The following is a 57569-nucleotide window of genomic DNA, read 5'->3' as shown; positions in this document are numbered from 1 at the left end:
AAAAAAAGAAATAGAAAAAAATATTATGGGATTCCTATGGGGGGGGGGGGGGGAGAAAGAGATATTTAAGAAAAAATAGTAACGCAGTGATTGCACAGGTGAGGTGGCAATGTCAGGATGGGGCAGAGGCCTGGACCCAGCTGGCAGGTTCCCTGGCGTTGCAGGCACTGTGGAGAGGGCCTGGACCCAGAGCTCCACACCCATGCTTGCTCAAAGGGAAGGACAACAGCGGGTCCCCGGGGAGCTAACCCAAGCTGCAGGCCCCGGCAAGCTGAGGTTTGGGAGGGTAGGGGTTGTCACTGGTGATTTTCTCCAGGGGGCTGGTGAGTGGGCAGTTTGGTTTCTTGCTCGCTTCCGTTGCTTTGGCAGTCGTTGGGCCATCTGGTCCCTACCACCGCCACCTATGGGTCACTCTAAAGCCCACGGCCTCTCTGAGCCTCCCTAGCCTGAAAGGGGATGCAGGCTTCAGAAGGCAAGAAGCTGGGCTCTGGGGGTGGCTGGGGAGAGGGAATGCATTTCCCTTGCCACAGGTAGTCTGCTTCTGCTGGCCTGAGCTCCAAGCAGAGCAGCCCAGGCCGGCCTTGGTGCGTGAAGAGGCACCAGGCACACCGCCTTGAGGTGGGCAGTGCCCCTGGGGACCCAAGTGGTTGGAACCGAGGGTGAGCGGAGGTCTCCGTCCTGCCCTCTCTAGTACCCCTGCCCCCCACACACTTGCTCGGATCGGCCTCCCTTGGGAGATCGGCCTCGATGGGCCCCTCCTCCACCCTTGCTGCTTTCCGTTTGCCTAATTACCAAGCAGAAGTTGCAATCTGGTTTGCTTTATTTTTGTATGTGAAATAACCCCCAAAGCCCAATCTCCCATGTTCAATATTGGTTGGGGCATTGGTCATCTCCCCTTAAGTGCACCCCCTCCCCACTCAAGTATCATAGGAAACAGGTGAGGTCTGGTGTCTCTGGTTTGAGATGGTAAGTTGGGACCCATCCCTGTCTCGGTCCCCACTCTGACCTTTAGTTTGTCCTTCTGCAAAATGGGTATATTGGGCAGCAAGGCCTCTTCAGAAAGCGCTGCTGGTGTCAGAGCAGCTGCCCAGTACCAGGTGGGGGTCAAGGTTGCTGGTACTGGGGCCCCCAGCTGCCCACAACCCCTCTTTGTTCTTACCCTGCAAAGGGGTCAAGGTCAAAATGAGCCTCATCCTTCCTATGATCTGGGAAGAGGTGATGATCAAGTCCCCAACTTCAGTGTGAGGGACAGAGTTGGGGGGATGGCCCCTTTTCAAAGAGGTGGAAATGGTTTTGGAGAAGCGCAGCTGCTTCACTGGGGGAACGTGGCAGGGACTAGGGCCCAGGATGCTTTGGCCTGTGGGGAAAGCCCTTTAAAAGGCAGGGCCCAGGCCCTGGAGCCAGCACAAGACTGGCAGCGAGCCCCTGAGCCAGGAGGTCCTGGAGGAGAGCCAGGCCGGTGGGCCTGCCCAAGGCTGGAGGGTCAGCCCCAACAGGGAGCTGGGTTGGCCAGGAGGCAGGGCTGTTGCCAGCCTCTCTGGACTCTGGGGACCCAAGAGGACACATCCCCACTTTGCCCACTTTTCTGTGTCATTTTGTTGTTTTGGTTTGTGGTGGTTTTTCTTTTTTCTTTCTTTTTTTTTTTTTGCACTTCGCCCACATGGGACAGTGGAGCCCTACCTGGTCATTTCCACTTCCGGGCTCCCATGCACTTGTCCAAGGCGGCCTCTTTGGGGCAGGGTTGGTTTGAGGAATCACTTTTAAAGAAAAAAGGAAGACATTGAAAGGTTTTAGTTTCTTCCCTATCTGCATGTCCTGTCATGTAGAAAGCCCAGAATTAGGGGCTAGAACTCCAGGAGAGGGTCTCCCCGACTCATCTCTTGCTGACAGTCACCAGGATGCAGAAATAGGGAGACGGTTAGTGGGGGCCAAAGATGCCCCCTCCGAGGCCTTCGTGGTTCCCTCCTCCGCCCCCTGCAATCTTTGGAGGAGTCAGTGCCTCACTCCAGCAGTGAGTGTCTACTGTATGCAGGTAGTCAGCCAGGCAAAGGGGGACTGACAGTCTCATGGGGGAACCCTCTTGCAGGAGGTCAGGTAGCGGGAGCGAAGCGTTCCGGCCGCCCTTGCTGCTGCGGGGAGTGGAGAGAGACACTTCTTTTCGTTGGTTTTAATTTAAAAACACAAAGGCCTAAAGAAATACGTATCTTATAATTTTTTTAATTTTTGAGAAGTTCATTTAATGAATTGTGCACGAATGAATTCTATATATATAAAATATACATATATAGCTCTATATTTGGGGAGGGGCACTGTCTCTTTTTTCTCTCTCATTTTTAAAATGAAGTGTTGTTGCCTTTGTATGTGGTTCAACCATCCAGCTCCCAGCTGGCTAAACTTTGCCTCCAGTGGTCAAAGATGGAAAAATAGTGGGGTTGGCAGGAGATGGGAAACGGAGGTGCCGCCCCGGCGTGGGGGGCAGGTCCCCCAGTCCACCCTGCCCCTCCCCCGGTGGAGAAGACGCCTAGTTGGGGGTGTGGGTTTGGACTCCATTCTGGATTCGGCGGTTCCGGGGGAGGGGTGGGCCTGTGCCGATTACTCTGTCTTGTACGTTTGTTCTGCTGCTCTTCAATATTGTATCAACGCCAGGAAAGGGGGGTGAAAAGCCTCTTTTACCCCCCAAATAAATTGTCACATTCCGAAGCTGAGGCCTTGCCCCTAGGTTGGAGTGTGTCTGTGTCTTCTTCCAGCTGTGACTGGCTTTTCAAAAACAGCAGGCCCATGCCCCTCCAGTGACAGGGGAAGAGGGGGAAGCCCTGCCCCACCGCTGGCACTCACTCGCTTCCTGGTTCCTATCTCCCACACTCCCCCAGCTCACATGTGCCTCAGTGGGAGAAACAGATGCCTGCTGCTTCTTGGACCCTTGAGAATAACTGGGAGGTGAGTGGGAGGGTGGAGGTCTCACCACTGCCTGTCCCTCAGTGGGAATCCCAGCACCCGCAGAGGGGAAGGGGCCTGTGGGGTTGTGGTCCCCGAGCCCAGGAGTGAGCAGGCCAGAATGGGGCACCAGCCGCTCCTGCCATTGGGTCCCACAGTTTGGCACCACATGTTCCAATCATGCGAATGGTGGTGTTCGCGTTTGTTTTCTGAGCGCCATGTGCCTTCTCTCATGAGATGACACACCCTCTCCCCACAGAGGTGGGCTTAGAAGCAGCAGCCCCAGGCAAACTTCCATGCCTTCCCCGACTGCCTGGCATTCCACCTGCAAGCTCCCGATGCCTCCCGCGGCCACCTGCTTGCCAGGCCTCGGACGGGTGGCTCTCTGGTCTCCCCTTCCTCACCACCCCACCCCCTGTCTGGCTTCTCTAGTGTCTCCCTGCCCTGCATCCTGGGGTCCTGAGTGCTTCTGCTTTGGCAGTGGCTCCTGCCTGGTCCACCGGTCTCCATCCTGGCCTGCATCTGCCCCCTGTGTCTTCCACACCAGTGCCATATGGGTCAGGCAGCCCACCGCCTTCAGGATCATGCCCCGGCACCATGGCCTCTAGGCAAGCAGGAATGCGATCTATTTCCTTGTCACGCCTGGTTCCAGCGCTGGGGATATTCAGTGCAGACAGACGCTGCTGTTAATTTCCAGGCTGCAATGCCCAGAGCTCCCACAGCTCAACACAGCCTGTGTGCCATCTGCAAATGGCTGAGGTGCAAAGTCTCCCCCAGCCTCCACCTCCCCACCCCTCTCCTCCTTGCCTCCCTCTGCCTGAAGCCCCTCCCCTGCCACCTGCCCTCCTGGGCCCTGCCCTGGCTCCTCCCTCGGTATTGACCTAAGGTTTTGTCCATCCCTCTTCCTAAGGACAGGGCTGGGTCTTCGTCCCCTCTCTGCCCACACCTCAGTGCCTGGAACATGGTAGGCCCAGATCATCTCCGTCACCAAGCTCAGTCCTCTTCCTGTACTGGTGGGGACAGTGAGGCTTGGGAGTGGCTGAGAGGTAGACCTGGAGCTCAGTGCAATCAACCAACTGCCTCTGAGCATTACCAGTGCGCCCGGCCCGGGCCAGGCAGGAGCCAGCAGTACAAATGGGAGTGTGTACCTGTCCCAGATACAGGGATGCCACTGGGCAGGTGGGTGGGAAGGGACCCACAGTGAAGCACTGACAGGGCAGCCAGTAAGCCAGGGTTGGTCCTGCTCAGTGCCACTGCTGCACCTCACAGCCACCTCCTTGTCATCTTGAACACCTGTCTTGGTGTTCTGCTCCCAGAAAGCCCTCATTTGTACTTTTTTTTTAAACCCCAAATTATCAGTGCACCTACTATCGGCCAAGCCCTGGTGAGCACATCACTGGCCCTAGCCCATGTCCCTCACCCATGCCCAGCGAGCCCATGAGTTATGAGCAGATGTCACGGGGAGGAGGAGGCCAGAGAGGCGAAGTCATCAACTTGTTCATTTCCCCAAGGGGACACACTTGAAGAAGGGGAGTCGGCATTCACCCCAGCCCCATCTGTTTGCCCCTGAACCCTAGGCTCTTGGGAATGAGGACATGGGGCAGCCCGTGTGAGGCACGTGCATGCCAAAATTAGTCACCATGTTCCTGATCACAAGTCCTGCCATTGCTATGCAGGTAAGTCTCCTTATTAGTTGAAGGTTAATGAGTGAGGAGGCCGTGGCAACTTCTCGAGGAACTGAACAGTTTGTGATGAGGACTGGGCAAGACCAAGCAATTGCCCAAGAGTGAGCCGACTGGGCTTAGAGAGGCGGGGGTGCCTGCCTGGCCCCCACCCCTTCCTTGTCCTATTCTTGGACCTCCTCCCAGGGCTAAGGGTCAGCAGTGGGGTGAAGCTCAGGGCTGGGGCAAGCTAAGGAGTGGGGGATAAAATGGGATCGGATGAGGAGGACTGTTTTTGCAAAATTACTTGGTTACGTTTGTTTGTTGTTTGTTTTGAGACAGAGTCTTGCTCTGTGGCCCAGGCTGGAGTGCAGTGGCACAATCTCAGCTCACTGCAACCTCTGCCTCCCGGGTCCGGATTCAAGCAGTTCTCCTGCCTCAGTCTCCCGAGTAGCTGGAATTACAAGCACATGCCGCCATGCCCAGCTAATTTTTCTATTTTTAGTAGAGATGAGATTTCACCATGTTGGCCAGGCTGGTCTTGAACTCCTGACCTCATGATCCGCCCGCCTCAGCCTCCCAAAGTGCTGGGATTACAGGCATGAACCACCGTGCCTGACTCTTGGTAGCTTTTTAAAAGCTAAAAGTTGAAATTTTTTGGTCCATGTCAAGCCATGCCTGGAGTGAATAGGGAGGTGACAGAGGCCACATCAAATTGCCCAGCCCCCTCCCAAGCCAGCTAACAAGCCTGTGAGCTGATTCTACACGCTCTTTGTTCAGGCTGCTGGCTTCTGAGAGGACAGACTTCAAAAAGGCCCGGTGGCCTGCAGAGGCTGAGCACAAGGACACCTGATCCACAGCGGTGGGGTCGCAAAGGAAGCAGCGGGGGAGAGGCCCCGTCCTGGCCTCCAGACATCCACATGCTCTGAGCATCAGCCAGGGAAGCTGTGAGCTCAGGAGGGAGTCCCAGGAGGAACAGAGGCCACTCTAGGGCGAGACTTGAAATGACCCTGGTGAAGATAATGAGGCCTGAGGCAGTGGGGACAACAGGAAGTGGCCAGAGTGAAGGGCTGTTTGGAATATTTAGGATTTGGTGAGGGACTGCCTTTGAAAGCTTGTAAGAAAGCCTCTTTGAAGAAGCACCTGGGTGTGTGGTATAGGCAGAGGAGTGAGTGGGTGCACCCTTCTCAGGTGGAGAAGCTGCTGGAGGACACAGCTTGCAGGGAAGATGAGTTCGGTTTGGGACACGTTGGGAGTAAATCAGCCATAGGGTCCTGGAAGGGTTTTCATCTATGGAATCGAGGCTCAGAGCGAGCTCCTGCCCATACAGGCACTGCTGGAGAAGTCTGTTGAAGGGTCTTTGTCCCTTAGTGCACCTCAGCTCTGAGATGACTGGTCACCAGCCATCCTGGAAGCACCACCAGGGACATAGGTGCCTAGCTCTGGATGCCACTGGAAATTCCAGGGGACAATGTCCAGCCCCTTGCTGCCCGCCTCTACCCCCTCAATCTCATGCCTTTTATCTCCATGAGCATCCCCATGAGGTGAGGCTGGGGAATGATTAGCCCCACTGGATAGGTGCAAGGCGAGGCCTGAGAGTTGTGGGGTGGCGATGCTCCGCAAAATCACTCAGAGGCAGAGAGAATGGAACCCAGGTCTGAGGCATGAAACCTGCTAACCTTCTATCTATACTTAAAGACTGGATAAAACATAAACATTCTTTCAAACATCCAACTGAGTTTCCGAGATTAAAAAAAAAAAAAAAAAAATCCCCAGGTACCAAAAACAGACAAAAGCCAGAAATCAGAGTGACAGGCAGATGTTTATTCTTTGGCTGTCCTGCAGGGTGGGCCTATGGGTGGCAAAGGGAGGCAGGAGATGGGCGTGGGAGGTGGTGGCTTTTGCTAATGTTGGTAACCAAAGGAGCTTGGATTTTATACCTGTGGAGGGAGGGATAGGAGACAAGGCCTGGGACTCGTGCCAACAGAAATTTGGAACCAGAATAAAACTGGACCCGTATCCTCAATGAAAAAGCAAAGGGTGGGGAAAGATCACCCTGTCACAAACGGACAAGATGAAAAAGTTGTAGTCTCATTTCTGGCTCTGCTGGAAAAAATTTAAAAAGAATGATCTCTTGAGAAATTTTAACTCTAGACCTTCACTAACATGAATTTAAGGTTTGAATTTGTATTACCCACATGGTCCCAGGACTCCCAAGTATAGAAATTAATATAAGAAAAAACCCTGGGGCGAGTTATATCACAGACATGTGACTACTAGTAGCAAATGCAAGCCTCTGTGGATGGCCCTACCCACAGTAAAGCCACACAGGATTCTCACAGATAAAACCGTTGTAAATGTGAGCTCACTATCCAAAATTACAAAACACACAAGCCACAAAGACAAATACCAAAACAGCCAACAGTACATACAGAATCCTGCACCCAACACATTATTTTCAAACATGCATTGAAGATTTCCTAAAACTGCCAGGCACAGTGGCTCATGCCTGTACTCCCAGCACTTCGGGAGGCCGAGGTGGGCAGATCACCTGAAGTCAGGAGTTCGGGACCAGCCTGGCCAACATGGCAAAACCCCATCTCCACTAAAAATACAAAAATTAGCTGGGCATGGAGGCACATGCCTCTAATGCCAGCTACTCGGGAGACTGAGGCAGGAGAATCACTTGAACTCAGGAGGCAGAGGTTGCAGTGAGCCGAGATTGCGCCACTGCACTCCAGCCTGGGAAGACAGAGTGAGACTTTGTCTCAGGGAAAAACAAAACAAACAAAAAATTTCTAAAATTATCGTGTATATCATGTGGCAGGAGATAAAGCAAGTCTCAATAATTTTCAAGAAATTGGCATCTCAGATCGTGTATAATTAGTTAAAAATCAATAGCAAACAGGACTCTAAACAGTGTTGTACTGGCATAAAGATGGGCTTATAGACCGCAGGAGTAGAAAAGAGACCCCACCATAAACCTTCACAGGTGTGGTCAGATGATTTTTGACAAGGGTGCCAAAACCATTCAGTGGGGAAAGGACAGTCTTTTCAGTGCTAGGAAAACTGGATATCCACATACAAAAGGAGGAAGTCGTATCCTTACCTAATGCCATATACAAAACTTAAAATGAATCAAAGACTGAAATGTAAGACCTTAAAAAACTGGGAAGAAAATATAGGGCAAAAGCTTCATGACACTGGGTTTGGCAAAGATTTCTTGGATGTGACTCCAAAGGCGTAGGAAACTAAAGAAAAAAGTAGATAAGTTGGACTTTATGAAAATTTTAAAATTTTTATGCATTAAGAGACTATTAACGGGGTAAAAAGTCAACCCACAGTATGGGAGAAAATATTTGCCAATCATGTATAAGGGATTGATACCGGCATATGTAGAGAACTAAAACGCTGCAACAACAACAACAAAAACCAAAGCCTGATTCAAAATAGGCAAAGAACTTGAATAGACAGTTATCCAAATAGGATATACAAATAGTCAAAGGTCACATGACAAGATGCTCAACATCACTAACCATTAGGGAAATGTACATCAAAACTACAATGAGATGTCAACTCATACCTTTTTTTTTTTTTTTTTTTTTTTTTTTGAGACAGAGCCTTACTCTGTTGCCCAGGCTGGAGTGCGGTGGTGTGATCTTGGCTTACTGCAACCTCCGCCTCCCAGGTTCAAGTGATTCTCCTGCCTCAGCCTCCCAGGTAGCTGGGATTAAGGGCGCACACCACCACGACCAACTAATTTTTGTATTTTTAGTAGAGATGCGGTTTCACCAGGTTGGCCAGGCTGGTCTCAAACTCCTGACCTTAAGTGATCTGCCCGCCTCAGCCTCCCAAAGTGCTGGGATTACAGGCATGAGCCACCGTGCCCGGCTAACTCATACCTATTAACATGGCTACTATTTAAAAAAAAAAAATGTTGGCAAGAATGTGGATAACTTGGAACCCTTGTGCACTGTTGGTAGGAATATAAAATAGAATAGCTGCTGTGGTATGGCAGTTCCTCAAAACGTTAAAAATGCCATGTGATCCAGCAATTCCACTCCTGGATATATACCCAAAAGCATTGAATGCAGAGTCTGGAGAAGATATTTTTATACCCATGTTCATAGAAGCATTACTCACAATAGCTAAATGTGGAAGCAACTCAAGTGTCCGTCAGTGGAAGAATGGAGAAGCAAAAGGTGACATACACATACAAGAAAGGCAATACACATACACAAAAAGAAAGGCAATTCTGACATGCTACAACGTGAATAAACCTTGAGGCTATGATGCTAAGTCAAGTAAGCCAGTCATAAGAAAGACATATACTGTATGATTCCACTTACATGAGATATTTAGAGTAGCCAAAATCATACAGAGACAGTAGAATGGTGGTTGTCAGGAGCTTAGGAGGAGGGAGGATGTGGAGTTAGTGTTTAATGGGTATGAAGTTTCAGTTTTATTTATTTATTTATTTTTACATTTACTATTTGGTTTTATTTATTTATTATTTATTTATTGTTTTGAGACAGAGTCTCGCTCTGTCACCCAGGCTGCAGTGCAATGGCGTGATCTCGGCTCACTGCAAGCTCCGCCTCCCGGGTTCATGCCGTTCTCCTGCGTCAGCCTCCTGAGTAGCTGGGACTATAGGCGCGTGCCACCACGACCGGCTAATTTTTGTATTTTTAGTAGAGCTAGGGCTTCACCATGTTGGCCAGGATGGTCTCGAACTCCTGACTTTGTGATCCACCTGCCTCGGCCTCCCAAAGTGCTAGGATTACAGGCGTGAGCCACTGTGCCTGGCCTGAAATTTCAGTTTTACAAGACAAAAAGATTTCTGGGATGGATGGTGGTGATGGTTGCGCAACAATGTGAATGTGTGTAATGCCACTCCACTGTACCCTTAAGAATGGTTAACGCAGTGATAAAAAGAAATGAGATCACGGCCTTTGCAGGGACATGGATGAAGCTGGAAACCGTCATCCTCAGCAAACTAACACGGGAGCATAAAACCAAATACTGTATGTTCTTACTTATAAGTGGGAGTTGAATGATGAGAACACATGGACACAGGGAGGGGAACCACATACACCGGGCCCGTCAAGGGGTGGAGGTGGAGAGGGGAGGGAGAGCATCAGGACAAATAGCTAATGCATGTGGGGCTTAAAATCTAGATGAGGGGTCGATAGATGCAGCAAACCACCATGGCACATGTATACCTATGTAACAAGCCTGCACATTCTGTACATATGTCCCAGAACTTAAAATAAAATTTAAAAACAAAAATGGTTAAGATGGAGCTGAGTGCAGTGGCTCATGCCTGTAATCCCAGCACTTCGGGAGGTTGAGATGTGAATCCCTTAAGGCCTGGAGTCTGAGACCACCCTGGGCGACATGGCAAAACCCCATCTCTGCAAAAAATAGAAAAATTAGCTGGGCATAGTGGTGCGTGCCTGTAGTCCCAGCTACTCAGGAGGCTGAAGTGGGAGGATCACTTGAGCCTAGGACGTCAAGGCTGCAATGAGTCATGATCGTAACACTGCACCCCAGCCTGGGTGACAGAGCAAGACCCTGCCTCTAAAAAATAAAAAGAGTGGTTAAGATGGTAAATTTTGTTATTGTAACATATTTTACTGTGATTAAAAAATTGAAAAACAAAATCAATAGCAAAAAGGTAACTAAAACCCAAAACTTCATCTATCTGGACAGTAACCAAGAGCTGTCTCCCCTGCATCTTGCTCCCTCCCCCACCTTCTGAAATCTTTAGGACAGTGAGATTCAAGGAGGAACGTGAACATTCCTAATAGCGGGCAGACACGCAGGGGCGCACAGCCAATCTGACTTAAAGCTGGATGGGAACAGGTCCCCCTCTGATCCCTCTAGAAAGGATGTGGCCTTCATTAGAACAAATTGGCACCAAAGTCTTTTCTGTCTTTTCCAAAGGATGAGTGAGCTCAGAGCTTGACAAAGACATGAGCCTCCATTTAAATGACAGCCGCCAGCAATCAGCCTTTATGAACACAAGGGCCTGAGAAACATCGGTGCAGAGCCAGGGTGGGCTGATGGAAACAGAACAAAGCCCGGTGGCAGGGGTCCTCAGTCCTGGGAAATAAGGACAAGCCCCCCACCAGCTTCTCCTGCCTATCACACCTCAGGGTTTGAAACTGCAGCGCCAGCAACAGGCTCTTTCAGAGGAGATCTGGATATCCCTAGGAGTTCTCAGTAAAGACTCAGATACTCCCAGCCGTGAGCAAGGAAACAGGACACACTTTGGAAAAGGCAAATGTGGACCCTGTCCCCCAAGGGGACTCATTAAAATGATTGTCACTCGCTAGCTCCCTTGGCAGTCCCTGCCAGCACACACGGTTTGGTCTCTGTGCACTGGTGCCCTTGTGGAAGGCTTCTGCTCCTATCATCTCTGGTTCCCTCCGGGGAGCTCATCTGCCTGCCTGCCTTTCAAACTCAGGCACCATTAAGAGACCCTTGTCCATGAGACAGGCGGCCTGGTTTGAAGCCTCTCGGTCACTTCTCCTCTCCAGGCCTCAGTGCCCCTCAGCTGGGAAGGAGACTAGGACCCCCTACTTGGCAGGCTTATTTGGATTAAAGGAGGTGGTGAGTAAGAAGACACACCTTCTAGATCTCTGTGTCCAGACGTGAGCACAACTCTGACTTCCAGTCTGGCATCCCAGCTATCTGCTCACCAATTCTCAATGTCCTCCTCCCATGTAACAGCTTGAGGCGAGTAGGAAAACAGTGACTTGAGTCCTAGCTCTTCCAGCTGTGTGACCTCAGTCTGGTCAGTCACCCTCTCTGGTCTCTGTATCATCTCCTGTAAAACGGGGGAGGGGTTTCCCTCTAATTATCCTTTCGAACTCAGAATTACTCTAAGAATAGCTAATACGTATTGAGTGGACTTTACACTAACCGATTCATTAAATCCCCACAACCCAGATGTCTTTGTTTTGTTTTCTGTTGCTTATAACAGAATATCTGATACTGGGTAATTTGTAAAGGAAAGGAACTTATTTCTTACAGTTATGGAGGCTAAGAAGCTCAAGGTCAACGGGGCTGTGTCTGGTGAGGGCCTTCTTGCTGGTGGGGACTCTACAGAGTCCTGAGATGGCACAGGGCATCACAGGGTGAGGGGGCTGAGAGGACTACCTCATGTCTCCCTCCTACCAGCTTCTCCACAGCCTCATTCCCGTGATAACCTCTTAATCCACTAATCTATGAATGGATTAACCCATTCATGAAAGCAGAGCCCTCAAGACCCAATCGTCTCTTAAGAGCCCTGTTTCTCAATACCCCCACATTAGGGATTAAACTTCAACATGAGTGTTGGATAGAACAAATATTCTAACCATAGCACCAGAGAGCACAGTACACACAATATACGGATAAGGGAACTGAGGCTCTGAAATGTGATTACTTGCTTAGAAATTCTGGACTGGCAGAGGCAGGATTTGACCCCATGCCATCATCCTTAACCACCACACCAACACCGTTCAGTGCATAGCACTGTGGTTAAGGGCACAGTCATTGGAGCTGGACAGCCTGGCTGGGCCCTGGGAATATGTGCATATCTGTTCCGTGCCTTAGTTTCCCCATATACGAAACGAGAAAGGATCGTAATATCCCCTTCCTTTTGGAATTGCAGGGAGCTCTGCCGAGCGCTCCACGAGCCAGGCTCTGAGCTGCACACTCGCATTTCACTCTTACATAAATCCCCCCATGGTGCAGCCAAGGAAACCGGAGAGAGTGGCTGAGTCACTTGCTCCAGGTGACTCTATTAGTAAGTTGTGCAGCTGGGATTAAAATCCAACTCCTTGACTTCAAAGTCCATGTTTCAATTACTCCACTCCACGTTGATGCAATGCCCTCAAACTCCACATTTAAAACCCGACTGCAAAGTGCACCCCCCAACAGGCTGCCTTACTCATCTGCTTCCCCGATGGGGCCTGAACCCCAGGCCTTGTGTTTGACTCATTCCTTTCCAGCCAGCCACGGCATTTGTGAGTAACTGACCCCTTAATGGAAATGTCATTCGGATCCATTCCTTCCTCTCCAACCCTGCTGTCCCCCTCCAGCCTAGATCCCCAAAGCTGAGGACAGTGGAGACCAAGTACCCATTCCAAAGTGTAGCATTGCAAAGGGGACCAGAAAAAAAAATGCTCCTGGTCCCTCACCCCTTCAAGGCTGAGTGGCTAGGGAGCCACGTGTGTGGTGGGAGGCTGGAGAGGGAGGTGTCTTTGTAAGTGGCTGTGGCTAGTGCTGGTGGCAGGCAAATTTCAGAGAAGAGAAAGAGCCAAGCCTAGACCCAGCCCAAGGTGGGCCTGTGGGCTGGCAAGCTCAAGGGGCATGAGCAGGGAGGAGCCCAGCTGGCAGCACTACCCACCCCACCCTGGATTCATGTGTAGTCCCTTCTTCCAGCCTGCAGAATCTCTCAACCTGCCCCCAACTTCTAGGGCTCGCCTTGGATACTTGAGCTAGATCGGGAGACAGATGGTATTTGAGGAGGAGCTGCCAGGTACCCTTGGTTCCTCGCTGGACACACACAAATGGCCACCCAGGTGAGATCTCAGGTGCCTCCACCTCACCATAGGCAGGTTAGGTTTATGCGTACCCATTTTACATATGAGGAAAGGAAGTTTCCCCCAGCCCAAGGACTCAGCTTCCCTGCCTCCAAGTGCAGTGGCTGCAAAACCCTGGGGACCACCTGAAAATGCCTTTCCTAGTGGAGCTGCAGAGGTGGCCACCACTCCTTAGGGTCCATTGGGCAGGAATCAAATGTACCCTAGACATGCCCTGGGTGCCAGTGACCCGCATATGAAGAATATAAGGTTTGAGGCCTTGAGGAGTCCACAGCCTCGTCGGGGAAACACAGGTTACAGATAGTGCAACAGAAGCTGGTACTGGGACCACTGGTGAGCCAAGGAGGGGGCCATGGTGGCTGTTTTGAGACGCGCTCCAGAGGGGAAGGGGGAGAGCAAAGGGAGGAGGGGGCTTCCCAGGATGGACTTGGCTGCCTCCTCACCCAGCAGGGACCAGTCCACAGACACTTTGAAGGGCAGTGTCAGAACGTGAGCTGGGGAACCTGAGTCTGACAACTTCTGGGTTCAAATACCAGCGGTACCCCCACAGACCAGGGGCCTCAGGGCAAATGACCAAATGTCTCTGAGCTTTGATTTTCTCATCTGTGACATGGAAAGATTATACTGTAGAGTTCCAGGGCTGCCACAGGTGAGAGCCCAGTACAGTACAAAGTGGCAGGAGGAACAGACCAGCAAACAGGGGCTGCAGGAGGCCCTTGAGACAGTGAGGGGCACCCCCACCCCACCCCTACAGCATCCTTGGCCGGCCACTCCTGGTCTTTCTTTCCTGGGCCTGGACTCAGGCACGCACTTTCCAGCCAACACCGAGGGCCCCCCACAAGGTGGACACCCGTTTCCTCCTTGGTTCTCGGCCCCTCCTGAGCCTGTGCGGGAACAGATGTCCTTGTTTCCTGCCCAAATCTGCTAGCTGGATTGGCTCCTTTTGCGGCTTCCAGGGAGGCAGAAACTCTGGATGGAAATCTCTGGGCTTCCCCGGAGAGGAAAGCTCTCTTTTTCCTGGCTTCTGCCCTCCTCTCTGGTCTGGGTTCTCAATATCAGCATCCACTACTGATGTGTGAACACTTCTGGGCCCCAGCTGAACCCTGCACCCCACTTGGAAGCCCTCAGACTGGCGTGTGTTGATTGAATATACATATAATCCTTCATCTGAATGATTCCCTACCTCTGCTCAGAACAAGGGCAGGAGGAGAACCAAGAAAGGGCAGAGCAACTAGGGACTAAGCCTGGGGAATCAAAGGCAAAGATGTCAAGAAAGGAATGAACATTTATTGAGCACCTAATATATGCTAGGAATAAATAAGGAAGGTATAGCAAGTACTGAGCCTTGCACCGGTAATACACAGCAGCATGGTAGGAAATGGTCACTGCCTTGAGTCCCTGGGAGAGATTATACACACGTCTCACCTGGCCCCATTTCCTTCCCATTATAATCCTATACATAGGTACCACTGGCTCTGCCTTACAGATGAGGAGACTGAGGCAGCTCAGGTCTTGAGACCAGACCTAGTTGGAGACTTCAGGATGGACACAGACACTCTCTTTGTCCCCAGCCTCTTTACCACCCCCTGGGGAAAAGAACCGTTTGTTCACAAGCATACCCCAAGAGATACAACATGTTTTCTCAATAAATGCTTTTTGAGGCCAGGCACGGTGGTTCACATCTGTAATCCCACCCGTCTCCCCAAACTCCTTCACTGGGAGTTTGAGTACCCACGAGTGCCAGCCCTGGAGTCACAGAGAGGAGGGTGCTGCAGCTGGTCCCAGCCCTCAAGGAGCTCACAGTCTGCAGGCAGCAGGGAAAGAGGGAGATGCTAGAGGAGAGGGAAGGATGGGGGTTGAGGGAAGAGAAAGATGTGTGGGTTTCATTGCTAGGTGATATATACCAGCACTGAGACAGTGTGGTGGGAGAATGGGTTTGAAGATAGCCGGAGTGACCAACAGTCCGTGTTTGCCCAGGACTGAGAGGTTTCCCAGGATGCAAGCATTTCAGTGCTGACACTAGGAAAATTCCAGGCCAGCTGGGATGAGTTCATCACCTAAAGCCTGTGTTCAAATCCTGGCTCTGCCATGTGCCTGGTGAAACCACCAGTTACCTAATTAGCATCCAATCACCCATCTTTTAGAAATGACTTGATTACAGTCTAAAGGCCTTTCCTGTTCAATTTCTCTTTCTCCCTCCTCCCCCCTTTTAAAAGTGTATCTCAGTTCAAAAAACTTTTATTTTTATTTTTGTATTGAGACAGTGTCTCGCTGTGTCACCCAGCCTGGAGTGCAGTGGCACAAGCACAGCTTACTGCAGCCCCGACGTCTTGGACTAAAGAGATCCTCTTGCCTCAGCCCCTCAAGTAGCTGGGACGACAGGTGCGTGCCACCGTGCGCAGGGAATTTTTGTATTTTTTGCAGAGACAGGGTTTCACCATGTTGCCCAGGCTAGTCTTGAACTCCTGGGCTCAAGACATTCTCCTGCCTTCACCTCCCAAAGTGCTGGGATTACAGGCATGAGCCACCATGCCTGGCCTCAAAACACATTTATTGAGAAAATATGTTGTACCATGGACTTTCCTAGGCTCCAGGGAATGAAAGAATGTTCTTCCCCCTTTTATCAGCAGTCAATGACTGGGAGAATGATGAGATGGACAGGGGAGGAATCCGTGATGCCTCTTGCAGCCTGAAACCAACTGCAGCAGCGGAGGCTGGTGTTCTTCCCACTAACCTCCCCCTTCCAGATGTCCCTCAGGAAGAGAGGCCACGGGGACCTTGGAGGGACTGCTCCTGACTGTGTATGGAGAACTGGACCTTGGTGTAAGGAATGGACCATGGCAGCCAGGGAGCGGCCCCTCAGCTCTCCATTTAACCACAGATTTGCCCCTCGGCAGCAGATGGGGCAGTTAGCAGATGCTCTCCAACTTTGTGATCCACCTCAGCTTCTGAGCTGAAGCCTTGCTCTTCTGGGGAAGTTTCCAGCCAATGACTCAGGGTGAAAAGGGCACCATAGAGACAGGCCACTTGTGCCTGATGCAAAAAACTCCCTCCTGGGCAATCTCAGCCCCAGAGCTCCCTACTGGGGTGGCCAACACTTTGTTAGATCAGCACTGAAGTCGGAGACTCTCCCTGCCCGATTCTGTTTCTGGCCCTCTTATCTTTCACAGGACTTCACCCCCAATAAAGCACTTGCACTTCCAACCCCATCTCAGTGTTTGCTTCCTGGAGAGTCCAACTGATAAATGCTACCTGTAAAACAAATCTGCAATCCATCCACATCTTTCTACCACCAACAACTCCAAGTCGCCATTACTTGGAGAAGCACCTGGATGGAGGCATAGCCCTCCAATTGTCCACCCGCCTCCCACATTTCCTCTTGTATTTTTGTTTTCATTTTTGAGACAGGGTCTCTGTCACCCAGACTGGAGTGCAGTGGCGTGATCTCAGCTCACTGCAACCTCTGCCTCCCAGGCTCTAATGATTCTCTTGCCCCAGCCTCCCGAGTAGCTGGGATTACAGGCACGCACCACTACCAGCTGGCTAATTTTTGTATTTTTAGTAGAGATGGGGTTTCACCATGTTGGCCAGGCTGGTCTAGAACTCCTGACCTCAAATGATCCACCTGCCTTGGCCTCCCAAAGTGCTGGGATTACAGGCATGAGCCAACGCTCCCGACCCTCTCTTATCTCTTTGTAACCCAGTTGGAGGGCTGAAGCAGAGAAGTGATATCACCTGCTTTGTGTTTTTAAAAGACCACTCTGGCAGTTCAAGACCAGCCTGGCCAACATGTTGAAACTCCATCTCTACTAAAAATACAAAAATTAGCTGGGCATGGTGGTGTGCACCTGTAGTCCCAGCTACTTGGGAGGCTGAGGCAAGAGAATCGCTTGAACCTGCGAGGCAGAGGTTCCAGTGAGCTGAGATCACACCACTGCACTGCAGCCTGGGTGACAGAGCGAGATTCTGTCTCAAAAATAAAAAATAAAACATAAAATCATTCTAGGGGATCAACAGACCAGTTTAAACAAGATTTGACTCCAGCCTCTGGACCCATTTATCCAAACTGTCCCCAAAGTCTCAGGGGGCCGCTCAGGTAAAGGAATCAGACCCAGTCCCTTCCCGGAGCCTGTAAATCTCTACACGGCCCCCACCTTCCTGTCCAGCTTCCTCCCTCCCCTGCATCTCACTCTGCTCTAGCCCCACTCTGTTCCTTCTGTTCCTGAAACATACCACGCTCCTTTCTGCCCCAGGGCCTTTGCACTAGCTGTTCCCTCTGCCTAGAATACACCATATTTCCCCAGACTTCTGCATGGCTGTTTTCCCGGGTCCTTTAGGTCTGACCACCTTATAAATACTGCCCACCTCCCAATTCCCCGCTTCCCACTTCCTGTAACTTTCTATAACATCACTTTAAGATTCTTCTTTGTCATTCTCATCATTATCGGAAATTAACTTGTTTACTTAGCTATTCATTTGTTTACTGCCTGCCTCCCCACTGGAATACAAACTGTGTGAGCGTGTCTTGTTCCCAGCTTTCCCCAGGCTTGGCACTATGCCTGGCACAATGTAGGTCTCAAAACATATTTTCTAAAATGAATTCCTATATTTGTTATATATGGCAGAATTCCCTTAGCCTAAGAATGGAAGGAAAGTGAAGAAATTAAAAAAAAAAAAAAAAAAAAAAAAAAAAAAAAAAAAAACTAGGAGTCATGACAATTCAGAGGGAAAATATAGGAACTATTCCAGTTTTAGGGAAGTTCCCCCGAGAATACTTCTCTGACCAGACCATCCCTTGAGGAATCCTGTGTTAGGATTAAGGGGGGTTCTCTCCCAGGACCTAGGAGAAATGGGCTTTGGGACCTCTCTGTCCTCTCCTCCTTCCTCTGCCTGCAGCAGCGGCATTAGGAAACTAGTTCAGCAAACATTCACCGAGAAGCTTCCCTGAGCAGGCTTCATGCTGAGTGCTGGGGATAGAGATGGGTCAAGGAAGAAGGGAGAGGCCGGGCGCCATGGCTCATGCCTGTGATCCCAACACTTTGGGAGGCCAAGGCAGGTGGATCACCTGAGGTCAGGAGTTCGAGACCAGCCTGGCCAACATGTTGAAACTCCATCTCTACTAAAAATACAAAAATTATCTGGGCGTGGTGGTGTGCACCTGTAGTCCCAGCTACTTGGGAGGCTGAGGCAGGAGAATCGCTTGAATCTGTGAGGCAGAGGTTCCAGTGAACTGAGATCACGCCACTGCACTGCGGCCTGGGTGACAGAGTGAGACTCAGTCTCAAAAAAATAAAAATAAATAAAGTCATTTTAGGGGATCAACAGACCAGTTTAAACAAGATTTGACTCCAGCCTCTGGACCCATTTATCCAAACTGTCCCCAAAGTCTCAGGGGGCTGCTCAGGTAAAGGTGGCACCATTTGGTACCCAAGTCACAGTGGCTCTGCTGCTCTTGGCAGCAGCCCTCTCTCTTGGCATCTCCTGTCCTTCCCTGGACTTCCTATGACAGTTTCTCCGGAGATGCTATCTCTGTGCTTCTGTCTTCACAGCACACGTGTAGATATACCAGGAGTCCCAATGCCTCATGCATCCCCAGGACTTTGGCAGAGCCTACCGCTGGCCTTTGCCTTCCAAGAGCCCAGCCCATTTCTCTGTCCATGAGACGTTTCCTCCAAGCCCAGCTGCCTGCACTGGGTTTTGAGGTCACAGCTTCAGTGAGTGCCAGCACACATCCACGCACACACAGCACTCGGGTTCCTGGCATGCAGCGCTTGTGTTTGCTTCTCTCCTCTTTCACAACTCAGGTATGGATGAAAATCCTTGGCTCCTAGAGATGGGTGAGCAGAGTGGACATCATCCTAACGTGTGTGGACGGAGGTGGAGCACGTGTGCCTGGGAACACTGGACAAAATCTCAGTGGCTGGAGAGTGTCCCCCAGGGCTGTGGCCTCCTGGGAAACATTCTGGTTTCTCCGCACCACCAGTGCTATGTGAAGTCCACTCGAAACCACAGTGGTAGCCGTGGTGGTCCAGAGATCCTGGTTTGCTCCTTCACTTCAAGTCAAAAATGCAGGCTTGGAAGGGAGACAGGGCTGGGAATAATCACAGCCCTCCCAGCGCCCTTCCAGCCCTGGGAATCCATATTGGTCAGGAAAGGCCTCATGGAAAATTGGAGCTGGAGATAAATTGTGGAGGATAGTAGGATTGTTTTTTTAAGTTTTTAATTGCAAAGTTAATTTTCAACAATATATATATAGACATTTTTGACAGAAGAAAGTAAAACGCTCCTCCGCCACCCCCACAGCACAGCCCACTCCCATTCCTGCTGTTCCTTCTAGGCCTGGTCCACATGCCCACCAGGCACGTGGCATCGCTTGCCAATGAAGGCAGACTGCAGTGGGGGGCGGGGGAGCGTTCTCTGGACCTGTGATGCTCTAAGCCCCCAAGGATTCAGAGAGAATTTCCATCACCCTCTGAGATCACAGGAAGATTTTGGAACGAGGGTGGTGGGGAGTGAACTCTGCTCCTTCAGAACGTTGGAGGTGGGGGTGATGGGCAGATGGCCACCGTATAAACAGAAGTTAGGTCAAAATCCGCGCCTCCCCCCAACCCCCAACACTGGCCTCTTCTCCTCTAACCGCTCCCACTCTAGCCCCATCCACAGTCTGGTCCAGTGAAACGTGCCTGAGCTCGCAGGTGGCTCCAACGCAGCCACCTGGTGACCTTGGACAGCGGCCTGACCTCCGGTGCTTCAGTTTCCTCATTTCTATTGTGAGCCTGTCCAGGGCGAGACTCAATTGCGACCGAGCTTGTGGCGCCCCAGCGCAGAGCCCATCCCGGAAGAGAGCTCCCTCCTGGGTGGCTGTGAGCATAACCGGCTTGGGGAGGGGGCTAGAGCACCGGAAGGCTGGGATGGGGATTACCCAGGAGCCCCGCCGCGCGGCCCTCGGGTCGCCGCCCCCTGCGCTGTGACCGCGACAAGATAAGGTCCCAGGCGCTGCCCTCGCTCCTCGCCGCATCCCCGGCGGCGCCCCCAGCCCGGCGCCCGGCACGGAACGGGTGCGGGGCTGGGCCAGGGCCGGCCCGGGGGAGCGAGTGGGGCGGGGCCGCCGCGCCCGCTCCCCCTCCCAGCCGCCTGCCGCCTTCTCCTCCTCCCGCCGCCCGGGCTCAGAGCGGCGGCAGCAGCGGCCGCGGCGACAGCTCCGGCTCCGGCTCCGGCTCCAGCGCCTGCCCCGCTCGGCCCAGCGCGCCAGGGCTCCGCGCCCCGACCCCGCCGCCGCGCCTGCCGGGGGCCTTGGGCGCCCCCGCCGCCCGCCTCACGCTGAAGTTCCTGGCCGTGCTGCTGGCCGCGGGCATGCTGGCGTTCCTCGGTGCCGTCATCTGCATCATCGCCAGCGTGCCCCTGGCGGCCAGCCCAGCGCGGGCGCTGCCCGGCGGCGCCGACAACGCCTCGGTCGCCTCGGGCGCCGCCGCGTCCCCGGGCCCGCAGCGGAGCCTGAGCGCGCTGCACGGCGCGGGTGGCTCAGCCGGGACCCCCGCGCTACCCGGGGCACCCGCGGCCAGCGCGCATCCGCTGCCGCCCGGGCCCCTGTTCAGCCGTTTCTTGTGCACGCCGCTGGCGGCCGCCTGCCCGTCGGGGGCCCAGCAGGGCGACGCGGCGGGCGCTGCGCCGGGTGAGCGCGAAGAGCTGCTGCTGCTGCAGAACACGGCCGAGCAGCTGCGCCAGACGGCGCTGCAGCAGGAGGCGCGCATCCGCGCCGACCAGGACACCATCCGTGAGCTCACCGGCAAGCTGGGCCGCTGCGAGAGCGGCCTGCCGCGCGGCCTCCAGGGTGCCGGGCCCCGCCGCGACACCATGGCCGACGGGCCCTGGGACTCGCCTGCGCTCATCCTGGAGCTGGAGGACGCCGTGCGCGCCCTGCGGGACCGCATCGACCGCCTGGAGGTGAGCGCCGCGCGCCGTCGGGGGAGCCGCCCGGGTGGTGTGAGGGGCCGCCCGGCCGCGATCACCCCGCGGTCCCCGAGTCTTCGGTCTCCCGTCTGTATTCCGGGGACGATCGCGCCTTCCTCGCTGGCAAGGCGGGGGGATTCCGATAGGGAACGCGGGCAGGTGTCTGGCACGGTGACTGAGGCACAGGGGACGCGCCAGAAAGATTCGCTCCCCACCCTTTTCCCTCTCCAGGCACCTCTCTTAGCCTCAGTTTCTGTGTCTGTAAAATAGGTATAACAGTGTCCACCTGTAGTGGAAATGGAATCAAATGTAGGTGTGTGAAAATGCTTGGCACGTACTAGGACCTCATTAAATGTCCCTTTCATTTCCTTCTTTCCTACACCCCCGAATCAGCACCAGCTCCATCCTCACACTCTGGCCAGGAGATGGATGTGCTGTCCAAGGGACTCGGGGTCCTCCCCTCATTACACAGAGCCGGGAACAGAGTGCCCCATAAGACAAACCTGGGTGCCCCTCACCACTTCCCTACCCTGAATCTCCCACTCTGGCTCAGACTACACCCAAACCGCAGGAGCTCAGGTGCCAGGCACCCAGCCTCACACACCTGGAAGCCCACAGCTCTTGGGTGGGGGCTGAATGGAGAACAAGGCCCCACCGAACTCCTCCTCCTCCACTCACCTTTTCCAGGCTTTCCTAACTCAGGCCTGGGGCTCAGACACAAGGAGCCCAGCATGGAGGAACCACTCTTGGCTGTCATGTGACCCGGGGCAGTCATTTCCACCCTGGAGTCGCATGGCCACCTTCCTCCCTGTATGAATGAATTTGGGATTCCCAGAAGTGCAAGGCAGACAGACTGGGCAAGACAAACATCCGGGACACATTCACCACCCCAGCCATGGACTGACTTCCAGACCACAAGGAAGGGGGTTAAGCAAAAAAATCAGAACTGTGGAAGGAAGAGGGAGAAAGAGGCCATAGCCCGCGCTGCCCCCTCTGCTACCTCCACCCAGGTGGAGTGCATCAGGCAAGTTGGAGGGAGGAGAGAGGCAGGGAGTAAATGCAGGGACCCCTTACCTCCGGGGCTGTTTAAGTTAAATCCTGGGCAAACAGCACAGGTGATGCCCACTCGCAAGACTGAGGATGTTGTGGTCCGACAGCCCTCCAGGATACCTGCACTGGTGTCAGCACCCTCCCTACAGGGTGTCAGAGTGCAGCCAGGCAGCCATTGCAGCCAACCCCTCACCTTACAGATGAGAAAACTCAGCTCAGAAACGTCCTAAGAGGTTTGGAAGAGGCAGGAGAAAAGCCAGGCCCATACCCACCTCTTCCCCGGCTCCAGCTCTGGGGGATTTCTAGGATAAGAGAACCAAGAGCCGGAAAATAATCAGGAAAAAACTGAAAGTATGCAATGAAGGGAAGTCTTAGTTTTCTCACCTGTAAAATGGGGATAGTAATAGCACCTACCTCACTGGGATATTAGGAGGATTAAGTACTTTATATGGAAGGCCAAGAATAGTGTCTGGAACACAGGTATGTTCAGTCAATTTGAGTGATTGCTATTTTTATCATTAAGCTATAATATTACTCATTTTAAAAATACAGTCAAAACTCAAAATAGGAGCAAACGGGTTTTAGGCAACAGGTTTTAGTCATGTAAAAAACAATTTTTGACTTTCATTAACTAAACTTCCTCGTGCCTGCCATAGCCCCTCTCCCCACGCCCAGATGGCACAGGGGGCTCCTCCCACGTCTGGGGCTGGCAGGCTTGGACCTGCCTTGGACCTGTGCCCCCAGCACCTGCAGCACTTGGCAGGGTGGCCTCCCTTCCGGTTAGCCCACTGAGGTTGGGGGGATCCTGGCAGCTGGGATTTGGCAAGAGGTCAGCCTTCCAGGCTGGGGGAGCCCTGGCTTCCCCATGTATACTTTCTCCTCTTTTCTGAGTGCAGCAGCCACAGACAGAGAAGGGCAGGGGCCTGCTTGGCCACCAGGTCTCCCTTCTGAGCGTGGCAACAGCCACAGCCAGTCTTTTGGGGGCCTCTAGGAGGGGCTGGGGCTGGAGCTGGAGCCCAGAAGACACAGGGTGAGACCAGTTGGCTCAGCGGAGTCCCATGCACCCGTTAGCCACTGTCCAATCTCTTCCCTCTCTTTTCATTCAGTATCCTCAAAGTTCCCAGATTTTCAGGGTCTCCTTTCCCTCCCAGGATACACTGAAAGTGCTCTTGCTAATGTCCCCAAGATGATAAATGAGGACTTCTGAGTCCTTATCTTGGTGGAACCCTCTCTGACACCTGACCCTGCCTCTCATCCCCTCTTGCAGGTCTCCATGCCCTGGGCTTCCAGCCACCTCTCTCAGCACCCCTCCTCCTCCCTCTGCCTGCGGCCTCTGTCTCCCTGCAGGGTCCTCCTCCTTTAAGGGGTGTGCCCCTCTTGGCCCTCACTTTCCCTGGGTGCACTCAGCCACGCCCTGAGGCTTCCCACACCCATTCCACGGAGGGGCCCCAAACCAAAGCTCAGTGTCCAGCCCAGGTTTCCTTCCCAAGCTCCAGGTTTGGCATCGAGACATCGGCCTCCTGAGCATCTCCCTCTGGTTGTCCCATCAGCCCCCTAATCACACTGTGTTTCAGCTTGAACCGGGTACCTCCACGTGCCCTGAGAAACCATCCTTGGCCCCTCCCTCTCCCCCCAGTTCTTACTGGCCTCATCTCTGCACGCTTGCAGCAGCCTCATCTCTGGTCTCATGAGCACACGCTTCCCTCCATCCTTCTCCAGGCAGCCCCAGGGGTCTTCCTTAAGCCCACCATGGAACTCTCCTAGGGTGCAAACTCCTCAGTCCACTCCTAAGCTAGCACTTCGGATATGGTCCCCGCCTCCTGACCCCTCTCTCAGTTCATTCCTGCCTCTGTCTGGATCACCCCCAGCACATTCCTGCTCCTCATTTTAGAGTCTGCTCCAAGGACACCTCCTCTCAGGAGCCAACCCTGTTCACACTCTGTCCCCTTCCTATCCCCACCTGGGCTTCCATAATCGTCACACTTCCCTGCTGGTCCCCACCAGGCACATCCGTGCATCACCCCCCTCCTACAAAAGGGAAGGGAAGGTCTGATTGGCTTGTCCTCTCCCCAAAGCCTCAAGTGGGAGCCACATTTAAGGGCTTGGGGAAATGTCGTCTTTTCCATTTTTACTTGTGTTGTTATTGTTGTTCATTGAAATAAGTCAAAAGGTTTTGGGGAGAATACTGCATTCGATTGCGTCATTTTCTCCCTTTTTGCAGCCCCCTTTCGGTCCTTATCCATTTGCAGCCATTGTTTGAGAGCTGCTGTGTAATTACCATTTTAATGACGCCATAATATCCTGGGATTCATCTGCAGCTCCGCATCCATCAGTCACTTGACCGGCTCCTGTTACTGGAGATGTAGGTTGTTTCTAAATTATTTTTCTTCCAGATGTTCATTGCAGGATCCATTTCATGTAGAGAGCTGTTTGTTTGTTTGTTTTTAAGTCTGTTGATTTCTTTAGGCTGAATTCCCAGGAGTGGTATTACTGGGTACTGGGTACTGGGTCAGAGGATATCGACTTTTTTTTTTTTTTTTTTTTTTAAGACAGAGTCTAGCTCTGTCACCCAGGCTGGAGTGCAGTGGCGCAATCTTGGCTCACTGCAACCTCTGCCTCCCATGTTCAAGCAATTCTCCTGCCTCAGCCTCCTGAGTAGCTGGGACTACAGGCATGTGCCACCACCACGCCCAGCTAATTCTTGTTTTTTTAGTAGAGACAGGGTTTTACCATATTGGCCAGGCCGGTCTCAAACTCCTGACCTCAGGTAATCTGCCCACCTCAGCCCCCCAAAGTGCTGGGATTACAGGCGTGAGCCACTGCACCTGTAATACTGACTTTTTAATTGACTTTTTATGGCTGAGGCCAGGAGCCACTTTCCAAGAGTTGGCCCACTGATGCGGCTACAGGCCATGCATGCATGTTCCCTGTTCCATTTTTGTGTTAATTTAATGTATATATACAACGGAACTTCAAGATTAATTTCAACAGCATTTCTTTGGCATAAACCACATCCTTAACCCAGCCTGGCAAGCTGATTGCCTCCTCCCATCCTGGAGTGGGAGCCAAATAACCATTATAGCGAACGCTTATTGAGCACTTACTATGCGGTAGGCCCTGTGCATTATCTCATTTAATCCTCATAAAATCTCTATGAGGGAGGTACAAAGAAACCAAGGTTCAGAGAGGTTAAGGAACTGGCCCCAAGTCAGCAGTGGAGCCCAGTGTCTGGCTCTAGAGCCCTCGTTCTTCATCATCAACTCTAGACCCATCTGGAGGGGTCAGACGTCACCCACCTTTGGGAGCGTGAGAAAGACAGGTGAGCTGGGCTCAGTGGCTCACACCTATAATCCCAGCACTTTGGGAGGCCAAGGTGGGCAGATCACGAGGTCAGGAGATTGAGACCATCCTGGCTAACATGGTGAAACCCTGTCTCTACTAAAAATACAAAAAATTAGCCGAGCGTGGTGGCAGGCACCTGTAGTCCCAGCTACTCAGGAGGCTGAGGCAGGAGAATGGCGTGAACCAGGGAGGCGGAGCTTGCAGTGAGCCGAGATTGTGTCACTGCACTCCAGCCTGGGCGACAGAGCGAGACTCCGTCTCAAAAAAAAAAAATAGACAGGTGAGGGCGGTACCTGTGCTAGTCATTGTCCTGGACCATTTCTGCCTCAGAACCCCAGAGTGAGAGGGGTGGAGGCCAGTCCTTAAGACTTGCCCTGCTGACCGGCTAGAGAGCCAGGAGACTTGCTGCCAGACCTTCACTGCTACTGCTGCTGCTGCTGCTGCTAATAACTAACACTTATTAGACACTTACTAGATACATATTAGCTTATTCAGTCTTCAGTCCTATGATGGAGGCTGTACGCATTCCCATCTTACAGATGAGCAAATAGAAGCTCAGAGAGAGTGAAGGACACAGACCTAGGCAAATCCCTGCCCCGCCCCCCACCAACTTCGGTTTTCCCCTCCGTACAACGAATGATGCAGCAGGCCAGGTACTCCCTAAACACACTTCCAGCTCTAAAAAGTCTCTGAAATAGGTCAGGCGCGGTGGTTCACACCTGTAATCCCAGCACTTTGGAAGGCCGAGGCCGGCAGATCACTTGAGGTCAGGAGTTCAAGACCAACCTGGCCAACATGGCAAAACCCTGTCTCCACTAAAAAATACAAAAATTAGCCAAGTATGGTGGCGTGTGCTTGTGGTCCCAGCTACTTGGGAAGCTGAGGCAGGAGAGTCGCTTGAACCCAGGAGGTGGAGGTTGCAGTGAGCCGAGACAGTGCCACTGCACTCCAGCCTGGGCAACAGAGCGAACTCTGTCTCAAAAAATAAAATAAAATAAAATAGTCTCTGAAATAAAAAGGCTGGGAGGCACAGGCTTGAGTTCTTGCTTGTGACTTTAAACTAATCACATTCCCTCTCGGTGCCTTGGTTTTCTATTCTGTAAAACAGGCGGGAGGAGGAGCTAAGTACCAGCACCCTTAGGCTCTACATTCTGAGTTCTTGGGCAGATGGTTTCCAGATAGGGATTGTGTGCGACGTGTGTTTATGGGGGTTACATGTGTGTGCCGCCCTTGAGCCCCTTCCACCCACTCCCAGAACTATGTTTCTCTGGGAAATCTGCAGATAAACAGCGGCTTTGAGGATCTCTTGGTGTCTTCTCTAAATTCCATTGGTTGTCTTTGCTTTTCTCTGACTTTGCTGCCCATTCTAGAAGCTTCTGCCCAGTGGGCTCTGGTTCCCCTGACCCTGCCTCTTTGGCAGTGAAGAGGGCTTGGGAGAAGGGAGTGGCTGGGGGCTGCCGAATGTGGACAGAGGGCTTTTGCTATTGGGCTTTGGTTGGAGGATGTGGACCCACAATGTCCTCCCTCCCCCACAGTACCCCTTCCAGCCCCGAGAGAGCTGCAGTGTGGAACGTGGAATGCGTTCCTGGTACAGACTCCAGGGCCAGATCACCCGGGTGCAAATTCCAGCTCAGTCACTTGAGAGTTCTGTGACGTTAGGCAAGGTGCTTAACTTTCTCAGCCTCAGTTTCCTGTCTGAAATAGAGATTTGAAAACCTGTCGGGGCCGGGCGCAGTGGCTCACACCTGTAATCCCAGCACTTTGAGAAGCTGAGGCGGGCGGATCGTGAAGTCAGGAGATCGAGACCATCCTGGCTAACACGGTGAAACCGCGTCTCTACTAAAAATACAAAAGATTAGCCGAGCGTGGTGGTGGGCGCCTGTAGTCCCAGCTACTCAGGAGGCTGAGGCAGGAGAATGGCGTGAACCCGGGAGGCGGAAGTTGCAGTGAGCCGAGATTGCACCACTGCACTCCAGCCTGGGCAACAGAGCGAGACTCCATCTCAATAAATACATAAATAAATAAATAAAAAAGAAAAGCCTGTGGGACTTGTTTATTTTGAGGTTTATCTTACATTCAAGATATGTAAGAGGTGACAGATCTCACTTAAACAGACACAAATCGTAAGTGGACAGCTCAATGAAAATGTATGGATGGATACACCTGTGAAAGTGCCAGCCAGATCAGGAATTGGAACACTTTCAGCACCCCCAGAAGGCTCCCTGGTTCCCCCAAAGACATTGGCCTTCCAAAGGCAATGGCTATTCTGGTTCCTGTCACCACAGTCAGTTTTGCCTGTGTTTGGACTTTGTGCAAATGGACGCAGACAGCTGTCCACCCTTGCATCTGGTGATTTTTCATTCAGTGTCACATCTGTAGCATCCAGCCTTGTTGTGTGTACCCACGGAGGATTGCCGTTTTCCTTGCCGTGTGTTGTTCCGTTGTGCAGACAAGCCTTAATTCACTTACCCGTTTTTCTGTGGATGGACCTGTGGGTTGTTTCTGATTTACAAATAAGACTGCTGTAAACATTCTTAGGATATCTGTTGGCGGCTGTCAGCCCTCATTTCTCCCTGGATCGAGCCACAGGAGTGGGTTGCAAGAGGGGCATATATTTAGCATCGAAGGTACAGCCAACCATTTCCCCACAGTAGCTGAGAGAGTTTACACGCCCACCCACGTGTAAACCTCGCCAAACTCGGTATGGTCATTTTAAAAACATTCCCGTTTCGGTGGGCGTGTAGTGCACTCACTGTGGTTTTAATTTGTATTGCTCTGATGATTCATGATGTTGAGCACCTTTTCTTATGTCTATTGGCCATTTTGTAAATCTTTGCCTGTAGGAGGTGGAATGAACTCAGAGGTCGGTGCTCCCCACAGAGTGAAGAAGGTGAGGCACGGGGCCGGGGGGCCTCTCCCCAGGACAGTCTTGGGCACATCATCCCCGTGGAACTCTGGGGACAGGGATACAAGCAATCAATCCAAGGTGGGAGCACTTAGGTGCTTCCACAGCCCTTGTTTTCCTCCGGGGGAAAGCTGAAGCTCAGAAAAGCTGAAGCTCAGAGAGGCTGAGGGACCTGCCCACAGCCACAGAGGCTGAGTCAAGACCAAGCCAGGATTTCTCACTGAAGTGGGCTATGGGTGGAAGACCTCCATCTGCTGAGGATTTTGGCTGGGTCCTAGAAGGCGTGTGGGCAGGCAGGACCTCAGCAGAACTCCCAGCTGGGCTTCTGGAAGCAGCAGCCTGACAGGAGGGACTTTTGAAGGGAGGAGCAAGGGACCTGGGGCCAGAGGGGTCTTTAGACAGGGTCTGGGGTCTCGGAACTGGGAGGTACGCAGCCAACCCCATCCGTGCTCCCTCTTCCTCATATTCCTCCCCGTTCGTCGTCTTTCCTTCAGCTCCAAAGTGTCATTAGGAGACCAGGATGATCAAAACCACCCTGTCCTTTGCCCACCACTCACCTGCTCCCCGCCTGGGTGGGAGGAGGTGGAGTCACCTGCTGGGCCTGTCCCTGGAGAGGAAGGCAGGGTGACAGCATGGGGTTTCTCTGAGAAGGCTTCCTGACCCCCAACTTCCACCCTGGCAAGACCTGGTGGCCTGGCCATCCCAGAACAGCCTCTGCCTCACCGCCAGCTGGGAGCACCGCCACCTGCGGAACCATGGGGCCATATTTGCCTTTGGGGCCACAGCACCTGGCACTTGGCAAGAGGCAGCAGGGGTGAGCTCACCCTCTGCACCAGGCCTGTCAAGGATCTTACAATTGAATCCCACAAGAACTATGGGACTATTACTCTCTCTGTTTTACAGATGAGGAAACTGAGGCTAAGAAAAGTTCAGAAGCTTGCCCAGCTCACTCAGCTGGCATTTCCACCCAGGCAGTCTGGCTCCAAGGCCTGCACCATGATGCACTATGCTCTCCTGCCTCTCAACAATAGCGAAGGATAATAGTAATGGTGGCAACCACATACTGCCTCTTATGGTTGGCCACACTTCATACCTGTTCTTTCATTTTATCATTATTTATATCCCCAAATGTAGTACTATTATTACACCCATTTTACAGATAAGATAACTGAGGGCCAGAGGAGTTAAGCAACTTGCCCAAGGCCACAGATCTAGTAAGCGATGAGCTGAAAATGACGCTGGCCTAACGTGAGAGTTCATGTCCGCAACCACAACGGACGCCATGTTGCTGCAGCACACATGGATGGATGGATGGATGGATGGATGGATGGATGGATGGATGATGGATGGATGGATGGATGAGTGCTCTGCAGCCCTGCCAGAGAGACTCTCAGGGCCCTCTTCTCTCTATATAGAGCATCTCAGTTCAGGCATCAGGGAAGCTGCCATCTGGAGGGTGAGCAGGCACTGGGCAGAGGAGGGGTGCGGGTGGGAAGAATGTTCTTGGAGAAGGAACAGCGTGTGTGGAGGCCTTAGGGTGAGAAGGAGTTTGGGGCAGTTGAGCAGCAGAGGACTTTCAGTGGGTGTGACCTAGGTCCTGTCTGGGTGAGGGCTGAAGCCAGGAGGACAGGGACTTGATTGGCAGGGAGAGGGGGCTGTGGAAGGATTTTAAGCAGGAGAGCAACGTGGCTGGATTTGCCTCTGGCTGCTGTGTGGAGGGTGGGAGTGGAAGCTGTGACCCAGTCCAGCAGACAGTAGCCAGGACTAGGGAGAAGCCTAAGAGCTGAGTGAAGCTCTGGGTGAGACGCAGGGTTAGATTCAACCATGAGAGATGCCACTTTAGGATTGTTTTCTTGTTTTTAAAAGAAAATCATTGTCAAGTGTTTCAGATGGGCAACAAAATATAAATACTACTACCCAGGTCCCTGCCCAGGCTCAAGAACCAGACATTTCCAATCAGCTGATCCCCATCCAGAGCCTCCCCAGAGCCAGCCACAATCACACACCCCCAAATGGCCACCAGGGTCCTGAATGAGTGTTGACCACTCCCACGCATTTCTCATGTGTTGCACCTAGTCATGTGCCTTTTAACCACACAGCACATTGAGTTGAATGTTTTACAACTTTATATCGGTGATATCCAGCTGCTCTGTAACTTGCCTTTTCTCTCAATATAATTATGCAACAAAAACATTTCGGGCTACAGATGGAGAAAGGTGAAGCCCTTCAAGAACTCTTTAAAGAATGTTAGTCACTGCCAGGCGTGGTGGCTCACGCTTGTAATCCCAACACTTTGGGAGGCCGAGGCAGGCAGATCACCTGAGGTCAGGAGTTTGAGACCAACCTGGCAAACATGGCGAAATCCCATCTCTACTAAAAATGCAAAAATTAGCCGGACATGGTGGCAGGCACTTATAATCCCCTCTATTCTGGAGGCTGAGGCAGGAGAATCACTTGAACCTGGGGGGTAGAGGTTGCAGTGAGCCGAGATCACACCACTTCACTCCAGCCTGGGCAAAAGAAACTGTGTCACACACACACAAAAAAATGTTAGTCATGGCATTAATAGTAGACACGCCTGTGATGCTTCCTATGCCTACTGCACACTAAGCGCTTTCTATCTATGAACTTGGTCAATCCTCACCACAATGCTATGAGATTTATTATTTTACCCTTTGGGGCCAATGGGGAAACTGAGGCATGGCACCCTTACATAACAAGGCCACTCAGCTGATGGAGCCCAGGTGTGAGCCCCAGCAGGACTCAGAACTCGGGATGGTTGGATGGGGGAGGTGAGGGGCCATGGTCCACACTGCTTCCCCTGAAGGCTGCTCACTTTCCACCTGGTCCTGCTGCCCCTGCAATCTGCCCCTGGAGAGGGAGGTGGGGTGGCAGGATGGGGTTTCTCTGAGAAAGCTTCTTGACCCCAAACTCCCGCCCTGGCAAAACCTGGTGGTCTGGTCAGCCCAGAATGGCCTCTGCCTCACCGCCAGGTGGGAGTACCAGTGCCTGGGTGATCCTGGGCAGGGGCGGCTGTGCAGAGGGTGGGACTCTGACCCTCAACAGACCCAGACCAGCAGTGTAGGCCTGAGGAATGAGCAGAGATTTCAGGATCAGGAAGGCCAGGCTGGAGTGCTGGCTCTGCAGCATCACAGGTATGTGACCTTAGGCGGGCACTGAGCCTCAGTTCCCTCATCTCTAAGTGGGCCTCCCTACTTACCCAGGCTGTTGAGAGCAGCCTAGAACTGTTTGCACAGAGCTTCCCTAGTGCGGGGCCTGGCATGCAGCAGAGTGCTCGATGGAGACAGCTGCTGCCGTTAGCATTCTGATTGAGTGCTAATGAGCCCAGCACATTAGTGGCTGAGCTGGGCCTAGAACAAGGGGCTCTGGCTCTAGGCCCAGCACACTTACGCCAAACCCCACTCTGCACTCCCAGCGGGACAGGCCATGGGTTCTCAGCCTCCACCTTCCTGCCCCAGCAGGAGCTGAGTGGGGGTGCTGGCGTCATTATTCCCTCCATCATCTTAGGTGAGGGGCCCACTTGGCATCAGGCCGGGAGCCCACGCGGCACAGCATTCGCCCACAGCAGATGGGAAGTGGGGGTGCGGGAGTCGTGTTCTTCTGATTCAGACACTGGGACAAGGAAGGACTCACACACGATCAGGCGAGCCCACCTCCTCCATGGCCTTCCTGGCCGCTGCAGAGCCAGTGGCTCTGACAAAAGAACAGCTTGAGCGCACACCCCCTCAGCCCGCACGTTTTCTCCTCCAAACGGCGTCTGTTTAAATAGCCTCGACACGCTGTTCTTGCTGGCAGGTCTTCCTCCCTCTGTTCTTCCTGGCAAGTCTTCCCCCCTCTCTCCCTTTGCTGGAGAGAGGAGATGCTGGCTCCAGGAATATCAGCTTGGCCCAGCCCCATTGCTATAGACAATTTGAAAGGACTCCTGCCTCGGTTTCCCATCTGTGAAATGGGGATAGGAAGAGTGCCAGCCTCAGCAAATGGTTGCAAGGATTCATGAGTAAACACATGCCAAGTGCCAATGATGGGCCTGGTGCACAGCCTCATTCCACGCATGCCCCTCTGGCCTCAAGCTTGGCACAGAGAGGGTGGGGAACTGAGGACAGAACAGCGCCTGGGACTGGGGAGACCCTGCCCCAGCCCTTCCAGCCCTGAGATGAAATGCATCCCGTGAGCTGATTGCCTCAGTCCAAGGCTTCCTGGAAGTCCAGCCATCTCAAATGCAGTGGGTGGCTGAATCTGTCACCCTGTGGGCCATCCAAGGTCACTTGAAGGCTCTGGAGGTAATGTGCGCCCCATCAGCTAATGTAGTCAAGCCCCACAGTTAGCATTATGCTTTTATAGTCCATGAGGGCCTGTCACTTGTCCTCCCATCCTTCCATCTGTCCTGGCAATGGACAAAAGGAAGCCTGTTTCACCCCCCACACACTTTTTTTTGAGTCTCGCTCTGTTGCTCAGGCTGGTGTGCAGTGGTATGATCATGACTCACCACAGCCTCAACCTCCCAGGCTTAAGCAATCCTCCTGCCTCAGCCACCCAAGTAGCTGGGGCTACAGGCATGCACCACCATGCCTGGCTAATCTTTGTATTTCTTGTAGAGATGAGGTTTCACCATGTTGCCCAGGCTAGTCTCGAACTCCAGGGCTCAAGCGCCCATCTTGGCCTCCCAGAGTGCTGAAATTACACACATGAGCCACCATGCCTAGCCTGTTCCCATTTTAGAGGAAGGGAAACCAAGGCTTTGTGGTTAGTCTGCACCAGAGCCAGGGTTTGTAGGCACCTTGACAGAAGGAGCCCTCGGGAAAGCAAAGATGAACGTAAGGGGGGAGTGCACTGTAAGGCTCCTATGCCCATCCCATGCCCACCCTCACCTGGCCTCCACCCCAGCCTGGTGGGCCAAGTAGGCATCTGCGTGGATGGGTGGCTGTGACCTCTTACACAAGAGGTGGGTGGGGGGGATAATGACGGCCAGAGCCCCCCTCTCCCACTGCTTTCATGGGTCCCTTTCCAGAACCAGCCTGGATGACCTCAGTGACTTGTGTCTGTTGCCCCATCTTACAGCCCAGAATGGAGAGGTTGATCCTTAGCCCCTCCCCACTGCCAGCAGAAGAGGGGGGTTGCTGAGTCTGTGTGGCACCAGACCCCCTGCTCTGTGAAGCAACCTCACCTTTCCCATGGGAGCCAAGGGACAAGTGGGACAGAGAAGGAATAGGGCTTCTGGAGAGGCCACCTGGCAGATGCCAAGAGAGGCTGTGTGGTGAGTGGTGCAGAGGGGGTGGGCGAGCCAGACTGCTAGGCTCAGATCCCAGCTCTGCTACTGCTCCTGGTGTGATCTTGGTTAACTCACCCCAGTTTTCCTGCCCCTGAAATGGGGATACTGTTATGTTAAGTGGATTCAGAGAGGGAATGTTTGCAAGGTGTCTGCTGGGGCTCAGCCGGCAACAACAGCGTCCCATTCAGTCTTCCCACCTACCCCACGCACCCAAAACCGTGCCCTCGGCACCCACTGCAGGCCAGGCTCTAGGCATTTCCCTTACATGCCATCATTGAATGCTGACCAGCCCTGGAGGCTGAGCATTCCAAGTGCCTGTCTTATAGAAGAGGAAAAATGATCCCGGAGTGTTAGCCCACCTGCCCCCACTCTCACGGGGACGTGGCAGAGCCGAGGGCTGGTTCCTGCAACTCCTCAAAGCAATGTCATGTTGCTGTCCACACTGGTGGCTCCCAAGTCTCAGGCACTGAGTATGGCAGTGGTCCTTTGCCCCCAGCACTCTGACACAGGGGGCGCACTTCTCCCCTTGTCCGATGGCTAGAAAACAGTCTCACAGAAGTTAAGGAAGAGTATGCAGCTCAGAAGGAACACGCGGCCCTCAGTCACAGCAGCCGCCAGCAGTGTCCAGTGTCATCCAGCAAATGACTGAGAAGGTCACTGGCTGGGCCAGTGAGGCTGGACAAGGGATTCTGTACTTGTCCCAAGCTGCAAGGCCATCCCCTCGCAGCTTAGGAAACTGAGGAAAGGTGGGGTTCTTGGTTTTCTGTTTTGCCTCCAGCCACAACTTCAGCACCTGGGGCAGTGCCCAGCACAATGGGGCAGCCTTCTGAATGTTTGCTCAGTGACTGAATCACAGAATGCAATGAGTTCATGTCTGGGGCCTAAGCCTGGGAGCAAGGAACTGACTGAGCAAAAACTTCCCAGGCCCCTGGGAAGTTCGCAAGCATCAGGCCTGGTAGCAGGAACCGTGGCAGGGAGGGGAAACCAGGAGGATGGTGGAGGATGGTGAAGGTTTAATTTAGCTCCTAGCAGCTCTTTGAATTATTAATCTCCTACTGACATTTCTGTGACGTGTCTGTCACAGACTGTCCCCTCCAAGAGTCTGGACCCGTGGCCTCACCTGCCTTCCTCCACCCCAGAAAGAACTTCTTCCAGCAGGAGAAGGGGAAGGAAACCCTCCCAGCTCCTGTCCCAGTTCTGCTGCCCATGGGGTCTTAAGATAGGACAGGCATGTGGTGGGGAACTCGAAACACTTAGACCTCATCCTGAGCTGGATGGGGGATGTCAGAGCCTACCCTGGAACACTCTGCCCTAGACAGCAATTGCAATAAGCAGGCTCTGTTTATTGGTGTTTAATCCTTAGTCCTCCCCACAACTCTCCAAATAGGTGCAGCTCTCTATTGAGTAAACAAGTTCAGAGAAGTCAAGATATTTTCTCAGAGTCACATAGCAGATTGGTTCCCGAGCTGGTTTTGAACCCTAGGCCGCCTGACTCCAAAGTATGTGATTTTAACCACCTGCCACCCTGGTATGGTCAAGCCACCGGGGCCCTGCTTCCCTCCCTGGGTGAGCCCAGTGGCCATACAATGCCTTTTGCCAAGGACCATTCTAGAGAAGCTGGCTGAGTAAGGGAATGAAACAGTCCGCCCCTTTACCAGCCCATCAGTGTCTAGCCTTGCTGTTACGAAGGACTAGAGTGGGGTGCTCAGCCCCGAGTGTACCCTGAAACCACCTGGGGAACCTTCACAGTACTCATGGCCAGGCCCCACACCCCCACCACGGGCTGAGCTGTCCTCAAGGGCCGAGGCCAGCTCTGACTGCTGCTCACCGTCATGTGCCAGCACCAGGAACAGAGCCTGCCAGGTGCCCAGGATGCATCTGTTGCCTGCTGTTGGCGTTGTCATTCCCATTTTGCATATTGGAGAAGCTGATGCTCCCCTGGGGTCACTGAGCAGGTGTGGTAGGCATCTGAGTGTTCCAAGCCTTTCCTTCCTCCCCTCAATTGACTTATCTTTCTCTGCCCTGTGAACAGCAGGAGCTTCCAGCCCGTGTGAACCTCTCAGCTGCCCCAGCCCCAGTCTCTGCTGTGCCCACCGGCCTGCACTCCAAGATGGACCAGCTGGAGGGGCAGCTGCTGGCCCAGGTGCTGGCACTGGAGAAGGAGCGTGCGGCCCTCAGCCACAGCAGCCGCCGGCAGAGGCAGGAAGTGGAAAAGGAGTTGGACGTCCTGCAGGGTCGTGTGGCTGAGCTGGAGCATGGTGGGTCCTGGGTCCTGCAGAGGGCATTGGAGGGGTCCCCAGGGTGACAGAGCCACTCAAAAAATATATCCATGCTCCCCAGAGGCTAACATGGACAGACGGGAGGGTGGGGAGGAGGCTGTGGAACACACAATGGAGAGAATCATTGGGGGGTATTATTATCATTATCAACATTATTAACAGGTCTCATTTTCAGGCACTTACTGTGTCCTGGGAGGGGGCTAAGTACTTGATATATCAGCTGATTTAATCTTCACAGTTTTCACAGATGAGAAAACTGAAACTCAGAGAAGTCAAGTGACGTGCTCAAGGTCACACAGACAAAAGTGGTGAGTCTAGACCTCAAACAAGGTCTGACTCCACAGTCATACACTTAACCACCCACAAAATAGCAATTTCAAGGAATCGGGCAGGATTTTGTTTAACACCTGTGGCTGGCACTGCCAAGGATCAGAGGAACATAGTGGGCAGGGTACAGGTATGAGCATAAGGAGACCTGGCTCCTGGTTGCGTATCTGTCTCTGGCTTGCTCTGTGACCTCAGAAGTTCACTTCCTTCCCCAGGCCTCAGTTTTTCTCATCTGAAAAATGGGGGTTTAGGACTCATGAGCTCTCAAGGACCTTTCAGCTTTGAAGTCTTGTGAAGAGCACCCTTAAGAGGCTTACAGACAAGTTGGGGAGAACAGGGGAAATGATGAGCAGTTAGCTGGGACCAGCTTACATGGGGAACAGGGGTTCAGGAGAAGAAAATACAGGGCCAAGCACGGTGGCTCATGCCTGTTATCCCAACACTTTGGGAGGCTAAGGTGGGCAGATCACCTGAAGTCAGGAGTTCAAGGCCAGCCTAGCCATCATGGCAAAACCCCATTTCTACTAAAAATACAAAAATTAGCTGGGTGTGGTGATGCATGCCTGTAATCCCAGCTACTCAGGAGGCTGAGGTGGGAAAATTGCTTGAGCCTGGGAGGCGGAGGTCATAGTGAGCTGAGATTGCACCACCGCACTCCAGCCTGGGCAACAGAGGGAAACTGTCTCAAAAAAAAAAAAAAAAAGAAAGAAAGAAAATCCAAGCTGCTTCCTGGAGGAGGCGGGCCTCAAGCTACTTCTTGAAAACAGAAGTGGGGAGCAAATTTCAGAATGGAGGGGCCATTGCAGGGACTCAGCTGCAGGGGAGGGACAGGTCTGGTGGCTCATGGCCAGCATCCTGGCTGGGGTACAGGGACAGGAGAAGCAACCTCCAGCCCTCCTCAGCCCTGCCTCTGGCCCGTCTACGCCAGGTATCCCAAGGGGTCAGGGGAAACAAGGTTAATTTGTTGAAGGTCACGTGGCTGGGAAGTGAGGGAGGCGAGATTTGGTCTCAGGACATCTGAGGTCCAGAACCCCTGCACTTTAATCATGCCCCTCAATACAGAGGTGGAGCAGAGAGGGCCCCGAAGGCACTGGGCATGCAGCAGGTGCCTGGGAGCTGTTAGCCTTCTTTCTGAAGTGTGCCCTGTCCACCCCACCCTTTTCGGTGTCCACCGACCTCCACCACATCTGCCTTGCCCACCCTCAGGGTCCTCAGCCTACAGTCCCCCAGACGCCTTCAAGATCAGCATCCCCATCCGTAACAACTACATGTACGCCCGCGTGCGGAAGGCGCTGCCCGAGCTCTACGCATTCACCGCCTGCATGTGGCTGCGGTCCAGATCCAGCGGCACCGGCCAGGGCACCCCCTTCTCCTACTCGGTGCCTGGGCAGGCCAACGAGATTGTACTGCTAGAGGCGGGCCATGAGCCCATGGAGCTGCTGATCAATGATAAGGTGGGCAGGGCTGGTAGGGAGGGCTGGTGGGGGGGACGGCGACCCTTCCAGGAGCTCCCACTCCACACTGGGCTCTTTCATTCTCCTGCTCATTCTCCTGCTCTGCATATTCAGCACACATTAAATGCCTACTGTGTGCCAGACTGGGCTCTGGGAATATAAAGACAAGCCAGACATGGGGCTGCCGGAAGAGAGGCTGTGTCTAATGGAGGCTCTGAGTGTTGTTCCATTTTACAGAGAAGGCAAGTGAAGCTCTTGGAGATCCAGTGACTTCCCCAGTGACCCAGCTATGGGACAGGGTTGAGGTGTCTGCCCCCAGGGCCCTACTCATCCTCCTGGACTTAAAGAGAAGGGAGGTGGCCGGGCGTGGTAGCTCATGCCTGTAATCCCAGCACTTTGGGAGGCTGAGGCGGGCAGATCATGAGGTCAGGAGATCGAGACCATCCTGGCTGACATGGTGAAACCCCGTCTTTACTAAAAATACAAAAAAATTAGCTGGGTGTGGTGGTGGGTGCCTGTAGTCCCAGCTACTTGGGAGGCTGAGGCAGGAGAATGACCAGAACCTGGGAGGCAGAGCTTGCAGTGAGCCAAGATCGCACCACTGCACTCTAGCCTGGGTGACAGAGTGAAACTCTGTGTCGAAAAAAAATAAAAAAAGGAGAGAGAGAGAAGGGAGGTGCACAGACCTACCTGGAAATGGAGGGAGGAAGGGAGTGCTCATGGCCTCCTCGTTCCTTCTACTTCCCTGGAGCCAGCCCCTCGGGCCCTCCCCGCTATGGAGAGTAGAAAGGTGTTGTGCTCAGACTCTGGGGTCCAAATGCTGGTTTGAGTCTTGGTTCTGCATCTTCACCACTGTGTGACCTCAGACTAGTCATCTAACTGCCCTGTGTCTCAGTTTTCTTATCTCTAAAGCAGGAATGATAAGAACTCTTGCCTCTTAGGGTTGTAGTGAGAAGTGGCTTAAATGCACGTAGAGGGCTTTGAGCAGGGCCTAGTGTTTAGCAGACATCAAAAACTGTGACCTATTTTTATTATGCTGGGCACTGTGCTAATAAGCAGTTTACTCACATTATTACCCTTGATCTTCCCAACAGCACTGGGAAGTAGGTACCCTCATTATCACCATTTTGCCGATGGAGAAACTGAGGCTCAGAGAGGGGAAATAATACACCCTGGCCACACAGCTGCTGGGGTGTGATGTGATTCAGGGTCTTGGGCTCCAGAAACCACCTCTTAACCCCTCCCCTGTTCTGCCCTTGGACCACCCATCTTCCTCATGCCCAGACCTCCCTCCCGGATGCCCCTCCTTCAGCATGGCTGGGAGGCAGGACAAGGACAAGGCAGGGAGAATGATGTGGCAGGAGCACGGTGATTGAGGGGAGAGGAGGAGGAATATCTTATCACTGTCATCCACTCCTAAAGCTCCTCCCCCGCCTGCCGCATTGCTTTGGGCCTTGCAGGCATGGTGGTCTATTGAGACCCCCCTGAAAATGCAGATACCACATATCGTACCCACCTGTGACCAGCACACAACACATAGAGCCACTAGGAGTGATGGACACCCATCAGAACCCAGCTGAGGAGAAGGTGCATTTCATGGCATTCTGGAGGGGAAGGAGGAGGAGGGAGGAGATAAGTCCAGGGACCAGTGACTTTCCCTTGTGGCCCAATAAACCCTATGACCACCGGGGTGGCTGGATCACATCTAGATCCTGCTGCCTGGTGCCCTTCATCACCCCCTGGCTGCCCTCCTTGGCCTGGCCCAAGTTCAGCACTCAGTTCTCATTAGGAGGAATTCAGCACCCTGGACAGGGCATCGCGCAGCCCTGTTCCGGGATGCTCTAGAGTTCTTTTGAGAGCCAGCCTCGCAGACTGCTCACTGTTCCCGTTTTATTCCAGCCTCTAAGCCTTTGCTCCTACTGTACCCACCACTTGGTTTGCCTAGCAATGGAATGGTGGATCCATTGTCCTTCCCGACGGGTTTCGACGTGGCTTCTGTTCCCATATCCCCTCTACCTCTGGGCCTCGCAGCCTCTGTACCTCCCGTATGCCCTCCGTTATTTTGTCTTATAGCATTGCCCCGAAGTCCTTCCCTTCCTGCAGACTCAGCTCATTTAAGGCAGACCGGCTCCACATCCCCAGTGTCCACAACAAGGCCAGGCACCACGTCAGCTTCAGAGAATGTTACATTAAATTGTGATCACAGGCCGGGCGAGATGGCTTATGTCTGTAATCCCAGCACTCTGAGAAGCCGAGGCAGGTGGACCACCTGAGTTCAGGAGTTCAAGACCAGGCTGGCCAATATGGTGAAATCCCCTTTCTACTAAAAATACAAAAAAAAAAAAAAAATAGCTGGATGTGGTGGTGCATGCCTGTAATTCCAGCTACTCGGGAGGCTGAGGGAGGAGAATTGCTTGAATCAGGAGATGGAGGTTGCAGAGAGCTAAGATCACACCACTGCACTCCATCCTGGGCAACAGAGTGAAATTCCATCTCAAAAAAAAAAAGTGATCTCAAAAAAAAAAAAAAAAAAAAAATCAGATCTCCCCCAGACGAGGGAGCCCTTTGGGAGCACCAAATCCACAGACAGCAAGTACCTTTCATCTTACAGACCAGCTCTAACCCATCAGCAGTGACTTCCCAGAGCACTGTGTTGAGGGATCTGAGCTAAATCGAGGCTTGTGATTGATTGGCTATGTCTGCCCTGGGTGGAGGAAGAGGCAGCCGCTGTAGATTTGCCAGCCCTTGTCTGACCTCCCTTTACAGATAAGGAAACTGAGGTCCAGGGAGGAAGGAGCAGCCTCCCCAGATCACACAGGGGGTGGTGGCAGAGCCAGGGCCCCATGCTGGAGCCTGGCCTCTGCCAGTACTTCTTCTTCATTCTATCCCTGCCAGTACTTCTTCTTCTTCTTTTTTTTTTTTTTTTTTTTTTTTTTTTTTTTTTTTTTTTTTTTTTTGAGACGAAGTTTCGCTCTGTCGCCCAGGCTGGAGTGCAGTGGTGCAATCTCAGCTCACTGCAAGCTGCGCCTCCCGGGTTAACGCCATTCTCCTGCTTCAGCCTCCTGAGTAGCTGGGACTACAGGCTCCCGCCACCATGCCTGGCTAATTTTTTGTATTTTTAGTAGAGACGGGGTTTCACCATGGTCTCGATCTCCTGAACTTGTGATCGGCCTGCCTCAGCCTCCCAAAGTGCTGGGATTACAGGCATGAGCCACCACGCCCGGCCCCCTGCCAGTACTTCTTGAGCCCCAGCTGTGTGCTGAGTGCTGTGTGAGGTGTTCAGGGGAAGTTGGGAGGGATTATGAGACATCCCTCCCATCCCAAGTGACCTTAATAGGCCACTTTTATAGACCTTAATAGGTTGGAGAGTGAGTGAACTACCTCGTGACAACTGAAAACCAAAACCAGAGAGTCCCTTGTGATCTGGTTTGGTCTTTGAAGAAAGTGGAGAGAGGAGTCAGGGAAAGACACTGGGCAGGAGGATGGAGAGGGTCAGGCCTGGGGTTGGGCCCTGGAAGGATGGATATGGGTCTCCCCAGCCCCACCCCGCTTCCTCAGCCATGGGCCTTGGGCCTTGGGGCACCTCTGACCTGGGGTTGGGGGACCTGTGTCCAGGTGGCCCAGCTGCCCCTGAGCCTGAAAGACAATGACTGGCACCACATCTGCGTCGCCTGGACCACAAGGGATGGCCTATGGTCTGCCTACCAGGACGGGGAGCTGCAGGGCTCCGGTGAGAACCTGGCTGCCTGGCACCCCATCAAGCCTCATGGAATCCTTATCTTGGGCCAGGAGCAGGTAAGGCTCAGGCTGGTATTGGGGCTGGACCTCCCCATTGTGCAGATGGGCAGACTGAGAGCCAGAGAGATCAGAGACATGCCCAAGGAGCTAGAATCTTGGAGGTGGGGCTAGAGCTTTGGGGGTGGGGCTTCAGTGGGGATGAAGGTGGGACTTCCTCAGGGACAAGAGTCTGACTGAGTCAGCCTGCCTGTCTTTTCTGCTCCCTCATTCCACGTCTCTCCTTTCTCTGCTGCTGTCTTGGCCCAGGATACCCTGGGTGGCCGGTTTGATGCCACGCAGGCCTTTGTCGGTGACATTGCCCAGTTTAATCTGTGGGACCACGCCCTGACACCAGCCCAGGTCCTGGGCATTGCCAACTGCACTGCGCCACTGCTGGGCAACATCCTTCCCTGGGAAGACAAGCTGGTGGAGGCCTTCGGGGGCGCAACGAAGGCTGCCTTCGATGTCTGCAAGGGGAGAGCCAAGGCATGAGGGGCCACCTCATCCAGGACCCCTCCTTTGCCTGCCACTTTGGGGACTTGAGGGGGGTCATATTCCCTCCTCAGCCTGCCCACGCACTGGCCTTCCCTCCTGCCCCACTCCTGGCTGTGCCTCCCGTTTCCCCTCACCTGTACCCACACCTCCAGAACGCCCGCCCTGTGAGTGTGTCCCCTGTCCCCACCTGGGTGGGGAGGAGCATCTCAAGTGAACAGTGGGAGCCTGCCCGCCTGGCATTGCACTGGAGTTGTCTCTTACCCCACCCCTCCCTGCCCATCGATTGCATCTGATTTCACTAATTTTCACAGCACCTCCAGTAGGGTAGGGTTGTGTATGAGAGGAACCCCACTATCTCAGTGGTGGGGGAGGCCACCCACTCCCTTGTCCCCCATGCAACAGGCCCAGTGGCTTCCCCTTCAGGGCCACAACAGGCTGTAGAAGGGGATGATGAGGACATCGGAGGTTAGTCTTATCCTCCTCCCACTTTCCACCAGCTGCCAGTCAAGGGCAGTGGGATCTCAATGGAGCCTCCCTCACCCTACCCATGCCTCCCTCTTCCTCCTCTTTCCTCCTCTCTTTGTGTGTAGTGGTCTGAATGTTGGTTCCATGCCTGGCCCAGCCCCACCTCAGTCTCCACGACATTCTTTTCCCCGCTCCAGCCTGGAGGGAAGGGAACAAAGACCCCGGGAGGCCAAAGGGCTGCAGTCACCCCTTGTTGCTCACCCATAGCAATGGCCACTGGGATAGTCATCCCTCTCCCTCCATGCCAAGGACAGGACTTGGGCCACTTCAGCCTGGGCTGGCAGCAGCCCTGAGGCAGAGGCCTCATGGCTCAGGAGACCCCGCCTTTGGCAGAGGCACATTACCTACCCTGTGCATGGTCCTGGGGCAGGAAGGAAGAAGCTGAGAGGGAGGGGAGAAGCATGAAGCAGTGGGCAGAGCGCTGGGTGAGAGGGAGGAGCCCTTGGTTCCTAGCCAGCCCTGCTAATGTCCTGTGTGACCTTCTATAAGTCCCTGCCCTCTCTGGGCTTGGCTCATTCGTGAGCTGAGGCCCTCACTTTGGTCATTTGCCCTCCAGATTGGGTGTGAGCTTCTCTGTGATTCCAGGTGGATATGTGGGAAAAGCACTGGTGACTCTGGGCTTAGCAGGGGTAGTTCCCGGTACTCGGCAGTAGATGGGATGAAGCCAGTCATGGGTTAGGGTCAGCAGAGACTCAGAGTCGAGGGCAAGGTTCAAGGCAGACTAACCTCATGCATGGATTGTAAAAAACCAGCTCCCTCTGGATCACCCCAGCCTGGCACCCTTGCCTGTCTGAGAGTATCTCAAAGGGCTGATGCTTCCTGGTCCCTTGAGTCATCACCAGCTTCTCCAAGAGAGTGTCAGAATCTTAAGAGCTGAGAGGCTGGGCATGGTGTCTCATGTCTGTAATCCCAGCACTTTGGGAGGCCAAGACGGGCAGATCACTTGCGGTCAGGAGTTCGAGGTCAGCCTGGCCAACATAGTGAACTCCCATCTCCACTAAAAATACAAAAAATAGCCTATGTGGTGGTGCATGCCTGTAGTCCCAGCTACTCGGGAGGCTGAGGCAAGAGAATCTCTTGAACCGAGGAGGTAGAGGTTGCAGTGAGCCAAGATCACACCATTGCACTCCAGCCTGGGCAACAGAGTAAGACTCTGTCTCAGAAAATAATAATAATAATCTTAGAGATGAGAAAAGCCACCCCATCTGGCATCACATCTGCATCTTGCTTGTGAGAAATGGGGAAGAGTTCAGGGAGCACCTGTGACCTGCACAGGATCACAGAGCACGATGGGGCAGAGCCAGGACTAGAGCTCAGGGCATCTGACTCCCTCTTCAGTGCTCTTCCCCTTCCATGCTGCCTGCCCTTGAAGACCTTTGAGTTCAGTCTACACCTAAGCAGGTGGACATCTGAGAGGTCAGATGCTTTCCAATATGACACCTGGAACATCTTCCTTTACATAACACCCAAACATCTTGGCGTCCCCCCGCCAGGAAGTGCAGGGAGGAGGTTGTGATCCCTGGGCGCTTCGGCAGAATGGAGAGCTGAGGTGTCCCTCCCCTGCTAGTCACCTACCAGGTGTCTGAGCAGCTGCAGGCTCCCTGGCTCAAGTGGGCATTGTACCTTTTGTCTGCCTTTGTGTTCCCTGTCTGTCTCCACTCCCTGAGGCCCCTTAGCCTGAGACATGATGCAAGAGCTGCAGGCCAGGGGGCTGGAAGCTCCTCCAAGACGCATTCCCTCCAGCACCCAGATCCTTCTTTCCATTTCGAGAACATAAATAGATTGCCCAGCCCCTCCAGTACAATCCCACTGGAAGAAAAGGCGATGGCGGACTTCAGCCAGACCTGCTGAGACCTAGGTTGCCACGGTAACAGCCAATGACATCAACCCAAGGGCTGTGTCAAGTGTCTCATCATAATGGCACTGTTGCTGGGGTGACGGCAGAATTCAGAACTTCGATTTCAGTGACGCCAAGCTTGATCTGTTGCTTTTTGAAGAAGGTAGCTCTTGTGGAGGACTTGGGAGAAGGATGAGGTCTTAGGAAGGAGGTGACAGCACTCGCTTGGTCACTTGAGCCCACCCAGACACACGACCTCGAGTCCTTTATGCTTTGTCCCAGTGAAGATGAGACCTCTGACGTCTAAGCCTTGTTCCCGTGCTGCCTCACCCACTCAGCCTTCCAAAGGGAACAGGAACAAATTTCCCCAGCGCCACTGTTTAGGTCCCACTTTTCCTATCTTCTGCTGCCCCTGAGCACATCCAAGCAGACAGGGCAAGAGGAGTCAGACATGGCCCAGTCACATCCTAAGCTGCTCCTGGCTGATAACCACAATGGAGCCCGTGTTTGTCCTGCCGTCTGGCACTGCACTGAGAGTGGCACTGGCACCGTCCTGTTGATCCTCACAACACAGTTCTAAGTTAGGATGTTCTTGGCTCCGTTAGACAGGTGAGGAAACTGGGGCACAGAGAGGTGATGTCATCTGCCTGGTGTCAATCAGCTAGCGAGTGATGCAGCCCAGATTTCAAACCAAAGGGGGTTACCTCCAGGGGCCGAGTACCCACTCACTGTGTAGAGTGTCATCTGGGCACCATTGCTCCAGATGTGTTCTGACACCATTCCCCAGCCCACAGGGCTTGAAGTGAAGGAACAGAGGCGGGGAGTGGGCCAGCCCTAGGGCCAGGGTCCCCTTGGTGAAGCTATGCCACGGGGCTCAGCTGCTTTAGGGAATGTGTCCCTTCCACCATGGGCCAGAGCTTTAGCCCTTCTCTAGCTCAGCTGGAGTTCAGAGGAGAGCTGAAAAAGAAAAGGAAACTGAGCATCTCCCAAGAGTCCTTGGCAGGGAAGGGGAGGGAACTTGCTCTTCCTCCAACTCCTGCTTGGGGCCAAACCAGGTGCCCTAAACCAGGTGCTTCCCAGCTGTTATCTGCCAGATCTTTCCATCTTGTGGCACATGGTGCCCCCACCGACATCCCAAGGGGACCGATCCCCTTGCCACCACTCTGCATCACCTGGGACCACAGATTTGGGCAGGAAGGGCTCTGAGAGGAGGCCAAAGCCCTCATTTTACAGATGAGGAAGCTGAAGCCGGGGAGGGAAACGACCCTCAAGGCCACCCAGCTGGACACGGGAGACTTGAGCCCAGCCTTCTGACTGCGTTCAGCCCTCTCTAGGACACAGCAGCCTCTCCCCAGCACTGAGTCCCCCCTCCTCTGTGGGTCCCAGCACCCTTGGCCTGAGTCAATGTGGAAAGGGGCTCCCTCCCAGAGATGGGATTACTCTCTTCACCCTTTATTCCAGCTGCCTGCCACCCCAGACCCCACCTCCCACCCTGACCTCCGACCCCTGGGTGGGGAAGGGGCTCACGTGGGCCCAGGCTGAGTGTGAGTGAGCATGTCAAGTTGTCTGACACTGTGACATTAGTGCACCCTACTGACAACCCCTCCCCAGCCTCACCCCTTTCTCCTCTCCCTGTTTTGTACATAAATTGACATGAGCTGCAACATGTGTGCGTGTGCGTGCGTGTGTGTGTGTATGTGTGATCTGTGTCATGGTTTTGTTACCTTTTTGTTTTTGTAAACTTGAATGTTCAAAATAAACATGCTGTTTACTCTGAGGCTCTTCTTTTGGGATGGGGCTGCCCTGGGAGGTGCTGGGCAGGAAGGAGGGGGCTGCTTTGGACAGGGCAGCAGGGAAAGGCAGAGGAGATGCCTGATCCTGGACTGCCCCAAGACCACACGTGCCCCTAAATATGCCCCCCAGCTGACAAGTTCTCCCTGTTCCAGGCTTAGACACACCCCATTTCCCAGAATTTATGCAGGAAGGATGTAAAGAACCCAAGTCCCACATGGAACGTGTCCCAGTTCTGATAACTGGGCTTCGGCCTCATTCCCAATACCCCGTCCACATCTTGTGCTCTAGTTCTGGGATCCGGGTCCCTGACTTGTTTCCTGGGACCTAGTCTGTCCCAGTCACTTGCCTGGACCCCCAGAGTGTTTCATCTCTTGGGGTCCTAGGGAGGGGGCCGGGGTGAGGGACCCTGGTTATTGTATTTCAGCCGCTCCCTTCCCCACACTACCCAGACTCCTCTGATGTTGTGGCCTCTAGACTGGACTCTAAGACCAGCATCAGGGTCAGCTACCCCACCCCACCCCTGCAGCACCTGCCCCATCCTTAAGAGGGTCTTGATTAGTCCCCAGCCCTCCCTGCGCACACCATCTTAGAGCCACAAAGGCTTCATCCTCCTACTCTCTCAATACTGTCACTGTTCTTGGTTGGATGCCGTCCTCAGATGATCCCTGTGAAAAGTCAGGGTGCTAGCCAGGAAACAGGGGATCACACCGGCAGGACAGGGCTTTCCAGACTTTTCCAAAGCTTCCCAAACTGCCAACGAGAGTAGATTCACCACGTGAGGACCAGGGGTTAGGTATCCCTGGAAGTGGCACTTCAAAACAGGGAAACTGCCTTGGAAGTCTGCTAAGTTATCTGAAAAATTCATGTGCTTTTTCATTCTACTCCAGAATGAATCCAGATTTGTTTTAAAATAAAAATATTTTAAGCCGGGCGCGGTGGCTCAAGCCTGTAATCCCAGCACTTTGGGAGGCCGAGACGGGCGGATCACGAGGTCAGGAGATCGAGACCATCCTGGCTAACACGGTGAAACCCCGTCTCTACTAAAAATACAAAAACTAGCCGGGCGAGGTGGCGGGCGCCTGTAGTCCCAGCTACTCGGGAGGCTGAGGCAGGAGAATGGCATAAACCCGGGAGGCAGAGCTTGCAGTGAGCTGAGATCCGCCCACTGCACTCCAGTCCAGGCGACAGAGCGAGACTCCGCCTCAAAAAAAAAAAAAAAAAAAAAAAAAAATTTTAATTACCATTGAGCAAAAGTAAGCTATAGGCAGCTATGCCTTGTTTATCCTCTCTTGCACCAGTTTACTTGCAAACACTCCATCTCCCTCTGTCCCACTCAGCTGGCAAAGTCCAACCCTGGTGAAATACTGCTGTCCACTGCTTCGTGCCAGCGCCTGCACAATTGAATGCAGATGTGAAAAAGCACAGATTTTGGTGTGTGTTGACCCTCATTTTCTTTTCTATTTATTTATTTATTTTTGATACGGAGTCTTACTCCATGTCCGAGGCTGGAGTGCAATGGCGCAATCTTGGCTCACTGCAACTTCCGCCTCCCAGGTTCAAGTGATTCTCCTACCTCAGCCTCCCAAATAGTTGGGACCACAGGCACATGCCACCATGCCCAGCTAACTTTTTTGTATTTTTTTTTAGTAGAGATAGGGTTTCACCATGTTAGTCAGGCTGGTCTCGAACTCCTGACCTCAAATAATCCACCCACTTCGGCCTCCTAAAGTGCTGGGATTACAGGTGTGAGCCACCGCGCCCAGCCTGACTTTCATTTTTGGTCCTTTGCCAGAGATCTCCAATCCTGGCCTGCAATCTTAGTATACATTCCTTGTTTGGGGTCTTGCTCTCCAAAGTGACTATATCATATCCCCTCTCTCCTCAAATCTACAGCCCTCCACTCCCAGCCCTGCACACTCAAGGGTGGCCTCACCTCCTAGTTCATTGAGAAAACCATTAGTTCAGTCTTCTCCCATCACCCCACTACCAAGTCTGCCTGCAAACCCACACTGAACCCAGATTTTCTGGCTTTCCCCAGTTACTCTGAATAAACTGTCACTGCTCCTATCAGAGGCACTGTGTAATGGATCCCCTTCCACTTTGTCTTCTCAACAACATTTCTCCTGCATTACCAACCTATCCTTATCTACTTTGTCATTTCGATGGGCCTCCAAGCCTGCCCCAGTATCTCCTCTCTTACACAGAATCCTTGAGCCAATACCTCCTGCAGCTGTCACTCATTCCTTTTCTCCTTTCACTGCAAAACTTCTTGAAAAATCAGGTGTATCAGGGGTTCCCAGGACCACCCTCAGGTTTGATGATTCACTGGAAGGACTCACAGAACTCAGAAAAGCCACTAAACTCATGGTTATGCTTTATTACATTGAAAGGATATAGATGCCAATTAGCCAAGGAGAAAGGCATATAGGGTGGAATCCAGGACAGACCAGGAGCAGAATTCCAGTCGTTCTCTCCCAAAGTCCCACGGACAGCACTTCATCCTCTCAGCAATGATGTGTGACACACGCACGAGAGACTTGTCCATCAGGGAAGCTCACCCCAGTGTTGGTGTCCAGGGTCTATACTGGGGGATGATTATGTAATGGAGGACCCATATGACTGACCTTAACTACTCAGTCTAAGGACCCCCCTCCAGAGGTCAAACTGATAACAGTGTGACTAAGGGCATTTGCCATAAAAGACTTTGTCAGCATAAATTATCTGGCATGGCCCAAGGTAAACAAAGACAGTCTCATCAGGCAGGACCTTCCAAGGGTTTGGAAGTTACGTGCTGTGCTGCGGAGCTGCTCCAGGCCCAATCCTTTCTTTGGAATGTGCAGGGTTCGATCAGACCAAGCCTGCTGAGTTAACCCTTTGCTAGACAGTGGGTCTACAGTTTTTTGGGAGTTTTGAGGTTTTTTGTTTTTGTTTTTTAGATGGAGTCTCGCTTTGTCACCCAGGCTGGAGTACAGTGGCACCATCTTGGCTTACTGCAACCTCTGCCTCCCGGGTTCAAGCGATTCTCCTGCCTCAGTCTCCAGAGTAGCTGGGATTACAGGTACTTGCCACCACACCAGGCTAATTTTTATATTTTTAGTAGAGACGGAGTTTCGCCATGTTGGCCAGGCTGGTCTCAAACTCCTGAGCTCAAAATAATCCTCCTGCCTTGGCCTCCCAAAGTGCTGGGATTACAGGCATGAGCCACCACAGCCAGCTAGGTCTACAGTTGTTATGCCACTTCATCCCACCTTCATTCACACCTTGTCCAGTTCCCATGAGGCTGCTGTTCCCCCCACACTCCCACTCCACCAAAGTCTCACCTGTCCAGGCCAACAATAACGTCCATGTTGCAAAATCCAATGGCCAGGCCCACTGCCATTGTCTTAGCCACATTCTCAGCTGCATCAAACACACTCCTTCCTTCTTGAAAAATTTATCCTCTTGCCTTCCAAAACACACTCTGTCCTAGTTTGTCTTAAACCTCAGTGGTTCTCAAATTGTAGCCTGCATTACAATAGCCTGGAGCGAGTTAAAGCACTGGTCGCTGACCGCTGGGCCCCACCCTGGAGGTTCTGAGGCAGTAGATCTGGGGCGGGGGCCAACAGTCTGCCTCTCTAACAAGTGCCAGATGATGCTATGGCTGCTGGTCCTGGGACCGCACTTTGAGAACCACTGCTGTATTTCACTGGCGGTTCCTTCTCAGGCTCCTTCTGATACCTCCTCATCTCCCTGGTCCCTAAATGCCGCAGTACCCCAGGGCGCAGTTCTGGGTCTCTTTACTCTTTCTACCTAGATGTTCTCCCTAGGAAATCTCATCTAGGCCCATGGTTTTGACTCCCTCCGAGATTTTTCCCTGAACTCCACATTTGCATATGCAGGTTACCCAATGGGAGTCTCAAAATGCATGTATCCAAAACTAAGCACTTCATGTTCCTCTCCCTGCCCCACTCACCCCCTTCCCAATAAATAGGCTCAAATAAATAGGCTCAATTCCGGCTGCTCATTGACTTCTCTCTTTCTCTTGCCCATCTATTCAATCCATTGCCCATTGACTCAACCACTAACTCATATCTCAACCCACGTCCACTCCTCTCCACTCTACTACCACTCTGTTCCAAGCCACCATTGTCTCCTAAAAATGCAGTTTCTTCTCTTAAAATCCATTATCTGGCCAGATGCAGTAATAACTCACCCCTGTAATCCCAACACTCCATCTCAAAAAAAAAAAAATAAAAGAAGGCATCCAAGGAAGTCATTGGAGAGGTATCAAGACAAGCCAGATTTGAGGGACAAAGATCCCAGGGAGAAGAGAAGTTCAGAGAGGTGAGCCTGGATTCTGGGGCAGCAGCCTTCCTCTTATGGCCCCTATCCACTAACAACAAATGGCTAAGTTGAGGAGTCAGTTAATATCTTCAAGAAATTACATGACAATGACAACTAGAGCTTCCAGGTAAAAACTGAAGTTTAGGATGAGGAGCTCTGGTAAATGACCCAGGCTTTTAGTGGGTTTCACACTCGAGTAGGGAAATAGTCCAGCCCTCCCACACACAGAATGGCAGTTTCCAAGCATCCCATTCATTGATTGAATTAAGGTGTCTGCCTCTTCACCAACAGCTTGCCAGAAGCCAAGTAAATTCTCTGGAGGAAGAGAACAACGCCATCCAAACTCTCACATTATATTTTTGTTACACAAAGTTTGGCATTCAATAAAAAAAAAAATTACCAGACATATCTGGAAATGAAACTGAATGACTGAAAATCCAGACAGAGGGGGAAAAATTTTTTTAAGGTCACTAGACCTACACATGTGATAAAATTGCCTACAATTAAATATCTCTCTCTCACACACACACACATATACACACAAATACACACACATACACACATACACACACATGCACACACATACACATACATTACACACATATATATACACACATACATGCACATACACACACAAACACATATGCACATACATGCACACATGCACACACATACAACACAAATACATACACATGCATGCACACACATACACACACAAACACACATACACACACATATACATACACACACATTACCCGCACACATATATATACACACACACACACACAACTACAGGTAAAACTAGGGAAACCTAAATAAGACAGTATCAGTGTTAACATCCCGGTTGTGATGTTGTACTCTACTCTCGCAGGATGTTACCATTAAAGGAAGCTGGGTAAAGGGTACATGGGCTCTCTCTATGTTATTTCTTACAACTGAGTGAGTCTACAATTATTTTGAAATAAAATATTTAATTTAAAACAGGCCATGATGGGCCTGTTATCCAGATAGTGGTGTTATAAGACATAGACTTGAAAATAGTTATCATTAATATATTCAGGGTTTTTTTTGGTGGGGGGGCAGTGTCTCACTCTTCCCCCAAGGCTGGAGTGGCTCCATCTCAGCTCACTGCAACCTTCACCTCCCAGGCTCAAGGGATCCTCCCACTTCAGCCACTTGAGTAGCTGGGACTACAGGTATGCACCACTGCACCTGGCTAATTTTTGTATTTTTTGTAGAGATGGGGTTTCACCGTGGTGCTCAGCTGGTCTTGAACTTCTGGGCTCAAGCAATCCTCCTGCCTTGGCCTCCCAAAGTGCTGGGATTACAGGGAAGCCTACTCAGGACTTTAGATGACAAATGGGAGAATTTCAACAGAGGATTGTAAATTGTAAAAAAGAATCAAATGGAAATAATAGAATTGAAAAATACATTAAATGAACTTATGAACTCAATAAATAGATTTAACTGCAGATCAGATACAGCTGAAGTGAACACTATCAGAAAGACCAAAATAAATTACCCAGAATAAAGACTGAGAGAAAAGAATGAAAAGTGCAGAAAAGGGTAGAAGATTAATATGGGACATAGTGAGAAGGTCTAACATGTAAGGAGACCCAGAAGAAGTAAACAGCACAATTAGGGTGGAAATAATGTTTTTTTGTTTTGTTTTGGTGTTTTTTTGTGTTGTTTTTGTTTTTGTTTTTGTTTTTTGTTTTGAGACAGAGTCTCACTCTGTCACTCAGGCTGGAGTGCAGTGGCGTGATCTCAGCTCACCGCAACCTCTGCCATCCAGGTTCAAGCAATTCTCCTGCCTTAGCCTCCCAAGTAGCTGAGATTACAGGCACCTGCCATCATGCCTGGCTAATTTTTGTATTTTTAGTAGAGATGGGGTTTCACCATATTGGTCAGGCTGGTCTTGAACTCCTGACCTCATGATCTACCCACCTCAGCCTCCCAAGGTGTTGGGATTACAGGTGTGAGCCACCACGCCTGGTCGAAATAATGTTCTAATAGACACCATCTGAGAATTTTCCCAAAGCTGTTGAAAGACATTAAGCCACAAATTCAAGAATCTCAGGGAACCCCAAGCATGAAAAGAAAACCACAACTAAGCCCCTAATAGTGAAACAGTTGTAAATAGTGAAACATTTGTAAATCAAACACAAAGAGAAAAATCTGAAAAGCATCCAAAGAAAAAGATACATTACCTTTCAAGGAGCAGTAGCAAGACTGACAGCTAACTTTTCAAAGAAGGAATGGAGAAAGGAAGACAATAAACTGATATCTGCAAAGTGCAGAAAGGAAATTACTGGAATTCTAGTGTCAGTAAAAACATCCTTCAGAAATGGAGATGAAATAATGATGTTTTCAGACAAACAAAAACCTAAGAGGACTCATCACTAATGGTTTTTGTCATCAACAGAATTTCACTAAAGGAAGTGCTTTAGGGAGCGGGAAAATGATCCCTGAAGGAAGCATGGAGATTCCAGTGAAGAACAACAGAAAGGATACGTATGTGGATAAATTTTACTTAACAATGGTTGAAAATAAGAGGAATTACGTCTTGTGAGTTTTACAATTCATGACAACAATAAAAACAAAAATTGGGAAGAGGTGAATTCAATTAAAATATTCTAATGTCCTTACATTTTCCTGGAAGTAGCAAAAGTACTAATTTTATATTAAACTCTAATCTGTCCAGGATCACCAGTATATTTTCCTACAGTAATCACTAAAAGAATTGGAAAAGAATATGTAACTAACAAGCTACTAAAAGAATAGTAAAAATAATTCAAAAAAGGCCCAAAAAGGGGAGAAAAAAGGGACTCCCAAAGGAGAGGACAAATAGAAAATAAATAGTAAGTGGGCTGATTTAAACAATTTTAATGTAAATTAGTAATTGCGCTAAATATAAAAAGATACATATTCCAATAGTGTCAATCTGGGTTAAAAAATCTACATAGAAAGATTGAAATTAAAAGGATAGAAAATATATAGCATGCAAACATTACTTCAAAGAAAGTTGGTATAGTTATATTAAAGTAGACTTTAGGGCAAGAAGCATTGTTAAAAATAAAAAGGACATTTCATGATGGTAAAGAATCAATCTCTTAGGACAGTATGACAGTTTTAAATTTGTATGCACATATTAACATAGCTTCATAACAAATAAAGTAAAAATTGGCAGAACCGAGGCTGGGCGCGGTGACTCATGCCTGTAATCCCAGAACTTTGGGAGTCAAGGCAGATGAATCACTCAAGGTCAGGAGTTCGAGACCAGCCTGACTAACATGGCAAAACCCTGTCTCTACTAAAAACACAAAAATTAGCCAGGCATTGTGGCGGGTGCCTGTAATCCCAGCTACTTGGGAAGCTGAGGCGTGGGAGTCACTTGACCCTGGGAGGCGGAGGTTGCAATGAGCCAAAATCATGCCACTGCACTCCAGCCTGGGCTGGACAGAGCGAGACTCAGTCTCAAACAAAACAAAACAAAACAAAAAAAATTGGCAGAACCAAAAGGAAAATTTAACAAGTGCAAAACAAGAGTTGACTAATGGAATATTTTAATACACTTCTCTCAGTAACTTATAGAACAAGCAGATAAAAATTTTACATCTGGCCAGGCACGGTGGCTCATGTTTGTAATCCCAGCTACTCAGGAGGCTGAGGCACGGGAGTCACTTGAACCTAGGAGGCGGAGGCTGCAGCGAGCAGAGATCGCACCACTGCACTCCAGCCTGGGCAACAGATAAAGACTCTCTCAAAAAAAAAAAAAAAAAAAATTATATCCAGTGTGGTCATAGCAAATTTGGCAAAATGATTAAACAAATTTGACCTAACAGAGCAACTACATAATAGATATTCTTTTCAATTACACATGAAAAATTTACCCAAAGTGGGCTGGACGTGGTGGCCCACACCTGTAATCTAACACTTTGGGAGTCCGAGGTGGGTGAATCACCTGAGGTCAGAAGTTGGACACCAGCCTGGCCAACATGGTGAAACCCCGTCTCTACTAAAAATACAAAAATTAGCCGAGTGTGGTGGCGCACACCTATAATCCCAGCTACTCTGGAGGCTGAGGCAGGAGAATCACTTGAACCTGGGAGGCGGAGGTTGCAGTGAGCCAAGATTGCACCATTGCACTCCAGCCTGGGTGACAAAGCAAAACTCTGTCTCAAAAACAAACAAACAAAGGAACAAACGAACAAATGTCCCACCAGCAAGATGTCTACATCCTAATGCACAGAAGCTGTAAATATGTCACATGCAAAAGGAAATAAGATTTCAGATGGAATTAAGGCTGTTAGTCAAGTAGCCTTGAGATAAGGAGATTAACTTGGCTTATCTGGATGGACCCAGTGAAATTGTAAGGGTTCGTAGATGTGGAAGAGGGAGTGCCAAACAAGTGACACTCAAATAGTGGAAATGCTGCATGAGAAAGGCTCAACTGGTCACTGCTGGCTTTAAAGATGCAAAGGGACCGTGAGCCAAGGAATTCAGGAAACCTCTACAGGCCAGAAAAGGAAAGGAAATGGAGTGTCCTTTAGAGACTCACGAAGGACAGCAGCCCTGGGGACACCTCGATTTTAGCCCAATGAGACACATTTCATTTTTCATTTTTATTATTTTTATTTTATTAATTTATTTTTTTAATTTTATTTTTTTGAGAACGTGTCTTCTGTCACCCAGGCTGGAGTGCAGTGGCACAATCTCAGCTCCCTGCAACCTCCACCTCCTGGGTCCAAGCGATTGTCCTGCCTCAGCCTCCTAAGTAGCTGGGATTACAGGCATGCGCCACCATGCCCAGGTAATATATTTTTTTTTTTTTTTTTTTTTTATTAGAGATGGAGTTTCACCATGTTGCCCAGGCTGGTCTCAAACTCCTAACCTCAGGTGATTTGCCCATCTTGGCCTCCCAAAGTGCTGGGATTACAGGCGTGTAAAAATGTAGAAAAGTATGATGATGACTGACATGCCTGGTTTAAAAGTAAGTTTCAATGAATTTTTGAGAATGAAAACATACTAAGTTGGAAGCCAGAAATCAATGTTCTTGAAAAAATACATAGCCCCAGCTGGGTGTGGTTTCTCATGCCTGTAATCTCGGCTGCTCGGGAGGCTGAGGCAGGATGATGAGCCCAGGAGTTCAAGACCCAGGAGTTCAAGCCCAGGAGTTCAAGACCAGCCTGGGCAACACAGCAAGATTCCCATCTCTAAAACAAAACAAAACAAAAGAATCTAGATAATATCCAAATGCTTACAAATAAAGCAAAATACTTCTAAATAACTCAAGGATCAAGGAAGAAATGATAATAGAAATTAGACAATTTTAACTAAATAATAATGAAAATATGGAACAGCAAAACATATGAGATGCAGTTGAAGCTATGTTTAGAGGGATATTGGTAGGCATAAATGTATACGTTAGGAAAGAAGGAAGGCTGATAGTCAATTAAGGCTCCATCTCAAGGAATTGCAAAGAGTAAATCCAACAGAAAGAAAGTAGAAGTAATAAAGATAATAGCAGAAATTAATACAATAGAAGACAATTTTTTTTTTCTTTTTTGAGACAGAGTCTCACTCTGTCGCCCAGGCTGGAGACTAACGGTGTGGTCTCAGCTCACTACAACCTCCACCTCCCGGGTTCAAGCGATTCTCCTGCCTCAGCCACCCGAATAGCTGGAATTACAGGCATGCACTACTACACCCGGCTAATTTTTGTATTCTTAGCAGAGACAGGATTTCACCATGTTGGACAGGCTGGTCTCAAACTCCTGACCTCAAGTAATCTGCCCATGTCGGCCTCCCAAAGTTCTGGGATTACAAGCATGAGACACTGTGCCTGGCCAGAAGACAAAAATATTATAGAGAGAACTAATAAAACCAAAAATTGATTCCTTCTAAAACAAGGATTTAGGATGGTTAAGTTCAGTGAAGCAGAAAGAAGAGAAAGGGGCCTGGCATGGTGGCTCATTTCTGCAATCACTGCACTTTGGGAGGCTGAGGGCGGAGGATCACTCAAGGCCAGGAGTTCAATACCAGCCTGGCCAACAAAGCAAGACCCTGTCTCTATTTAAAAAAGAAAAGAAAGAGAAACAGAGAGAGAAAAACAGAAAGAAAGAAAAAAGGGGGGGCAGGCACGGTGGCTCACGCCTGTAATCCCAGCACTTTGGGAGGCCAAGGCGGGCAGATCACTAGGTCAGGAGATCAAGACTATCCTGGCAAACACGGTGAAACCCCGTCTCTACTAAAAAATACAAAAAAAATTAGCTGGGCATGGTGGCGGGCACCTGTGGTCCCAGCTACTCGGGAGGCTGGGGCAGGAGAATGGCATGAACCTGGGAGGCGGAGCTTGCAGTGAGCTGAGATCGCGCCATTGCAATCCAGCCTGGGCGACAGAATTGCACTCCAGCCTGGGCGACAGAGCGAGACTCCGTCAAAAAAAAAAAAAAAAGAAAGAAGGAAGGAAGGAGAGAAAGAGAGAAAGAAAGAGAGAAAACAGGAAGAAGAGAGAAAACAGGAAGAAGAGAGAAAAAAGAAAGAAGGAAGGAAGGAGGGAAGGAGGGAAGGAAGGAAGGAAGGAAGGAAGGAAGGAAGGAAGGAAGGAAGGAAGGAAGGAAGGGAGGGAGGGAGGGAGAGAGAGAAAGGAAAAAGAAAGAAAGAGAAAGAAAGAGAGAAAGGCAGGGAGAAAGTTCTGGGAGCCAGGGAGTGCCCCGGGTGGGGAGCTCCAAGAACAAGCCCCAGAGAGCTGTAACAAAGACTTTTTCACAGCTATCCTGAAGCTAGCTGTGCTCTGGAGAAGGATCTAAGCTTACAGCTGAGCCACATTTCCCACCACTGGGTCATCTGGACCTAGCGTGAAGCGACCCCCAAGAAAGTGGAGAACTGCCTGGTCAGGAATGGAGTGAGAGGTGCTCAGGGATGGGGATAGGAGAGTCTAATACCTCTTCCCCTCCACCTCAACTCTGGTCCACACAAGGCTTTCTCTCTCTCTCTCTCTTTTTTTTTTTTTTTTTTTTTTTTTTTTGA

At 51.5% G+C, this 57569-nt stretch overlaps 1 protein-coding gene across 1 annotated transcript; it reads left to right on the top strand.

The window, feature by feature from the left end:
- The first annotated feature begins 20363 nt into the window (after positions 1-20363).
- On the top strand, positions 20364-46197 carry NPTXR (neuronal pentraxin receptor). The gene is made up of 5 exons (XM_031934640.1): positions 20364-21133; positions 35759-35984; positions 37539-37786; positions 41402-41581; positions 41831-46197. The coding sequence occupies exons 1-5, from the start codon at positions 20543-20545 to the stop codon at positions 42053-42055; spliced, it is 1470 nt and encodes a 489-aa protein (XP_031790500.1). The 5' UTR covers positions 20364-20542; the 3' UTR covers positions 42056-46197.
- Positions 46198-57569: the final 11372 nt, after the last annotated feature.

This window comes from Piliocolobus tephrosceles, chromosome 19, assembly GCF_002776525.5.
Source record: "Piliocolobus tephrosceles isolate RC106 chromosome 19, ASM277652v3, whole genome shotgun sequence".
NCBI classification, from domain to species: Eukaryota; Metazoa; Chordata; class Mammalia; order Primates; family Cercopithecidae; genus Piliocolobus; species Piliocolobus tephrosceles.
This window is presented reverse-complemented; position numbering and strand designations above follow the sequence as displayed.

What these genes read in the sequence shown, in the direction of transcription:
- NPTXR (XM_031934640.1), top strand. Translation starts at nt 20,543, where the DNA reads ATGCTGGCGTTCCTCGGTGCCGTCATCTGCATCATCGCCAGCGTGCCC. An exon ending in ACCGCATCGACCGCCTGGAG is followed by an intron (nt 21,134 to 35,758) that starts GTGAGCGCCGCG and finishes CCCTGTGAACAG; the next exon opens with CAGGAGCTTCCAGCCCGTGT. An exon ending in TGTGGCTGAGCTGGAGCATG is followed by an intron (nt 35,985 to 37,538) that starts GTGGGTCCTGGG and finishes GCCCACCCTCAG; the next exon opens with GGTCCTCAGCCTACAGTCCC.